At 41.4% G+C, this 70,905-nt stretch overlaps 3 protein-coding genes and 1 long non-coding RNA gene across 7 annotated transcripts in view; 3 read left to right on the top strand and 1 right to left on the bottom strand.

The window, feature by feature from the left end:
- The first annotated feature begins 18,784 nt into the window (after nt 1-18,784).
- SPO11 (SPO11 initiator of meiotic double stranded breaks) lies at nt 18,785-33,965 on the top strand. The gene is made up of 13 exons (XM_030008271.1): nt 18,785-18,930; nt 21,515-21,628; nt 24,603-24,691; nt 25,342-25,408; nt 25,622-25,730; nt 26,366-26,452; nt 28,127-28,163; nt 28,386-28,495; nt 29,419-29,518; nt 30,825-30,862; nt 32,454-32,530; nt 32,733-32,844; nt 33,523-33,965. The coding sequence occupies exons 1-13, from the start codon at nt 18,785-18,787 to the stop codon at nt 33,640-33,642; spliced, it is 1,206 nt and encodes a 401-aa protein (XP_029864131.1). The 3' UTR covers nt 33,643-33,965.
- Nucleotides 22,545-35,113, bottom strand: LOC115339019. Its single transcript, XR_003922608.2, has 5 exons — nt 34,990-35,113; nt 29,725-29,778; nt 27,567-27,632; nt 23,201-23,556; nt 22,545-22,769 (listed from the first exon to the last, which is right to left on the bottom strand). It is a non-coding gene; the product is annotated as an uncharacterized LOC115339019 (long non-coding RNA).
- A 94-nt stretch (nt 35,114-35,207) lies between these two features.
- RAE1 (ribonucleic acid export 1) lies at nt 35,208-48,553 on the top strand. Of its 4 annotated transcripts, none has more exons than XM_041122212.1 (13): nt 35,208-35,332; nt 35,972-36,068; nt 36,222-36,326; nt 37,178-37,270; nt 37,701-37,787; nt 38,779-38,865; nt 39,129-39,200; nt 39,781-39,888; nt 40,236-40,342; nt 40,428-40,503; nt 41,021-41,215; nt 42,789-42,874; nt 48,535-48,553. In XM_041122212.1, coding segments are annotated over exons 2-13 (1,107 nt in total). In that variant the 5' UTR covers nt 35,208-35,332; nt 35,972-35,978; the 3' UTR covers nt 48,536-48,553. The 4 variants fall into 4 exon arrangements, with proteins under 4 accessions (XP_040978146.1, XP_029864128.1, XP_029864127.1 ...); XM_030008268.2 differs by lacking the exon at nt 48,535-48,553 and adding an exon at nt 43,798-44,149; XM_030008267.2 differs by lacking the exon at nt 48,535-48,553 and adding an exon at nt 43,465-44,149.
- A 10,446-nt stretch (nt 48,554-58,999) lies between these two features.
- Nucleotides 59,000-70,905, top strand: part of RBM38 (RNA binding motif protein 38) — a 15,969-nt gene continuing 4,063 nt past the window's right edge. Inside the window, exons 1-3 of the mRNA XM_030009745.2 lie at nt 59,000-59,264; nt 59,945-60,068; nt 60,676-60,730. Of these exons, the coding sequence (XP_029865605.1) occupies nt 59,097-59,264; nt 59,945-60,068; nt 60,676-60,730 (347 nt within the window). The 5' untranslated portion in view covers nt 59,000-59,096. The remainder of the gene's footprint in view (nt 59,265-59,944; nt 60,069-60,675; nt 60,731-70,905) is intronic.

Here is a 70,905-nt window from a genome sequence, read left to right as displayed (position 1 = left end):
CTCAGTCTCTCTTTGGCTTAGGGAATTTTATTTTTTTAAACAAAGTAGCTGTGTAGAGAATAGACAGACAAATATTCTGTTGCATTTGGTAGGGTGCTATCATATATTTGGGTATTTTTCTGACTTTGGGAGTGAATAAAGTAACATTCTCATTTCTACTCCATTCTCATTCAGAACAGATTTTTCTCATGGAAATATTTGAACCTGCCTAACTATATTTCCACGGAAATCAAATCAGTATATTACTTTTAAAAATTTTATTTTTGGCAAGTTGGCATTTTCTGATGGCAAAAAGCACTTTGTCCAAAAGTTCCCAACCAGCTTTTCTGAGCTGAGACCTACCTCCATATTGTACAAATGTGAGGCATTTACCTTCGGTATTTTTGTAGGTTTAAGAAGAGATCAGAAGGGAAGTGTGGTCTGGGATGATAAAATCTGTGTGTGTAAATTTGTGGGAACTTAATAAGGAATATGTAGAGTAAAATATAAAAAGCTGTTGATGACTGTCTCTCAGCTAATACAGAAATTAAGTTAAATTCAGTACATAGGGGAAAAAAAATCAGAAAATGTATTGGGTTGAAGTTTCAACTCTTATCCTTTGCTTTGTAAACATGGATCTTTCAACCCACTCCTTTCATCCTTGTTCCCAGTCCCACTCTGAATCTCATCAGGCTCCACTGGACACACATGTTCAGCTTCTCTTTCTGGTTTAGCCTGTGCTCCTGCCAACCTTCCATTAATTTGTATTCCTTCCTCCCTGCTGTCTGTCTTACACCCAGACCTGATCCTATCACAAATGCACTTCCCTAGCTCTGTGCACCCTTGGGCATTATTGACTAAGAACTGAGACTTGCATGTGTCCCAGGGGAATCTAAAGGTGTAGATCATGTAAAGATCTATCTACATGAGGTGGAGAGCGTGGGTTTCAACAGCACACTGTCTCCGTGCCTCAGCTCTCTTAATTCATTAATCAGCATAGTTAATTTTAAAGACGTTTACCATTTCTGCAACTGGTTATTGGAAAGCTGATTACTGGGTTAATGGCCCTACTTGAAAACAGTTATCCCATTACTGCAGATGAAGTCGATCCAGTTCAGCATGCCTTGTAATAAAGCGTTGTTACAGATTATGTATGCAGTCAAGGCCTTGTTTTCCTAGAAGAATAAATGGAAATACATTTTGCATCAGACATTAAATGTGGCTTGCCCAATTCCCCAAGCAGTTACATGTTGAACAGTATTGGGGGTAGCTCTTTTTGATGTCGCACGTGTCTCAGCTCCATTCCCTTGTACAGATTCAGTATCTGTAATGTTTCACTTTCAACATTCATTTCTGAACAACTGAAGTATCTAGAAGTGAAAATGAGTGCCATGCAGCGACAGCAAAGCTATCTAAGTCATCTCCAGCCCGGGATTTGGTATAGGTGTGCTAATTCACCTACTGCGAAATAAAATAGGCTAATTACCTACTGAGAAGCAGAATTTATTAGCTCTGGTGCAAGTTTCTTGTTCTACTCCTAGAACCTGGTCTAGCTTGTTTTGAGCTAACGCAGGTAGTCTGAACAGGTGCTGTACACACTTCCTGTAATTTAGGAAGCACTGGGTGATGCTCTACTTTAGACGAAATACATAAACAAGATTCTACTGACTTCTGGTCAGTGGAGATCCTATCACGCCTCTTAGTCTGGTTCCCTAGGGAAACTACTTACACAATCTTATTATTTGTCTGACCCAGTTTCCAATATGCTGACACATTTGTCACAGGTTACATAGATGTTTCAGAGATACTATGATGTCCTTGCCGCTTTTGCGAGAATTAGCACCTAAGTAGACGAAGGAATCCTTGTTAATGCTGCCATTGAGGAAGAAGGGAGAATTCAGCGATTATTCATTGCGTTCGACAACAGCAAGCCATTCGACTGATTTGTACCTTGCTCTGATGTTCCTTGGCAAAAGCACTGCTTTATTCGGCTGCCAAATCAAAAAAGTCAAGGGATGGCTAGGGGAAGGATGCCAAGGCATGCTAGGGTAGTCCCCAGAGAATAAGAGATGCTGCATGTTCGGAGAGGGGGCGAGACTCTTCAAGGATGAAGGGAGCTGGAGGCATTGCAGTGTGATATGGCAGAGGACAGGAGGACAGCTGGGGTTATTCCAATAGGGAGGTATAAAAGGTGCAACATAAACCCATAAAGAATCAGGCTTCATTAGTTCCACTTTTCAGGGAATAATTTGTTAGGAAAATATTGAGGTCTTAATTTTGGTATTTCGGATACATTTACACGCTGATTTAACCCTTCTACAATTCCGTCTATCAGTTGTAGCTGGTATACCGCCTTGCTGTTACACAGCAGGAATCTGCTGTTATTTGACCTGGAAAGATCATTATACTAGCTTTATTTGGTGTGCATTTAATAAAGTTGTAGCTGTTGTGACTGTAACTCATGACTCCCATGTCATTCTGCAGTGGTGTAACCAGCGATTCAGCATTCCAGTAACATCAGTTCAAAGGGAAGTATGAGGGACTCAAATGTATGCCAGAGCATTGTGACTTTTATTACTCCTCTCCTCCCGCACTCCTCTGTTAAGAAGATACATTCTCTAGCTGGAGAACTGAGAAGTACAAAGCATCCTTAGACCTTGTAGTGCAAAATGTAAAAAGTGATGTTATCTGCAGAAAGTGGACTTTAGATTCTATCAGCGCACATTTAGCATAAAGCATTTCCTATGGTAATGCCTCTCACTTTCCCAGACTTTTAAAGGCTCCAAGTGGCACACAGGCTGCAGACCTCTTTGTAATGTTAATGAATCATCTTAATGGACTGTTTTAGCAGAAACATTCATCACCTTTTGTACTACAATGATTTTTTTTGTTATACTTAAATGGTTAAGTAGGCAATAAATGCCTATCAGACCAACCACTACGGTCTAGTAATCCACCTCACTATAAATCACCAGTGGATTATTATTGTCCTGTTTAATTAACAGTCTTAAGGGATTCTATCGTTGGGTAGACTTTCACCTTGCACTAAGCAGGCATTAACATTTGAAATAAGAAAAAGTGTGTTTATGTGAAAAGTGTTAATCAGTGTGACCTGGAACTGGTAGTGGCGGGTTGGATGAAATATGTGCATGTGTATATGCCTGTGCGTCCATGGGTGGTGGTTCCTTACAGCAGTTTTCAATGGACGCTAAAATCAGACCCATGGAATACTTCTATAAGTCATAGTGAATGATAGTTTCGGTATCCGTTGTATTGGGTCTTAAAGATATTTGGCTATATTTGGTTGTGTATAGCAGCTTTAAAGATTTTAATCCCAGGAGTTAGGAAGGTGCTGGTTTTTGTGAGTGTACATTTTGCATGTAATATGGGTTTGTTTGTGGTCTAATTCAGTCTGAAGTGGTTTTAGAGGACTGGATCAAACCCTTTTCTTTCTCTGCAACAAAAGGTGAGAAGGGAAGTCTGATCCTGTTGCTCCTCTGTGAACTCTTTTCAGACTTCACAGCCAGAAAGAGTAAGCTAAGCAGCAAGAGTTCCTGGGAAAGGCAGGGGGGTCCGTAGGCTTAGATGCTCTTTGCAGAACAATCCCTGCAGTTCTTTTGCAAATGGAATTCCCACACTGGGACACAAGCTTGATACAGGATCACTCTCAATATACAAACATTTTTGTATGTAGTACAGCTCAGTGCTGGTTTTCTCCTCTTGGCAGAATATAAAGATGGCAGTTTTTTTCCTCCTGTGATACAATTTAATGCATTTACTAATAATTTCCTCATCTTTTGTTGGGAGAGAAAGACAGTTGAAAAAGGCTCTTGTTAAGACAGGGTTTCCCATCCATGAAATCTTACCCTGCTTTCTTTGATTTTGTTACACTTGTAATACTAGTAGTGCACTTACCAACCGAATATTCTATGGATACCAACACTAACAGCAGTTATGTGAGATACCCAAGTACTCAATTTCCTTTTTACACACAAAGCAACTAACAGGTAAATGTTCAGAGGTTTTCTGAGGTCTTAAGAGTAACAACTAGTAGCACAGCACAAGAGACCCTGTTTCTCGTCTGCGCACAAACCTGGTATGCACATCCCTTTCCTCTTGGCATTTTTGTTAAATTATTTCCTAGTATGGACTCCTGCAAATTAAAGAACAAATAAAACTGCTAAGTGGAACACAAACACACTAAGCCTTTTCAATTAAGAGACTGAATCTCTTAGTATAAATTAATTTCCTGAAACAAAACTCCAATTATGTAAGATTAATTCTTTCCTCTAAGATTGCATGGATTTATTGACTAACAAAATCTTCTGTTGCATAAGTGGAAATGTGTAATTTAACGTAGGCTGCTGATCAGAGGCAAAACCATAGCATTAGCATTTTCACTGGGTATTTTTGTTTCAGTTGCACGCTAATCTGCCGGGTTTTATTCTATTTGTAACTGAAAAGGTGTGAAATGATTCACTACTGAACATGTGGGAATTAGCACAAAACACTAAAGGAGTTTAACAAGATGAGAAATTAAACTAAGCTCCTAAAGAGTATGTTGTTATTGCATGAAGAACTGCAGTGACAGAAAATAAGAATATCTTATGTGCAGGTCAGTATTGTGAGGAGGTATGTGTGCATTGATCATACAATAGTTTTTTTCAAATCATTTAACAGAGATGCACAAAACCCACGCAGTTTCAAGTGTAGGCATGTCCTGAGAAGAATCTCCTTCATTCCCTCTAGACACACCCTGCTAATTAAATCCATCATTGCCTAGCAGTAAGCCCCAGGGTTCAATCTTTTCTAGAGCACTGTTACTATCCAACATTTTAGCTCATACGTTGGGCAGCCAAGATTTCATGTCTATGCATATAGTAGGAGTCCTAGCCAATATTTCTTACAGTTTCCTCCTCTCCATCCCAATCTGGATATATAATGGTTTTTGGTGGTTTTTTTTTCTTTTTTGATAGGTAAAACTTCAACGTTCCTTTCAGATTACTTTCTTATATCCTGATGCAATAACCTGTATGAGGGTGGGAAGTTAAAGTCTAATAAAATCAGGAATCTGAGTTCCATGTAGCTAGCTGGCCATGAGAAACTGCAGCAAGGATGGATATTGAATGACTTCTATAGTCCAGCCAGGTTTTATCAGAACAGATCATCAACCTGTAGGCTGCCCAAACCTGTTCCACTGCTTCCCCATTGATTAAATATCTGGAGGCATTTACACCTATATCAAATTCTTCATAATCTATTTTATCTTAATCACACCCAAGTTCTTTTTCAAGCTAGGGCAAAAAAGTTCCCTCCAGTGGTGAGAAAAGATGGTATATCTCCTTAATGTACTTCTGTACATTGAATTTCCTTGGAGCCAAACTATGATCTCAGATTCCCATGGGCTGAAATATCAGTGGGACTGCAGTGAGTATAACGGAGGTAAAACCTGGCTACATACGCCCAAATGTTAAGGAATTCAAAAACTGATTTTTTCATTTGATTGCAGAGCTGACATGTATGGGGGAAGGAAGGAATAGGAGGAGTGTGTAGCTTCCAGCCAAGTTCAGATGTCCAAAATTCCTTCTGAATCTCGATACCCGTATCATCCAAAACAAGACAGAGTCTTGCCTGGAATTGTCACCTATTTTGTCATTTAGGGATTTCCACTCTCCTTCCTGTGTGTTTGTTCCCAGCCTGTTTTCTTGCTCTGACTCTCTGCCCCAGGTATCATCCTGCAAACATCCTGAGCACTGTGTTCCCTTCTCCTTGGTTCAGGGTCCTAAGTGGTTCTGTCTTTGCTTTTTCCCATTTCCTCTGCACCTTTTTCTTCCCCCCCCCCCCCCCCCCCCCCAGTCCTTGACAATAGGAGTCAGGGGAAGGAGTGTGGGGATATGTTAAAAATCTAAAAAATTACCCCAACTGAGTGGCATGGGAAAGGTGGACATAGGCTGATTGTTTACTGTCTTGTTCAACACAGTAAGGGGCATCATAACTAGCAGCAGGTTCAGGGAGACGCATCTGTGAGAGTGAGTAGTTAATCTGTGGAACTCCCTATCACAGGACATTTTGTATGTTAAAAATGTGCATGTGCCAATCCATAGAAGAGAAATTCAATGAGTATGAAGACACCACCTCTGGTTCCAGAAGTCCTTGAGTCATAAACAGAAGGAGACTGGGAGAGTATCCCTAGATGCTTTTCTTATACTCTTCTCATGATGTCCAGTATTGCTTGCTGTCAGAAGCAGAATATTAGGCTACGTGGACTTCGGATTAACAAGGATAATATGTTTTATGCTTTTTATTAAGAATAGAAAGCAGGAGACAATTTAGCCCTTAGTTGTCAAACAGGACTACAAAGTGTTGTGGTGTTTGCTCTCCTCCTACTTTTCCATCCTTTAAACCAATCCAGGGAAGCATGGTGGATGTTTCTTATCCATTTTTGCCAGCTGCTCTAAAAAGGTCGTACAAAAACTCCTCTCATTGAGAGAGAGATCACAATTTATGTGGCGATTCATGAGTCCTTTCAGCAGTGTGTTGAAGCACAGAGACATTATTAAATCAGATTCAAACTGATTAATTCAATTTAATGGATGTGAACTCTCAGGGATAAATTAAAAAAAAATAGTTTCAAACACTAGCTGATCTGATAAAGCATAAATCAATATTTATGTACCTCCAGTCATTATCTTTACCATTGCAAATTTTCTGTAGAGACAGGAATCAAATTGTCAGAAAGCCTTGGTTTGCCTGTAGGCAAGTCCATGCCTCGGGTTTTAACATTGTAGAGATAATTATGTCACCCATGTTGTAAACATTCCGTGTTTCTTGAATAGAGAGTCTGTACTGAAAATATTAACCACTGGTGTGTGGAAACTGGAAAGACGCAAAGGAAAGAAAACCAATTTTTCTCACTGGGTACTGAAAAGCTGAACGGTTGGAACTGGGTTTGGGAAGCATTAAAATTAGTATAAGCCATCTGAAAAGTGCTAGTAAATTTAAAATCCTAAGGGAAAGGTGAAAACTTGTTGGTGTCACAAAGTGCCTTAAATAGAATATCTGCAGTTTAAATGATCAAAATTAACCCCTTTACTCTAGCACATATCTTCCAATGTGGTGTTCTAAACAGATGATTAGATAAACATCACAGCTGATGTAATAAATACCTGAAAGCGCCGGTAATAAATACAAGAAATAACCTGTCTTGATTATTCAAGTAATTGCTGCTAGTTAATTAGCATGCTCACATTGTTTAGGCCAATAGATTTTTGCAGTTTCCTTTCAATAATTTTTCTTTTCTTTCCAACTTTTTTCTTTATTCCGTTGGACAAAGTGATGCAATGGTGACCAAACAATTAAATGAATTCATTATGAAAAGCTAATTTTTGATTCAGGGAGATGATAGTCAATATTACATTGCAAATTAAGCACTTCTGGATTTCACTTGTACAAAAAGAACTCACCAAAAAATGGCATTCTGTCAACTACTAATTGCATACAAAGAATTTTAACCAAAAATGTAGCATACAGGTAACATATGTAACATACATGTGTAATAAAATATGTGTAATAGTGAAATATGTGTAGTATTGAAGGTAGGGGATATCTGGAATAGTGAGAAACCAGAGGATGGCAATTTTTTATTTTATGTTAGGTTTTTCAATTGTAGTCATACTGGGATGTTGGTTTTGTAGTTGGGGGGGGGGGGGGGGATGTTTTTGTTTTTCAAAGAGTGCCTGAAAAATGAGTAACATTTTTCCCTAATTTTCAGCTGAACCTCCCACACTGTAATTTATGGCCATTGCTCCTTGTTCTGTCATATGACACTACCTACCAAGAAGAACTTGGCTATCATCTCTGTAACTACCATTCAGGCAGAGATCAGTCCTTGGCCTCTTTTTCGCCAGGATAAGCAAGCTCAGCACCTTCAGTCTCTCCGGTTGGGTCATGTGTTCTTGGCCCTGAGCATCTTGGTAGCCCTCTACTGCACCTCCTTTAGCTTCTCCACACTGCTCTTGAATTGGGGCAGCCAAAACTGGGCACAGGATAACCAGCCCCATCTATTCGAATACGTCCAACTTCACTATGGCGTTGCTCCACCACTGCTGACTGCCCTTTTCCTTGCCAAATTGTGCTGGTACACACAGATGTCTGGGATCGTGTTGTGCCTGTGCAAGTCAGTGCAAGAAAGGGTTTAAGATCTTCAGCCTTTTCCTCACTGTCATCTTTAGGTCACCTTCCCCAACTATTAGCAAAGCCCTATTTTTCCATTATACTTGGCTTTAGAGAAGTTGACTTCTGTGCAGGATACTCCAGTGACAGAAACTCCATCCCTCTATTACCACATGGATAGGGGCATGACTAGGAAAAAGGAGAGTACGACAGGTTTTTCCATGGATGAATAACTTCTGCATCTGTGCCCTGGGGACTGTAAATAGCTCGTATAAATCAATGCAAATACGCTAGTACTAATCTTGCCAGTAATGATGTGAGAATGAATGGAGTACAAAGATGAACTTTACATATCATTAGCACCAATCTGCCTCACTGCATTTATAGGCAAGGCTCTTACCAAGGAAGTCAGTTGGCAAAACTTACAGTTTTTTCTTTTTAAAATTATGATTAAAAGATGCATTTGTGCTGCACAGAAATGTTTCTCAAATATCAAGTCCATCTTGGGATTTTACAATTATGAAAACTTGAAAACAGTTATGGATAATCATTTCTCAAACACTCAGCAGAAAGTATTTTTATTACAGTGTTTTAGCATGACTGACCTCAGTATATAATTTAATATATTTATTACAAGTGTGTCATATAAAACACTGAAACATATCATTTCAAAGTAAAAGTTTACTTTCAGTTTAACTCTCCATCAGAAGACTGAATGATCTGTAACACAGAAAAAAAATCGAGACTGTTATTGTTACCCCATAATACTAGAAAATTAGTAAGAATGGGGATGATGACTATATATTCTGCAAGAACTTATCCTGTAAAACAGGTGCTATTTAATTTTGGCTTTTGCATCATGTAAATGATTGTTTGTTTGGTGTTTTTTTTTTTTTTTTAATTCTACATTATCAGTGACTAAATCCATCTGATACAAGTACAGTGACCTCTTTGGTTTGTGTTGTGTTGTTTTTCTCTCCACACAAGGAGAATAAGTACAATATAAATGCGAAATAAGTTCCCAAGAGACGCATACTACTGAAATCAAAAGATGGGCACAGGGTGTTGCGAAAACCTTTCATTCAGTCATCTTTCAGACCTCCAGTCTCTGAGTTTGAAGGCTATGCCCTAGTTTTTCAAAATATATTCCAATAGAAAAAATATAATGTTCCATAATTCCACCTGTTTGCTTAACTGAATTCTCCTATTTTGGCCTTTCTTTGTCCTGTTTCTTCCAGTTCTAGCCTGAGAGATGTCTAGTTTGGCTTTCCAACTTCTATTTATCATTTTCTTCCTACTAGCCACTCTTTTGGTTCTTTCCAGTGTAACAGTGACATGAAAGGGTTTAGGTAATAATCTTGTAATGGATTGCTGTACCAGAATAAAACCTCATTTCTTTTTTCCCAGGACTCCCTGGGAATCCTTTTGCCACAGCCTTTTTCTCCCCAAGGAGATTATACAAAATTGTTCTTGTGGCCATTCATTCTGTCAGTATGAGTGGACAATCTGATTCCCATCAGTTCCCATGGGTAGAGCCATGATTCCCAGAAAACATACTGTCAGCACAGCACTTCTTAGAACCGTTAGAATTACTTCCAAATGCCAGGCCAGAAGTGCCTATATTTCAGTAGTGTCAGCAATCCCAATACATACACAAATCTGTAGAGATTTGGAACCTTCCAGACAACTGATGTGGTGTAATTGTCTTCCTCCTATTAATTATTCAAATTATCATTTTATCGCTTATATGTTTGTGTGAATCTGAGTATTTACTTTCCTGAGGCAACTTTCTTTTTTTTGTTGTTGGCAAAAATGCCTTTATATAAAGTTTTGCCTTTCTCTGTCAGAATACATACTATATATTTATATATATATGAATATTTATTTTAGATTGCAAATCTTTATAATCAAAAGTCCTTGAAAAACTATGGAAAATAAAAAATATTTTAGAAGTATCCAAGAGGCAATATTTTGTTTTTCTTACTACTCTCCTTACATGTCACAATATAATTTGTTTGGTGAATCCAATTTTCTGGAAGTAAATCTACATTTCAGCAAATGTCGTCTCTATAGAATAAGCATGTACTACATTTTAATGGAATAATTTTTTAAATTATTTTAAGTCAAAATGAAGATTTTGATGTATTGGCCATCATAATATGGCTCAAATATCTAGAAAATCAATTTACTTAAAACTTAAAGGAACAGTTCTCTCCTGCTTGAATCTTTAAGAGAGAAGAGCCAATATAGTGTAATAGCAGCTGTTCAGCAACACCTATTATTTGCTTACATTACATCACTAATATGAGGCACCCTGTCGTTAAAATGAGAGTTAGGAATTGGCTCTCCTGATTTGCTTCTTAGCATTCTATAATTTTGCTGAGGATATGATCTCATCCAGCTCTCCACACCAAATAAGAATCTGGATTGGTTGATGAGCATGTTAGTTTTCCTTCTGATGAAGTATCAAACTTTATTAAATGGCTGAAAGAAAACCTTCAGCTTAATTTATAAAGAAAGCTTTAAATATTGTTTTCTTAGAACTAACGGATGGATGATAGTATCTTCAGCAATGCCATTTCTACACCAGTTATTTTTTATTTCTTCTCCTTGACATGTTAGGGTCCCGATCTTGCATTCCTGGCACTCAAAACTCCTCGTGAGCAGATCCAAACATGGAAGCATTCCAGCACAATGCATGAGAGATCCTTTAACATTACAGAGTAGAGGACATGCAGAAAATATTGAAATAATAAATCAACACTACATCAGATTTTTAGAAAGGAACTCTCTCTCTGGTAACAAGTGCTAGACCCACCAGTCATCCACCTGTGCCTAACAGAGAAACAGGAATTCTTAACCTAGAAGAGGTACTGCTGACAGCAAGTGGCTACTTATTGTTTATTTATTGTTTATCAAAATTAATTAGCTAACACCAAAAAAGCTTGGCTTTTGCAGAGGCATGGAACTGTTGTATATTTCTTTCTAACAATGTGTATGATGTTATCAGAAGGCTGATGACTGAGATGTGAGATCTGTCAATCAGAGACTACAGCAAATAATTTCATTAATATTTTTGCACTGACTTAATTAGATATGGGTTTTTTTTTTTTTTTTTTAAATGATTTAGTTAGGCTGATGCAACATCCTGTAATGGCCATAGCCTTGCAGATGTAGAGATGTTCTTAGCATGTAAGTAATCATAGTAAATTATTATAATTTATCTTATATTAGTAAATTCGATAAAGGGTCTTAATCAATTGCATCAGGATCTGATTGAAAGTTCCCTGTCTACTTTACCATTTTGCCACATGTTATATATCAGAAAAGAAGTATTCTTCTGTAAAAAAACCCAAGGTTTTTCCTTACTACAGATATGCATGGACACTCTGCATTTATCTGTGTGGGAAAAGTGACTGCAGTTTCTGAATAAACTATCCATAATAGCTCCCTGTGTGGATATTCTAGTCTGGAAAAGTCATGGGTCAGACAGTAAGTCGTTGCAGAATAGCTTATTCTGCAATAGCAATTCCAGTCAATTTTCCAGTGTAGAAAAGCTGTTAGTCCACAGCTCCAAAGTCCTGTTTGTGCCAGAAGATTTTGCCTTTAGAGAATAGTATAAATTTGTTCTATTCAATTCTTTAAGGCCCAAATTCAGCACTGAACTCCCTTTGGGATCAATACATGAGATCAGCCAGGGAGAGCTTTATATTGTAGAAGTTTGTATTTATGTGCCCAGACTCCATAGTTTTATTAACCAAACATTTAATTAACACCTTCTTGTAGCTGTGAGCTGTATACATGTTTGGCCGTGGGACATCCTTGTGATTCTTCTGGTCCTGTACCTTCTAGAGGCCAGTCCTAAGCCAGCAGACAGAAAGTAGCCTGGAAGAAGATCCATCAAGCCAGACTCAAGACAGTTGGTAGCTTTCATTGCCAACAGCAGTGAAACAAGGCAAAACAGAGCAAAATGTCATACCTTCCTCCATGGCCAAATAGAGAAGATGGTTTACAGCAGTGACATCCAGCTGACACACTTGAGTTTGCTCTAAGTACAGAGAAAAGAGTGGTCTATAAATATACAGAAAGACTTTATAAAATGTTTGAATGAACTAAAAATATATCCTGGAAAGGCAGCGCAGAGAAGTCTTCGCTGAAGGCCAGTTAACAATCTCACTGAATCCAGAACTACTTATACAACTCAGTAAGACACGTTTTGGGCTGGATTCATGTTTGTATTTGAATCATGTTTTTTCTCTTCTCCTCCAGTAAAAAAAGCCAGCAAACCAAGATAAGACATCTACTCTATTTTTTTTATTTGATATACTTTTTACTGAGCCTTAGGACCCTCAAAAGCAAAGGTTGCCATTTATCCAAAATTACATCACAGTGCCCCTGGCGTTTTTGAGGTGTGGACCAATTAACATTAGTAGCTTAATTAAAATCACCAAATGCATTTTAAAGGATGACATAAAGTTGATTTTAATCTAGGCTTCCAAAAATGAAGTAGAAGTCTGTTAATCAACTGCCCCACCCTTTTTGTTATTTACATGACCCACAGTACTCAGTGTCAGAATAGACTCCTACGTCATCCTCTTACTTCATTTTCCCCAGGCATTATTAAATAGTTAATAACAAAGGTCTAAAGTCCATCCCGAGTTTTACCTGTTGGCATAAATCTGGGGCCATGACAGCACTGGTGTAGCATTCATATAAATGAAAGAACAGATTTTGGCTCAAGTATTTTTAATGTACAGCAGCTGGCATTTTTGGGTTTAAAGAGCAAAATCACACCTGAGTTTTCATGCTTTCTAGGATTTTGCCAACAAAAGGAAAACAGAAAATAAACAAGACATTTTACCTTTTGAAAGCCAGAAGAAATGGTGCAGCTGTTTCCAAGACCGCTATGTTCAAGCTGTCACATGAACATGGAATAGAAAACATTCTTGCTTTCCAGTTATGTTTTAGCACAAAGGTCTTCCATTTGTTTGTTTCAACATGTTTTCCCTTTAACACATTTTTTTTAACTAGAATTTTTCCTAATAACATGTTTATTCAATGTACAGTTAAAACCAGATTTGGATTTTTACAAGTATATAGATGTTTACAAATCAATTCATTAGATATTATTACTGCTTCTATGGTATGACATAAGAGACATATGAGAACTTACCACTGTTGACAAGTGGTTTTGGTCAGGTTTTTACTGTACAGTCAAGAAGAGCAGCTGATTTCTGGGAGCTGCCAGAGAGAGTGGAGGGAATTGGTTGCAACTCACCCATAGTCCCCTAGCCTTATTATTTATTTAGCTGCTATATAAGCACTTCAGCCCAGATTTTAATTTGATTCCCATTCCTAGCTATGAAAAACAGGGTAATAGGTAAATGACAGGTGTTTATCCCTCTTAGAAATAGATGGGCATTAGGTACAGAGAGTGGCACCACGTATTTGCCTGATCTCTTTTATTATTCAGCCGTCATGGGGATTTTGATACAGAAGACAGCAGAGAAAGAGTTTAACATTTTGTCCATAATATAGACAATTATACTTATTATTTGTATGTGAGAGGCATGTAGGTTCTTCAACAGCGAGACAATCACTTCATTTTATTTTCAGCAGTCACTTACACTCAGCACAGGAAAGACACAGACTGTTGGAGTGGGTCCAGAGGAGGGCCACAAAAATGGTCGGAGGGCTGGAGCACCTCTCCTATGAGCAAAGGCTGAGAGAGTCAGGGCTGTTCAGCCTGGAGAAAAGAAGGCTCCGGGGAGACCTTATAGCAGCCTTCCAGTGCCTAAAGGGGGCTTATAAGATGGGGACATGCTTTTCAGTAGGGCCCGTTGCGATAGGACAAGGGGTAATGGTTTTAAACTAAAAGAGGGTAGATTCAGACTAGATCTAAGGAAGAAATTTTTTATGATGAGGGTGGTGACGTACTGGTACAGGTTTCCCAGAGAGGTGGTAGATGCCCCGTCCCTGGAAACACTCAAGGTCGGGTTGGACGGGGCTCTGAGCAACCTGATCTAGTGGAAGATGTCCCTGCACATTGCAGGGGGGTTGGAACTAGATGAGCTTTGGAGGTCCCTTCCAACCCAAACCATTCTATGATTCTATGATACATGGAGACTTGGATGTTTCAAAATATTTTCTCTATGTTCCTCCACAACATGGTCTTCAAAAGAATAATAAAAGTAGTAGAATGCCCAACTTCCCCATATAAAATCCTATGCTCATTTTCTTCTAACTTTTCCAAGCCTTAGAGCTGCTACAACTGATTGATTGATTGATTGATTGATTGATTGATTGATTGATTGATTGATTTCAGGCAGGTTATATGCCTACAGCCTGCAGTTCCTATTTTAAAACTGTGGCAAGTATTTGAAGTTGAAACAGTAACTGGGACTACAGAGGGAGAATCAGGCTGAAAGAGTGTTCTGTCTTAGTGTGAGACCAGTTTAGGAATTAGAAATAGTGGGTATGATAGTACTCGGCAAGCTGAAACTTCTCAGCATATAAAAATTATGTCTTTGAATATTCAGTCACATAACGCTGCCTGTTTGCAGCTTAATTATTGTCAATGAACCAGAGTGCATGTGGCATTTATGCTAAATTGGGAAAAGGTATTCTTTTTATTTAATTTACTTTGTGTTTCTTTGTCTCAAATACCTGTCTTGCCCTGCCACCCAAATATACATTACTGCCCCTAAAAGCATTAGAAAATGTTGGACCTGAAAAATCACTGTAACAGAGGTTACATGAAAGTTACTTTTCCTTTTAAGAAAGCCCTGTTAGAGTTTATTTCTGGCTGAAAGATAAGACACAAAAAGAAGAGATGGTAACAAAAAAACCACTTCCTCTTACAGTGATTTGGCTCACTGCAGAATAAATATTTTACAGGTGTTTGTCACTCCAGAGCTAGGTAAACTAAAAACATGTATTAGTTTGGGTTTTTTCTTTTTAACCAGCCATGTTAGCTGGAAGGAGATATCCCATTTGAAGTTGTTAGGTGTTAGCAGTGAATGACTTTTCATCTCCTATTTCTCTGGGCTTTGCTCATTAGAAAAAGATCTGTAACTTTTCATGTAACTGGCAGGTGATAGATCTGGCTCCTGTTTCGTCCTAACTTATTCACAGTAAAATCTGTTGGCTCGCAAAACGTGTCCTCCCAAAGATTGTCTAGATCACAACCAAGGAAGCTGGAAAGAAATTGAAGCTTGCTGGAACACAGTAGCCATATTTCCAACAAGCTCATAAGTGGGAATTTTTTCTTTTTCCTGTTCTTACTGTAGTTTTTGAGCCTTCATCTATCTCCTTAACACTCCTAACTGGCCCAAATACTTCTGCTTGCACAGAATCACTACCTTTTACAGAGGTCTCCCTTTTTTTTTAGGTTTAAGTGAAAGACTGGATTTCACATGCCATTTGACATTAATTGAAAATAGGCTTATCAGGTCCACTGGTGTGCCTACCAGTCTATTAAAAGAATTAAGGACAGACCATTTGGAGAGAAATACTTACCATAGCAATCATGTGAACTTTATGTAAGAGACTAACTACATACTAAAAGAGGAAAGATCTTTTCATAAGGTGTGCAGTGAAGAAAAGGAAAAAGCATACATATGCTTTTACATATTTTATATACTATTTATTCTACTGATGCAGTCATTTATGTATGAGAAACCAGTAACCAGCAATTTAAAATCTTGGCACCAAGATAAATGCACATTTTTGTTCTGTGTAGTTCTTTTGTTGTGCAGTATATAGCAACAGGTTTTGATCCAGACAGGTTCTTCTTCAGCAGTTACAGACAGACTTTGAAATTGGCATCAGACAGCTCATACAATTTCATAGCATAGCTTCCTGCAAAAGTATCCTGATAAAAGCGTATGTTTATAACAGGAGACAATCTTAAGGGAACTTTTTGGTAACAGGCTACCTTTTAAAGTAAACAAATCTGAAAGTGTTTTATTACCTACCATACTTGTTATATCAAGGATTATTGAAATCATAGTGTTAAATTTAACCGCTTCGAAGGAGTCATCTTCTTTTCTGTGCCATCTGTGGTGCCCTCTACTGCACATCTTTGTAGAAGCAAGACAAACATTGAGATAACTGCATCGGTTACATGGCTTTTTTCACATTTTTCTTTCCATCTTAACATTTAATAACGGTTCATTATTTGTTTTCCTAATAATTTCCCTTCTTATATATATATGAAAAGCAGTCAGTATTTGCAATTCAATTTTTTTCTTAATTTTCTTTTTCAAGCAGAGTTTAAAAGGGGGAAAAAAAATAAATAAAAAGGGCTATAGGAAATTAACCTGCTAGTTCATTTATTGATTGTAGTTCATTTATTGGTCATATTCTGGATACTAGTTTATGTGGTTATATATATGTGTATATATATTTACATATATGTGTGCAATATGAAGGTTGAAGCATGGAAATTTTTGTTATCGTTTCTTGTTTTTCATTCTCTGTTTTGTTAACTCAGGTGTAAGCATTGAGTATTTTGGTTGTGCTTTTTTATAGTTGCTGTTTGCTGCTATGAAGAAGAGACAAGTCATTAAATTAGTTTCTCACAAGTTGTTATATATAGTTTTGTTTGCAATCTGTTGCTAGGGGCATGGTATAATTTTGTCAGTTCTATATCAAACAAAAATCTGTTGATTTTGATGTTGAATTCTTGGAAAGAGCTACAGAGATTTTACATAAATATTTCCGGAGTGATCTCAAGGTACCTAAAGGCCAAAGACTTAAGATGAAAGATCTGAAAATTTCAATTTATTAATTCCCCTTTCTTTTGCTTGCCTCTGTTAATTGAAGCACCTTGTGTTCATATCATCATAGCCTGCGGTTTTCCATGAATAAATCAATGTATGATTTTTTAAATTACCTACCCAAGCTGGATTTGGACTGCTTACTCTTACGAGTACCAAAGAAGAAAGGTTCAGGGGTAGTAGCTAATGGAACAGCAGGAGAAACCAGCTGCCTCCAACATTTTAAGCACTATGTCATCTAATTTGCTAACAACAAGTCTAAGCATTGCAACATTTGAAACGCTGTTGGCAGCGAGCTAGATACAGCACAGCTTCCAATATTACTGACTGCTGTGTATAAAAGATGATGTTATCAACAGTGGGCTTTAAAAAATTTTCTCTAGAAAGGACAAGCCTTAAGATATTTATCTCCTGAGTAACTGCTAACACTTTCAGAATGATCACTTTAAGGCAGTCAATTACGTTGACATGGTTAGGATTTGAAAATACACTTTGGCTTATCATAACTGCAAAGGTAAGAGCAGTTTAAATTCCTAGGATTTGGTTTTTTTCACCATCGAGCTGCCAGTGAAGGAGCCCTCACCTCTGCACTCAAAACTCAAACTGAAGGAACCGAGCACGCGGTTCTGCTCCGGTAGTACCCGGGACTGCAGGGGGGCTGTTTCGGCAATGAACAGGAACTGGCCACGCACTGGTGCACTCTTCTGGCCTTCACAAGGTCTCCCAGAAGTACTGCATTTACGCTTTAAAATCATGATGAGCTTAAACTTTCTGAAGTGAAAGAGAAGACAGGAATTTTTGTAGGAAAAGCTGAACACCTGAAGACAAAAAGTACACAATGCACCAAATTGATAATCACATGTGGGGTTTCTTTTCAAATTCGCAGTCTGTCGCTGGCTGTGTATCGTCCATTTTGAAGTGATGCCCTCTGGCCGAGGACGCCATGTCAATCATAAAAGTCCTGGTTCACCCATAAGCTTACAAAATTTAGCATTTTTTTTCTTAAATCTTGCCTTCCTTGGAAGCTGGTGATTCATGACTCTTAGAATTGGGGGTTTATTGTTTGTTCAGAACACAAGTTTTTAACAATGTATTGAGAAAGATTTGAAAACATATCCGAAGTCTATTCTAAAACTTCAGAATGCTGAAGGCAGATGATAAAAATAGTGTTAAGTCTTTAATCTCAATAGAAGTTTAATTCCATTTGGGGGAAGGAAGCTGATTTTTCAATACCTGGAGTTGCACTGGAGCTTTCAGCTTTCCTCCAGCCACTAAGTACAGTCAGGAAAAGACATTTGATGTTGAGGGGGAAAAAAAAGTGCTAGTCATTCAGAAAGAATGAAAAAAGTATTGACGAGCCATTTGGCCGCTTTTTAGCCGGTCTGGTCAGATTTATTTCAGTGACCCCGAGATATGGGTGCTACAGAGCCGGTGATTAAATGTCTGCTCACGCACAGCAGCTCCAGCGACAGTTTTGAGGTTCAGTTCCCAGCGGAGGACGTGGTCAGTCAGGAAGGGCGGGAGAAGGACCGTGGCAGTTAGGGTGGGCGGGGCCATCTCCTGTCTGTTAGCAAGAGCAGGAAAAGCCATTGGTCAGTCAGCAAGAGCGGGAAAAAAGCCCTTGGTCAGTCAGGAAGGGCAGGGCGAGCTCCTGTCAGTTAGAAAGGGCGGGAAAAGCTCTTTGTCAGTCAGTCAGTCAGGAAGGGCGGGAAAACCTTGACTTTGGTTTCTACAGAAATGTTCTGCTTTTTCGTTCTGGCCCCGTGGTTTGACCTCAGATCATGAGATTCAAATCCAGCATACAGAACAGCCTTTTCTAATTTCTTTGGTTGTCTCTTTTGCCTCTTTTTAACATGGCTTCATCCCTTCCAGAGAAGTTGGATTGGTCTGCACCAACCTTAATGGAGGACCACATTGTGTGTTCCACTGAAGTACCAGCTGGGAACAAGGCCAGCTTCAGGGAAACAAGTCTGTCTGGTCATGAGAGCCATGTCCCTAGGTAAAAGATGTGAAAAATAGCACCCATACTCTCTTTCTGTGGTAATACTTAAGTAGGTAGTCCACCACTGCACCTGATGGGCTTGTGCAAAATTGAAAAACATACTCCCCTACAAAAACAAAGGGGCTCTCACACTACAAACAGCATCTCCATTCCCTCAGACCTCTCCAAAAAGTCTGTAGGTACAGACAGAAATACAGAAAACCTTGACAAAACAAACATACTGAATTTCACTCAAAAAAACCTTTCATTATTTTTTTAAAGACTGTTCCTGTACACACTATATCAGCCTCAGAAGCTAGAACAGACTGGGATCATCTTAAAAGTATTTTAAAAAGAAAAGGATAGTAATAACAACAACAACAACAACAACAATTACTTGGAGAGTTCTTGGTCTTTGTGGCAGGGTACAAGAACAGCATGGCTTTAGCGACGTACAGTCCTGGGTTTTGGAGTGTGTTGGTTTATTACATTGCAGATTTTTATTTGTAACTGTTTCTCTTGTGTATTTATATTGTTTGCTTGCTAAAGGTGCTATAATATTAATCTTTTATGCTATTCATGTTGAAAACCATTTCTTGTGCTATACAGAAACAAGTATCTACTCATGCTGCAACCTGTTAGAAATGAGCAGGCAAACCCTGTGAGATATACAGTGCTTACCCCTTCTCTGCTCAGATTTCACTGTTAACTAAACCAGAGTGAATTTTAAGTGGGCATACTTGGCCAGTATTGTATGTTTGCTTATTAAAATTCAGTTAATCTCTGCAAAAGGAGACAGAATATCAGCAGGGGGTGCACAGAGAATTGCTGTCTTCTGCCTCCTATTTGCCACATTTACAGCTCCTGTTGGCCAACAAATTGGGAAACTGGGATTGGAACAGAAACCTGGACTTTCAAATTCTGCAGCAAACTTTGAAGTATATCTGGAATATTAAGACAGTTACAGTGGACAGAACCAAATGAATACATAAAATATTTATGAGTATCAAACCAATGACATGGTTTAGATTTCCTATCTACCTTTCTGTTCTTTTATCCATCTGCCGATACATATTTTTACTGTCTTCAACAATCTAATTTTTATTATGTTGGAGGTCTCCACCACAGTCAGCTTTGCTTACTTATTTTACTCTTACCATTTGCTGCATTATACCTTTAGCTCACCAGCCAACCATTTCCTCTGTGCTTAATAGAATTTCTATTTTGGATATGGCAGTGAGATGTATGATTTTAATTTGGAGGAAGAGACTATGAGTCTGAAAGTTAGGGAATCTTGGACTTGATTATGAAGCTATTATACAGTAGAAAATGAATTTACATATTGGCTGCATGTCCAGGCCTTCTTGTATTATCAGCACTGCCAATGCTTCACTGTTTTACCTTTGGAAAGCCTTTAGCCTCTCTGTGTCCAAGTTTATTCATCTGAAAACCAGAAAAAATCTTACATTGTGTTTGTTGAATGGTTTAATATTATAGGACAAAAATGTTAGTAATACTAGTAGAGTTTTTTTATACCGATACTATTACACATAACATTTTAAAATAAAAGGTTAATACTTTCCAGAAATTGCTTTCAAAAAATTATAATCTAGTTTCAGCAGAATGAGGAGTAAGTGGAAGCTGAGCTACAAAATGGAAGAAACACATTCAGCTGATAGAAGAGAGCTTTAATGACACTTCATTATTGCTTAAGGAGACTCATAGCTAGGTTTTAAAAATCATTCTTGCTGATTTTGTGGACAGTGGGGTAATTAATCTTGTGTGGTGTGCAGTGGTATTGACTCATCTTTTCTTAGTATATTACTTAATGACAAAATTGGACTTTGCTGATAAAACTTTGAGCTAAAATAAGTTTTGTCTATTCTTTTAATTCCTACCTAAACTTATGATGGTATATGGTACACTTGTAATTTTAAGGACAGCTGAAATGCTGGAGTCAGATTGCTTATGAAAATAAAAAGCATCTGTCATAACACTCAAACCAGCCTACAGTTTTGGTGTAAGGGATGTGCTGCAAGGTTACTTTGTCTTTTTAGGTGAAAGATACAGATTTTTTTCTTTTTCACAGCGCATCTGTTGAGATTAAGCCTTCATATAATTAAAACTCTTAACAGTTTGTTTAGGGCAGCAGATCAAAAGGTTAATGTGCAATGGTACAACAGGAAGTATTTGTAGTCTTGAACATTTTTTAAATTTACAGCATTTAAAAACAACTTAGCCCAAATCATAGCCAAAGCCAATATTACATCATTTATAGTAAAACATTAATCATTAGTCACAAACCAGCCAGTTGGTCTAAAAGTTGAGCTGGTGAAAAATTTGATGGTTTCAGGATTGAATAGAAATGTACTTTTAATTGTGTCCTCAGTCATGTATCTGGAATGGAAAGTCAAAGATTTTAGGGAAACTGAGCAAAACAAAATTAAAAACCAAATGAGTTCCTCCACAGTTTTGAAAAAAATGCATCCTTGAAGCACTTTTGGATTACATAATTTTTATAGGAGCAGGGATAGATGATCAAAACTCAAAGCAGAACTAGATTTTATCATATGATCTCTATCATTAATTTTCTTTGTTTCAGTTCTGAAGTTCTTGAAGCAATAGAAAATGTTATTCAAGATGTACTTAAAAGCTTGGCCCAAAAAAAAGCACCTGTTCTCACACTGGCTAACAGATCAGATTGGAGGAACATCGAGTAAGTATTATATATTTTAAAGTCCTGCCTTATATTAATAGAAATGCCATGAATATAAATTTGATTATGTAATTTCCAGAAAAGTTAATTATACGTAGTTTTATAAGTACTAGAATCAATAAATAATTTGACTTCTTAAAAAGTAATGGACAAATAAAAAGTAATGCTTAGTAACCACTCTGCATGAACAGGCATCATGTATTAAGTAATAGCAGACCATAGCATAAAGGGGAATGTAAAACTACTGTAATAGAGGTTAGAAAGGAAAGGGAGGTCCTATAAACAATCGTTTTCTGGAAGCAGTAGAAGCCAGAAATGGTAAGTTGTGTTAGAGTGAAAAAATCTGTTTTAGGCTGGAAACAATTACTAGCAATTTCATCCTCCAATGCCCTTTCTGTGCTTCCTCTTTTCTTTTTCTCTTCTTTTCCTTGTGGTATTACTTCTTAAAATGATAGTGATAAATTTATCTTTTTGTTCTTCAGAGAAGATGCATCCCACCTCCTCCTGATGTATTTCTTACCTCTGTGCTGTGTTCTAAGTTCATTACCAGCCAAATAAAGCAAACCAAGTTTCTAATATGTTATCTAAATTTCAGGTCTTATGCCAGCTTATCTAGACAGGATCAGAGACAAAGCAACCTGTCCTCCTTCATAACACATTTTGTAATTTGTAGAAGTTCCTTGTGCAACAGTATTTCTCAAGGAGCTCATTTAAACTGAAAACACCTGAAACTGAGAGATTTCTATAAGACAGAAGCAGAAGTATAAAGGAAGACACAAATCTATTTCTTGCCTTGTAATAGCTTTGGACATCAGTGGGTTAAAGGATGTTTAGATTGATAAGATTGCAGAGATGCTCATAAGTGGACACGTTACAAACATTTGAGGAAGCATAGCAAACCTTCCACACGTAACGCTTTGGTGGAATACTCATTTAATGAGAACATTAAATTTCTGTCAATCAGAAAACCTGAGGGGACTGGAGGTAACCAGTTAACTGAAAGGCTTGTATGTCCCAGGAAATTCAATGGTTTGTGTCTTGATAGTTTGACAAAAATGTTTCACTCAGTTGTCTGTAAAAGTAAAATACTGTAACAAAGTTTTGCAGTTTTTGGCAATCTTCAGGGAAATGGCATTCCAGGCTAGAAAAACAAATGTGAGATGTTATTTGCCACCAGAACACATAGGGGGAAAAATGTTCAAATTAAAACAAGTTAACATCACAGTATGTTAAAAATAAGACTCATCAATCACATTAAAAAAAGCTGAACCATTATTTATGGTGGAGAAATGTAATCTATGATATGCATTTCCGTTGAATAGTGACCTATATCCCAGTTTAAGAAGATTAAAATAAAAATAGACAAATAAAAGTAAAAACAGAATGCCAAAACATAAAATGAATGGAAGAAAATATAGTCAGTGGGACATTTTTTTTTCTTTTTTAGGCAGCCTTTTAATACCTAATCTACATAGTTGGAATCTGCTGGGCAGGAACTAGTAGAACGAGAGAATGATTTCATGTTTGAAATGTTCCTTGTAAACATTTGTAGGTGCCCAGAGACATATTTACCTGAGAATGATGTCAATCAGTGAGAATGCCAGGCCTGAAGTAGTACAGTCAGTTTCCATTGTCCGGATGTATCTTTCCAGAAAAAAAAAAAAAAAAAAAAAAAAAGATTTCCCAGTAGTTGAAAGATTTTATAGAAAACTACTCTGCTGGGGTAAACACAATCCTAGGAAGAATTGCTGGATGTCTGATCTAGTGCCAGTTTGCAGTTGCCTTTGTGAAATATCTGTGGAAGCTGCATTGATCAGGTTCTTCAGCACACTGATTTCTGAAAGGAGTGTTCCTTATTTAACCTGAGAGAGCAATCCAGCAAAGTGTTGATTACTGTTTTCGTCCCGTGCAGTTACAATGTAGGGAGCCTGCAATTGAAAAGCACAAATAACTTTTACATGTTGCAGGACAAAGGCAAGAAAGTTACTCTAAAGCTGGCAGGCAGATGCTCCGCTGCTGTTTGTTATTGTTGTCACTTTACATGTGTGTACCGCGGTGTGTTCTGCCACCCAAAGGATGCACAGAGCAAAACCTTTGACAAAGAAATTTAGAAACGTTATGTGGTTTTAGATAAAATTATAGCCATTTTACCACCAATACTTTTTAAAAGTACATACAACTCTGAAATGAAAAATCATTCTTTAAAGACAGAACTGTCATGTCATAAGGTATTAAAAAAATTTTAAGTAAAATAATGAAGTGTCCTTAAGAAAATAACTGATTCTTTTGGTGAAATGTGCACCTTCAGACATGAAATGGTGAAGCATGAAATGGTGGAGCTCATTTAGATTAAACAACTGTTTAGAGAATAAGATGGACCACATTTTTGTTTCCAAAAGTTAATGATGGAATATAACTGAGTTATTCCAATAATAATTTAAGGGCATAAATTAGATAGTATTATTGTAATATGAAATAATAACACTTTTTCATACATTCTACATCAGAAGGTCACTGTGTCAGACTTGATTTGTATTCTACTAATGATTCACATTTTTTCCTGTCATTTATTCCTTTGTATTCATGCTAAATAATAATTGATGCTGATATATTAACTGTTATGAACATGTATGAAATATTTTTCTGGTCTCTACTTTTGTCTGGAAACATGTATTTTAGGCTTAAATTCAGTCTTGAAGCATCGTCTTGAGAAACTCTTTCATGTTTTGAAGCCAATGATCAGACGAGAGGCAGTTCAGTAGTGTTTTTGAATGGGTCATTTTGGCAGATGATGACTGCTGCTTGCCTTTCTCCTTCAGCCATTCCAACTACACCCAAGCTGATGGTTTCTATACTGAGTCTGAAAATAGCACTAGCATATTTGATTAGAGGAAAGGGATGTGAGTCTGAATTAGCTTGCAGAGAACAACTCAATACTTTTACAGTTTTATTGTATTTGTTTGCAATGTATCAGATTTAAAGATTCTGTAGGTCTACAGATGATACCACATTGTACTACAAAACAAATAAGAAGTGACTGCCCTAGATCAGCACCAAAATTTGGTAAGTTAAAAATGTCCAAAAGCAGAATTCTTGTTTCTTCTTGTATTTTAGTTCAAAACTTTGTAAAAAAAACCCAACCCAAGCCAACCCAACCCAAACAAACAAACAAAAAAACCCAACCAAACCATAAAAAAGTATTATGCACTGTGATTTAGAAGTGTATGGCTCATATAACCTGATATTATGACCAGCCCTCCAGCTTTTCTCTTCTCTATTGAATTATAGTGAGTGACAGTGAAATTAATACAGCATTCTTACTAGTTTCTACCCTCCGTGAATGAATATCAGCTGAAGGCATATTCAAAAGGTCTTAATGTAAAAATATCACCCTTCTTCAAAAAGCTAGCTAGTAAAGGAATCTTGGAATACAGACAATAAGCTAATTTCTTTTTCTAACTCAGCCATTTAATTTCTTGGCCCGGACAGCAGGGCATACATTCCCTCACTTAATTCCATCATATTTTTTCTAATTGTGCTAGAAATTATTTAGTCTATTGATTAGTACAGTCTCTCTGTATTTTCACAGCACATTAAAATATATGTTTCAAAGTTTTATTTTATGACACACAAATATGGGTCAATATCAAGACAAATTATTGTATATGCATTTCTGAAAATGGATAAATATTTTGTAAAATGTATTTTTTCAGCTCTGATGCTCAAAATATTATCTATGATCTATAAGATGGTGCAGAGCAATACTTATGCAACTAAAAGGTAACACATTACATTTCTGTCATTTCAAATAAAGTTGTATTTTAAGAATGTTATTGTGAAAAAATGCCTGTAGGAAGCAAACCTGCGGGATAATGGATTCCTGTACGTAAAATGCTTTAGGCTGATCTGATTATCTATGCCCTCTATAAAATTCTTATGAGCCTACAGCTATTTCAGTATTATAATTAAAAATACAATATTTTGTCTTGATAGAGATATATATTATTCAGATACACTACTGTTTGGTAGCCAAAGTGTTGTGGACAATATAATCAATGACATTTCTTGCATGCTTAAGATACCTCGGAGAAGTCTACATATAGTAAGTGGCTTGTTATGAATGTTTTTATTATTATTTCCAAATCATATAAATTGAACTGAAAGGTGAAATATCAAGAAAAGTTATCACTAGGAACTACATAGGTAAATAAAAAGTGTAATTTGTGCAAATGAAACCTAATTATGGCTTTATCATAGCACTCGAAAGGTTTCTTTCTTCAGAGAAAATTCATAGAGTTTCCTTGATCCAAAGAGTTTGGGACAAATTGCCAGCTAAAATCACAGGGCCTTTTGCTATTATTTCATGAAGGCAGTGCTTAAAATTCAGAGTGCAAGACATCTGTTTAGCAATTTGTACTCAAATGAGTTGCTAACTTGGGGGTTAAATGAAGATTTAAAGTACGTCAGAGATGTAACAACCTTTCAAATTTACTTGTATCTCATGCCTTACAAGAATTTCTTTGTATCTAAAAATGCAGTTGTTAACATAATTTATTGTATGCCTTTATGTCCATGATGACAACAACATTGCTTAGCGTTCAAAAGGTTGATGGCAGTCAGTAACTGCTTATTACCAGTCAGAATTCTTTTCAGAAGTTTCTTGTTTTGCCTGTGCAGTATAGTAACATAACAGCATGTAACTTCCAGTTTATGTATACAACTTACCGTTTTTTTCAGCTGTCTACAACTAAAGGTTTTGTTGCTGGTAATTTAAGTTACACTGAGGAAGATGGTACAAAAGTGAATTGTACCTGCGGTGCAACAGTACGTATTATAAAACAGTAACAGTAATTCATAGCATCTACCTTTGCATGATATCCTGCGCTTCTTGTAGCCCAGGTTACTTATTATTATACAGACCTGTGCTTGTGGCAAATAGAGACATTACAACCTGGGTGAAAAAAGAGAGATAAAAAGTGTTGCTCAACTGTATTGCAATTCTGAAGCTCAGCTATGTACTCACCAGGAATATAACCTTTGGATATGGTTTTTAGCACTACCTTCTACCATGGGAGCCTTGCAGAGGAAGGCATTTATACTGGGTATCTTAGGCTTTATAATACAATGTTCTGTCAAATAAGTGCTCTGAATCAAAGAATCCCGGGCACTCTGAACATACTTTGTTTCTGTCACAATAGATTGATTTCTGGCAGAGTAAGAAAACAAGTCTTACAGCCTGAGCTAACATACTCATATGGTCCTCAATGAGCTTCTACCACATTGGGGAGACTCCTCTAGTAGCAGCAGCACAGATGAAAGACTGAACTGAGCCTCTATAATCAGAGAAAGAAACCTCTTTCTGGACTGAAATTACGTTCTCATTTACAGAAGTTTAATGATGATAATCCATCAGCATAAGAGTTGATATTGTCTTCATGTGCCCAGCACTGTACAACCAAAGGTGTATAATACCAGGCTGTCTGGTCTCAGGATTACCACTTATACAGGAATTACAGACATTAGAAGGCTTGTATTGTCAACTAATTTTATCAAAGGTGGTGCTGAGCTAAAGCAAACTTTCATAAGAGTCAAGAGTCAAAAGTGGTTTGAGGAGATGAGATTCAACTAATCTAGTCCTGAAAGATTTCCTATAGCCACACAGAATATGAAAGCAAGAACAGAACTCAGACTTGCTGACTGTTGTCATGATTTCCTGGAAAATGTGTTCACTGTAAGCCAAAGTCAGTAATTTAAAAATGGAAAGATAACCTTAGCTGCCTATTATACTTTGTATTTTAAGCAGAGCGTAAAGTCCCCTGTTATTAATGCTCTTCTACAGCTCTTCATGTTTTTATTTGTTGAGTTGTTCCACCCTGGCACCAGAGGTGATTTAGCAGTCAGAAGTAAAAACAGACCACACACTTCAATATATACATACTCTTTTGCCAAGTTCTTTCTCCAGTTCCTGTTTTCTCATCCATGTGCTTGCCAGATTGAGCCAATCCTAATATGAGATATAAAGTAAACATTACTATGTCTTCAAATTGTTGCTCCAAAATACTTATATAATCAGGTTATAGGTTAATAACAGAAAGGATTTAATGGTCTTCCAAAAAGAATACGTAAATTAAGCCTGTATTAAATTTGCAGTCTTCACACCCAGCTGACTTTTTTCTGGCTAAGACAGATAAAAAATTAATCAGGACTTTGTTACCTCTGTAATGCCCATATGATGAACAATCTTCTGCAACAGTAGCACAAACACTTTTGAAAAGCATGTTGTTATAACAGGAGGACTCCTACACAACCATACAATAGGGCAGGATATGAATGGTTGAATACACTTATAAAGAGGTGAAAATGTCAAGATTGATCTTGTACATAGAAGATGAATGGTTGTTTCAGGATGTAACTGTGTCCTTCATTACCTAATGTTGTTATTTTAAAATATATCATTTTCTCTATTTAAAATGATTAATCTCATTTTTGTTGTTTTAGGCAGTCACTGTGCCATCTAATGTTCAAGGAATTAAAAGTATCCTTTGCGCAAGAACTCTCATTGCAGACTGAAAAAATAAAGTAAAAACAAAGAATATTCCAAGTTAAACAATGTTCTGGTAATTTTTTCTTTGCTTGTTGGCTCTGAAGTTGAGTCATGAACACTGCTTTTGGCTCCAGAACAGGTATTTTAGAGCATTTCATTTTAATTGATTGGTGTGATGGATCATTTTACATGCAGCTAGCCTTAACAGAAAAGATTTAATCTCACATGCCAAATTTATGTTAATTGTAGAAAAAGATGCAACTTTTCAGAGACTCCTGGATGATGACTTCTGCAATAAATTGTCCCCATGTATAATGATTACGGTATGCATCTTACATTTCATATCTTCTAGCTAGACATAAGAATTTATATAATACTTTAGCATTGTAGTGGTGCTCAAACTTGGTCAAAAGACCATAATAAAATTAATATGGAACATGTCTAACAATATTTTTTAAAATTTTATTATCCTCATAGAAATACAAAATACACATTCTAAAGTCTTATTTCCTCCAAACATCTCCGTAGAGCTTGGTAGCTTATCAACTTCATGTGCTCCTGCAAAGTAGCTGCCCCACTCAGTCTCAGAAAGGCTTAACTGTTGAGTAACCTTTTGTCCTTCAGGATCCTAGGTTTAGCAAACCCAAATGAAACAGAATTGGTTGATTTTGGAGTGTACTGAAAGAGCTATGAAGCCTGGTAAATTAATAAGAATGTGTAAATGGAATATGCATACCTACTTGTTCTGGGACAAATTTGGCCCCCGATAAGGAAAAACTATATCCCTATACCAAAGAGAGATAAGCATTTATACTATGCCACATATTGTCCAGTTGTAGTCAGTCATAGCAAGAACTTGGTTTACATTGTTTTCATTAGTGCCATAAATATTTTTTACAAGAAAAAAAGTGGCCTTCTTACACCAGCTTATACAGATACCAGGGTACATCTATACATCAACTCCCACACCTTACAAACTAACTCCTTAAATAGAGGACTGTATGATTCTTCTATAGTGCCTGTAATCCAGAACATCTGCTGTGCTGCTCCCCAGCCCAGTCCTCCTTTGCTCCTCACAGAGCCAAAAGAGGAGCATAGAACTTTCCCTGCGAAATAGCTGCTGGAGAAATATTTCTGCCAACATTTTGTTTGTTTGCTTGCTTTTAAATTACAAATGTAAACACATATGTAGCCAGATGTTGTTTTAATGAATTTAAAACTGTCTGCTTTTATTTTATTTCCTTAGGGAAGAGGCGTACCAGATCTTAATACACGACTTTTGGTCAGAAAGCTGTGGGATTCTTTTCAAATTCCTATTTTCACCCTTATGGATGCAGATCCACATGGTAAATCTGTAGAGGTTCAATGACATAAAAGGAAAGCAAAATTTATTTAGAATGTCTTTCCTCACTTTAATGGGAAGGTATGCAGAGCACAGAGATCCAACACCATTGGAAGGTTCTTGATTTATGCAGAATATATCTAGGAGTACAGAATGAGTTTAACTGAAACATCAGTACTGGCTTTACATCCCCACTGAATATACCCTTACCCTCTGTGATGATTTTTTGTGCTTTGAGGTATTAGTAAGAATCTTACCTTGTACCTAAAAAAAGAAAAAAAAAATTATAGAACTCTTAACTCAGCATAGAGCTAGATTTTGAAAGTACCTGTCTGCCTAAAAATGAGGATAAGGATAATGGCATTTTATGATCCATTGCCTGATTCCACTGATTTTAATGGGAGTTAGGCACTTGACCACTTCAGGAGGTCCTAGCTGTATCTTTACAGAGTTAAATACCATTGAAAATGTTGCTCTGTCAAGAATTCCAGCTGTTGGCTATGCTATTCCTTTTGTGAAATAAAAGGAAATAACAGGAACTTTTGTAAATGTTGCTCAGTTTTGTATAAAGCAAAAATTTTAACTACATTATGATCCTTAGGCCAGACAAACATGAAGAAAATAGTATGTTTGAGCAAAGGGAGTCTTTTATTGGTTTTAAAGTAGTTAACATACATTTATATTAATAATTCAGCACTCACATCAATAGTTTACAGTAGTGAAAGCTAGAAACTACAAGTCTGATGCCAGCAGCAATAAAGTTAATCCTAAACCAAGTCCATCACATTCTGGATGTGCTATTCTATTACATCAGTGGCAGGTCTGAAATTTCCCTCATTTTATGAGGGATTCTGTGTATTTGAGTGTGTATGCCTTAGTTTGAATTCAGAACCTGAATTCACGTACACAAAATGTAGAAAATCTCTTATGTATTTACACTGATCCCACCTGAAATTAGGGAGATTGCTGCAAAATGAGAAGCAGCTGCTCAAAGCAGTAATATTAAGACATACAGACTACACAGGATAAAGATGATAGATGTTGGACAATGTGCAAGAGCTGATTATCCTTGGTTTTGAATTGACTATGCAGAGACAGCGTAAAACATTTGACTATATAAAGGTGACATATTATGCTCAAATTCTGATTATTTTGACATACTCTAAAAATAATTGTAAACTATAAGGAACCTCACTAACCATAAAGCCATAAACTGTTATGCCATAAAACTGAATTCTTAATGCAGTCTTCTTAAACATGCCCAGTGTGCAGATAAACAGACACTTGACATTTGGTATTCTGCAACCTAGGTGTAGAAATAATGTGCATCTACAAATATGGATCTGTGGTGAGTATAATTTTTCTACTTCAGATTCATTGTTTTGTAGCCCAGCCTTGAAGCTGGAATGTATGAAATGTTATAGCCTTTGTTAGAACGGTTACTGCCTTTTTTTTTTTACTATCATTTTGTTTCAACACAAAGACACAGTTTTTAGGCCTCGTGTATTTGCAGAAATGGCTTCTTCCTGCAACAAAAAGAAACTGGATAACAATGACAGGTGTTTCATTTACTATATTTCACAGTTTTTCCCTGCTGCACAGGCAGTTTTCAGGCAGTCCAAATAGAAAAGTGTTCTCAATTTTGCTTTGTTTCTGCCTTAGAAGAGAAATGAAGGCTGGAAGGGATCTTGGGAGGAGGAGGACATAACTTGTGAAATGGCTGATTCTCTGCAAAATCATGTTATGTTGGTAAAGGTTTTGTTCTGGGGTGAGAATTTGCTTATGGATACATGTGTTAGTGTGGAACATTATGGAAGAAGAGGCAAAGGGAACCAGAAGGCATTATTGTATCACATTGCTAAAGACGAGGTACAGGAAGACAATATGGAAGACAGGCAGACTAAGGTGAAGGCAGAGGGCAGAAGCAGATGGGTGAACTGTTCAGTAGAGCAATAGAGAAAGAACATCCAAAGTAAAAAAAAACAACCAAACAAAAAAACCCCAACAAATAAAATGAACTTCAGAAAACTGTCAGATATCGATGATGTCAGACTTCAAATATATGTCCTAACATATGCCTCAAGGAGATCCAGGGAGACAGAATTCCCAGGTTTTCAGGTGATCTGTCACACCTTCAGCTCTCCGACAAAGGTGTATAAATTGATTAAAGACTGTCTTCCAGGATCAAATTAAATTGTCAAGTTCCTTTGAAAGTTTATTTTGTTGTTAGAGCAACAGGTGTATCAAATGAAACTAGAATATGTCAAGTTCATTACAAACAATGGAAGTATTCCTTTATACAACATGTAATTTAACTGTGATACTTTGCTGTAGGGTGCTGTAGATGACAAAAGTTTTCACGGATTCTAAAAGCAACCTGACAAAATCAAGTATTACACCACCACCACTTCTGGCTCAGAACGTTGGAGTCACAAACCGTTGGGAGCAGGGGGAGTATTCTGAAAAGTATCATTAATTGCTTATTTGGTTTTACACTTTTTCCCTAAGATATTTACTGTAGCCATGATGCTGGACCAGATGAACCTTTGTTTGGGCTATTTTTATATGATGTGGTACCTTCCAGCAGAAAATATCTGAAATTTCCAGATTTGATTGTCATTGCTCCTCCCAGCTTAATTTTTTTTTTGACAGTCAGACTCATATTGACTGTAAAAAATAAAACCATTTGGACTAGACCAGCCTAAATTGGATTAGTCTAGAATGTCACAGGCTGAAGGGCACAAATCTTAGCAAAGGGACGGTTTCCAGCAAGGGGATATGGTAAGCTTCAGTTGCACTATGTTCTCCTATACCATTCTGATAGTGAAAATACCTAATTATCTTTGTAATAAAACCTGACCATGTCCTCGGAAGGCATATATCTCAAATAATTTAAACTAAAAGTCACTGAATGTTATGGCTGACCTTTCTTATTTTAGTCAATGTCTTTTGAGGCCCATCATCTCACCGTTCCATCTATAAAGTGGCTTGGTCTCCTTCCATCTGATCTTGAGAGGTTAGTTACTTCCCCAAAAGAAACAGAAGAATATTCTGTTTCATAGACAGGAAATGCAGTCTCACTTAATGCACAAAAACACAACTGACATTTAAGTCCATTATTCTTTTCATACATTATTTTTGCTTAATATAAAGAAAGAAGTTGGAAAAAATATTTTTTAAGTATATGAGACAACTTAACAACTTTATTTTCTTTTCAGATTAAATATACGCAAAGATGTCCTGATTCCATTTACAAAGCAAGATCAAAATAAGTTAGCAAGTATACAAAAGAGACCTTACATTGCTTGTCAGCCAATGTGGAAAAAAGAAGTATGTATAAACCTGTTGTTTCCTATTTCTTACTCCCCACAGGACAAATCCTATTGTCCGCAGTCCTGTTCCTCATTATGATGACACACTCTTAGTAGGGCAGAACCAGTAAGGTTTTGCAGCCCTACAAGAAGGCAAGATTGAGAAAGCCCATGCCCTGGGATGTGTCTCTGAATCAGTGGGCCTCAATGGCTCACAGGCCAGAACTGGCAGCATTTTAAGCTTTCCTGCCATTAGTCATCCAATGATCCCATGGGACTTTACTCCTTTCCTAACTATTACAGAATATATTACATCTTTACAAGTAGGGGAATGCTTACAGCAGTTACTCAGTACTAGACCTAATCGTGCCTGTAGCTTTTAAAGCATATATTTCAATGCAGGCATATATTGTGTAAAATGGTTAGAAAGGAAGAAAAGGTATTGTGTACCTTCTCCTTCCTGTTTATACTCATCTTATAAATTGTTTGTGTTACTGTGAGGTACACACTAGAGAACACATAAACATACAATAAAATTAATCTCAGCTCAGTGACAGGGATTTTGCAGCACCATTTCCAGTAATACTAACTTTACAGTTCTACATGCACATCCAACAAGTGTAATTCTTACTTAAATAATCACCTAAGCCTGGATCAGGCTGTTACAGCATCACACATTAATTTGTTCTTTTTTTAGCTGGAAATTATGGCAGCATCTAAACTGAAGGCTGAAATTCAAGTTTTAACTTCTCTTTCATCAGATTACCTTTCCAGAGTCTATTTACCAAACAAACTGCAATTTGGTGGATGGCTATGAACGCTTATTTGCAAATGAAATGTTTTTCTTGATATTGATTTATTTTATTGACTGCTCTTAGAAAAAATGCAGAGACAGAGGAGTATGCTTCACCTTCTTGTTAGGTTTCTTTATCACTGTATTGTATGTAGATTATCATTATCTCTTTTTCCTCTTTCAAACCATAAGAGAAATTACAGTTCTTTTACAGAATACTGTTGCTTCAATTCTGTGGCTTCTGCAGTGTAACAATGCCAAATGAGATGGTACATACATAAAAAAATAATGAGATATGTTCTTTCTGGACAGAAAATGTTAAGTTAAAAAATGTATCAAGGAATTGCTTTGCATTCTGTCTTAAAGCACAAGATGATGCTGTACCAACCTTTTTATTTCTGAAGAGAGTAAAAGACTTCATTAACAATTTATTGCACATGCCTCCTTTTGGAAATTATTTTAAGTACAGCATTGTGGCATGTTGCGTTCGCTGTAAATTCAGACCAAAAAGTCAGAGATAATTCTTCATTACTGCATGTCTCAAGCAGCTATAAATGTTCCAGCAACCAAATTACTATTTGTCTTCAGTGAACAAGTAAGCAAGCAGATGTTACTGATTAAGAGTTTAATAAACAATCCTGTTAATGATGCACATCATAACAGAATCCCTTGTTCATTCTCTTTACTTAGTTGGCTCTAAAACAGTAAAAAGGAGCAAGAAACTGTGGTGATTAAAGTGTACAATAAATTTTACGTGAGGAAACCAGACTGGCTGCGTGGAAAATACTTCTAAAATTGACGTACACAGTCATCAGCAACGGTCTTAGAGACAGTATTTTCAGTAGACTTATCTAGTTGGGTTTTTCTACTACTGTTCCACCAGTAGTAAATTCAAAAGGAATTAAAGTTCCTTTTTCTTTACTGCACAGTAGCAGTGTTACTACCTACTAGCAATTTCTAACGTCCAGGTGCACAACCAACCTAGATCCAGAACGAGGACAGGGCTTTTCCATCAGCAGGGGCGATGGCGCGGGGGTACTCCTCACCGCCGACCAACACACGGGCCTAACGTACGGCTGGGGAGCAGAGGGCTCTTCTACGTCTGGCCCTAAGCGAGCCTTAACTTCCATGAGAACAGGCGGGCTTCGAAATACTTGGGGCAGTACCCTACCATGGGCTAACGCTCCCGGAGTCTGCACAGGTGCCGTTTCCCCACGCTGCAGTCGTCCTACCCGGCGGCACCCCGACGCCCCAGGGGAGCTGAACGTGCTGGGACCCGCCCGACCACCCCAACTCCTCCACGTCGGGAAAAAAAACCCACCCTCTTCGCAACGTCTGCTGCAGCGCTACAGACGGCACTACTCGGCTGACCCCGCTCCTCACAGCCCGGGGAAAGAGCACGTCATTAATCCTTTTTCTCTTGCCTTAGCGGCAGCGCCGCGGAGCTCCCGAGGGGAGCAGAGCAGGAGCGCTGCCGCTGCCAAGCGCGCTCTTCCCGGCCTCTCCCCGCACCCCAGCGCCGCCCTGCGCCTGCCCGCGCCCGGCCCCTTCCTGCCCCGCCTGGACAAGGGCGCAGGCGCCGCCACCGCCCCGCCGGCCGCGGCGCCTGCGCAGAGAGACGCGGCCTCTGCCCCCGTCGCCGCCGCTGCCGCGTTAGCCGCCGGGCCGCGTCGCGTCGCTGGAGGCAGCGGGCCGGAGCGGGCCCGCCACACGGGTGAGTGAGGGGAGGCGCCGGCGTCCACCCTGTGCTCCCGGACGGCCCGGCCCGGCCCGGTCTCGCCCGGTCTCGCCCGCGGGCGCCCTCCGCCCCCCCCCCCCCCCCCCCCCCCTTCCAACGGACGGCCGCTCCGTGCGCCGGCCGGTTCTGGCGGCGGGGAAGCGGGCCCCCCGCGAAATGGCGCGTCCTCGCCTGCCGGGCATCCTCGCTGCCCCGCCGGGGGGGCTGTAGGCAGAGACGCGAGGCGGGGGCGTGTGCCGGAGGGGGAGCACCCCCGGGGCGGGCTGTGCCGGGCGCGGGGCTCCCCGAGGCGCCGTTGCTCCCGCAGCCCCGCGGTGCCGGGGGAGGGTTGAGGGGCACGGAGGGGGGGGGGGGGGGGTCGCTCTCGCCAGGTGACGACCGGCGAGGGATCCCTGACAGCGGTGGCGGAGTGGCCGACCGGGAGGTGTCAGGGATCCAGCTGCAACGAGAAGTGTGATTTTTTTTTTTTTTTTTTCTTAAAATTTCGTGTACTCTTATATCCCTGGGTGCCTCCCAGGCAGGGTGAGGGGTGTGCTGGTGTAGTGGCTGCGGTCAGACATCCTAGGGATGCTTCAGGGCCTTGCAGGTCTCAGTAAGGCTTTTCCTCGTTTGCAGGGCAAGGATGAGTCTGTTTGGATCAACATCAGGGTTTGGTACTGGAGGTACCAGCATGTTTGGCAGTACGACTGCAGATAACCATAATCCGATGAAGGTATGTGCGTTAGCCCCCGTGGGAACTGCTGTTGTTCTGCTGTGGTTTGATGTGTCACGGCAGTACCTACCAACTCACCCCACGGAAGTAGTAGAATCTCGGTGCACGGTTTTCAAATGTGGCTAATTTTGGTTTGTCTTCTGTCCTTTATAGGATATTGAAGTAACATCTCCACCTGATGACAGCATATCTTGCTTAGCATTTAGTCCACCAACATTGCCGGGTAATTTCCTCATTGCAGGATCATGGGCAAATGATGTAAGTACTCACAGTCAGACCTACAGATGAATAAAGTGGGAGCATTGGTGCCTAAACTGCAAGATGTGACTCTAAACACTTGTGCCAGGGCGCCTGAAAAATCTTCCTTGTTGTAGAACTGCAAAATCTGCGTCCGGTGCCAAGGCACTAAGTTTGACACAGCTGAGCTGCTTCAACTGAGAAATTCAGTTGTGAGCTTCAGATAAGTCATTCCTCTGCCTGTGTGTTTTAAGCTTCAGCTCGGAATATGCAGTCAAAGTTTTCCCTCTTAGATTTTTATTACTTCAACTTTTCTTTTTCCTACTTGTTTGGTTTTTAGCTTCATTTTCTTACACAGTTAGGCTAACATAGTTATGCTTTGCCCAGTGAAAGAACCATGAACACAATGGTAAATTATCCAGTTTGACAGTGTAGTCTCAAAAAGATTACGTTCCTACAACCTTATTGAAGTTTGGTTGGATTGAAGGGTGAGATCCCAACTGGAAAACAGGGAGGGGAAGACAAACCTGAGTGCATTTTTTAACTGTTCTGTTTGGTCTGTTGCCCGGTAGCCTGCAGCAGGCAGCTTCTTCCTAGCTGATGGTTAAAGGCTGCCCAGGAGAGCACTGGGAGGTGTTACATGATCATAAGGTACTTTTGAGGTGGGGTTGAAGTTGTGGGGTTGAGTTGTGGCTGTACAGTTAAAAGGAACATAATCGGAGAAAATAAGGTTTCGGTAGTTCTGAAAAAAGCTTGGTGTTTGTAATCGTGCTTTTTGTTGGATAAACTTAAGGCTGGGATCTTCAAGAAGAGAGGTCTTTTAAGTTCTTAGTGTTAATATGTTACGTCTGTATACGCTTCTCCTGTTACAGGTTCGCTGCTGGGAAGTTCAAGATAATGGACAGACAATTCCAAAGGCTCAGCAGATGCACACAGGGCCTGTACTAGATGGCTGCTGGAGTGATGTATGTTCCTATTGAAAAACAGACAAACAATTTTTACCAAAACCCTAAATAAATTGGCATGTGGTTTCCAGACAGACACGAGTGCCACATGTAGACGCAGCCCATGATTATTATATAGACTTATGTTACTGTCAATATGTGCTAAGCATGTCCTAACAGAAGAGACTAGCATGGGCCTAAGAAGGGTAAAAGCGAGTTTAAAAGTAATAATGTATTTAAAGCTAGATAATAGCTAGCACAGTTTTCTCTTTTACGATGCATACAGTCGTAAATAAATTTCCATTTTTATGTTTCTTCTTTGTCTTGCGGTCCCTGTATGTGTTACATTCGTGTTACGCTATTACTAGAAGAGAGTAAGACTTGACAGTTTTCTAATAGATACTGCATGATAGGGCTATTTAATCTCTTGGCCTTTTTCTTGGTTTTTTAGGATGGGAGTAAAGTATTTACTGCTTCCTGTGATAAAACTGCCAAAATGTGGGATCTCAACAGTAATCAAGCTATTCAGATTGCACAAGTAAGCAAGCAAGCCCCAAGCTATTAGGTGTTTTTTTTCCTTTTCTATTTTTATTAAAAGCTACCTTGATTAGCAAATTAAGCTACTGTTTAGTGCTTCTGAAGTAGATGCTGCTATTTGAAGAAGAGGTTGTAGGGTCCTTTTTATATTTTTGAGATAATGAAGTGCACATGAATAGGGAGGCCTGCAATCAAAGTGATTTGAATAACCTGTACAGCTGTTTCCTCTATTTTACTTGAGAGAGAGCTCTTTCATTGCTGCAGTGATCTCACTAAGTCACCCTGCTGCATTATATGGGGAAAAAAATTTAAGAAATCATTGAATTCACTTTCACAAATACTAGCTTTCTGCTGCAGCAGTAACAGGGATTATAATTTACGTTCTCAATTTAGAAGTGAATGTCTGTTTGTAGAATATGTAGTTATGGTGACTAAAATGAGTTACCAGTTATATAACTTAAGAGAGTTAGTCCTTTTAATGATTGCTTCTTGTATCTTATTTGGGGTGATAAAATGCAGATTCTCAGCCTTGATTTTAAAATCTTGTTGATGTAATTAACATAGGCCTTTCTTCCGCAGCTGTTGTCAGAAGCTGGTTTTTTCATTAGTTTAATACATTAATTAGTTGAGTACATTATTTATTACAAATTGTTGATTTTTACCATGATGGATAATACCCTTTATAAATAAATAGAAAGTCCTGCTGTTCATAATCTGTATTTCTGCTGTGACCATATTCCTATACAGGGTGACTTGATTGTAGTTCTTTGTGTCAGTATCCATTTTTTTCTTACGTGGGTGATTTTACAGCATTAAACACAATAAGGTCATGACCAACCTTCATCCTAACTGCTGTGACTAAAATATTGAATCACTTTTCTTGAATGGATTAAAAAAGTGTAAATACATACAAAAAATATGGGGAACATAAGAAATGTGGACTGTTGTCCTAGTAAATGTACGTGTATTTGTAATTTTTTTTTTTTCTTCAGCATGATGCTCCTGTGAAGACTATCCATTGGATTAAAGCACCAAATTATAGCTGTGTGATGACAGGAAGCTGGGATAAAACTTTGAAGGTATGATTTTTACCTGAACAAATCGACACAAAGTGTGCTAGTAATCTGTGTATGAAAATACTTGTGAAGTTAAAATATTTTATTAAGCACTAATACAAAAAACAGATTAATGAAATAGCCTCACTTCACAGAGGTTTGCAGTATTCTGACTATAGACAAGAATGAAACAACTTGGTACCAATTGCATTCTCTTTACTAAAGTAATTTAAATGGTATATCCTCAACTCCAAGCATAAGTTTGTTCATTTTTCTGTTTCCATCAGTTCTGGGATACCCGTTCACCAACACCTATGATGACATTGCAGCTCCCTGAAAGATGTTACTGTGCAGATGTGGTAAGCCATGATATACGGTAAACTAGTGTCAGCTAGATGACTGGGAGTATGAATAAACTGGCAGTTTTGGAGGCTTCTGTAGGTTAGCACTAAATACTGACTGTTAGTATAGAATCATAGAATAGTATTCGATCTCTGTGTGATTTTAGCAATAAAACATAAATTGACCTTCTTGATCAGGCTCTGGAAAAATACGTGTTTGCATCATACAAAACATGCTTAGTATCCTTTTAACATCACGAAACCGAATCAGCACTAGGACTGACCTACCCTCATTTCTGGATGAGTTTGCATTACCCTTATTGTGACTCACATTGGAAGGGTCAGCTAATAATTAGAAGATTTTTGGTATGTTTAATTTCTCAATGGCAGGGAAGAACTGATTTGTTTTGTGTGAAGATATGTCTACAAATGAATTTTGTTCTTTCTTGTCTTCCCTTTTCCCTCCCTCTATTCCCCCCAGAAAATAGTCTAATTCCTTTAACTTCTTCAGAGATTTCTGCGAAATAATAAATGGAATTCTCTGCCATGCTGTTAACACAAATGTCTCTCTTCCAACCTATTTTACAACCTTACCCAGGTTCATCCTATGGCTGCTGTGGCCACTGCAGAAAGGGGATTGATAGTTTATCAGTTAGAGAATCAACCTTCTGAATTCAGAAGAATAGAATCTCCTCTTAAACACCAGGTAAATGATTATACTTATTACAAGCTTATTTATATAGATTGTTGAAATTCTGGGCTCGCCATTTTTGGGTAAAAAGAGTGTTTCAAAACCAAAGTACTTTATCTTGGTATGGCACATGTCCTGGTTTGCCGTTGATCTGTTGCTAATTTTTGTAAGGATTTAGAAATGTAAATACTGTGGCCCAAATTCTCACAGAATTTGACCTATCTCTTGACCTTGTTTGTGTTTTTGCTTTACTTTCCATTGATGTATGTAATGTTTTGTGTCCTTGTGGAAAACAGACAGCATTCAGAAAATCTGGCCCTCAGTCCTCCATCTAAAATCCTCTGTATCTTTCTCAAATTTAGCATCGCTGTGTTGCTATCTTTAAAGACAAAGTGAACAAACCTACTGGATTTGCCCTTGGAAGTATTGAAGGAAGAGTAGCTATTCATTATATCAACCCCCCAAATCCGTAAGTATCATTTAATAAAACATCCTTTCTTTGTTGCTCAGTTTACAATGAGGAAAGTAAAAAGACTTCTTTTTCCCCTCCCCAGTGCAAAAGATAATTTCACTTTTAAGTGTCATCGCTCCAATGGAACAAACACTTCAGCACCTCAGGATATCTATGCTGTAAGTATTCAGCATATACCACTAGAGCATTTATATGGGGCAATACGCACTCAATGTAAAATTGGCTGTGAATTATTTGTTCTCCTTGACCTCTTATCTTGCCTGAAGTTATCTTAGATGTATGTTTAAAGACCAGTCGTACATTAAGAGGAAAGACAAGCTCTTGTACTTCCCTTAAAACAAGCACCAGATCAACCATTGATAAAATCATTGTGGTGGAGATGACACTTGTTAATCTTGCTGATATTAAAGCAATACTTAATAATATTTGTGTAATGGGATTATGCATTGAATTTTTAGGTACTACAAAAAAGATGATGCTTTCCTTGTTGCTTTGGTGGGGTTTGGGGTTTTTTTGTTTTTCCAGAAAACATATCTGAAAACATTTAAAAGAAAATTTAGAACTATATCTAGTTGAAAAAAGTCTTTGCTGTGTATTTACTCTAAGGATTCAGCACATGTGTTGTGAGTGTTCCCATGTGTGGTGTTTTACACAGTATTTTTTATGATTCTGCAGGTAAACGGGATAGCATTTCACCCTGTCCATGGTACTCTTGCAACAGTAGGATCTGATGGTAGATTCAGCTTTTGGGATAAAGATGCACGAACAAAGCTAAAAACATCAGAACAACTTGACCAGCCAATATCTGCTTGTTGTTTCAACCATAATGGCAATATATTTGCATATGCTTCCAGTTACGATTGGTCAAAGGTAAGAAAGGTTTAGACTCGTATTTACAGCTGACATCTAAGACTATCTTTTCATATGAGGCTTTCACTGTTCTTTGTAAATAGTAGCTGAGTCTTTCTAATTTCACAAGCATGCAAGAGAACTTACAATGGTCATTTTAGACATCTGACAAAATTTAGCACTGAAGTAGTGCATTCTTTGGTTTTTAGCTTCAGTTGGATAAGATTGCTAAATAATGCTATTCTGCAAATGTGGATGAGCAAAATGTAAATTACATGATTCAGAAGTTATTCTGGTTGCTCGCACGCATTCTGCTGTGGGGAGTGTCATGGGGCAATGTGGCACCCTGACAGGTTCCCACAAATCTCTGCTGCTTTTGCAGATTCTCTTTAACTTTAAAAAAAGCTGTGGCTGTGGTTATAAACATTTAAACCAGTGTTTGAATGCCATGTACTAAATTTCCAGTACCATTCAGTGCAGCTTGTTGGTAGCGCTTATTTATGTATTTCTCTTCCAAACTTGACTCAACAATAAATCATACAGATGCAAGAGAATCCCAGCAAACCATGGTATGTGGAGGACCAATGCTCCTTAATAGTTTAAGAAGGGGTAGCAAGGTTGAAATGTAAGTGATTTTAATGGAATGGCAACTTCCATTAAAAGCATTACTTTCCTGTTATACCTAGTGCTTTTAAATTTGAGGATAACATTCTTTGTGGTTTTGACTGAAATGAATGCAGAGATCACACAGATGAACTTGATTGTATGCCACAAAGAGAGCAAAATTTTAATTTACTGCATTGTATCTAGTCTTCGGGATGCTGCCCAAAGTAAGGTAACTTTGTTAGATGCTAGGGCAGATGAATTCTTCTGTTCTAGATGCTTGGGTAGACTGCAGTGGTAGATAGGTACCGAGGTATCTTTCAGATTTGTAAACCAATATTATGTAATAAAATCAGTACGTACTAAATTTCCTTTCTAGAACCATTTCTGTCAAGTGGAGTTGGTAATTTTCAAACTGTGCGTTGGACTTTATTAGTGTCTACTCTCCCTGATTTGAATACTTGCATATTGAGTCGGTGATGTGTATGCAAATAATGTCAATATGCAAAATAGTATATTTGCATCTGCAGTTGGGGAACAGAGATATTTTTGCAGTTGTCTGTAGAACTTTGAAAAAATGTGACCTTGTTTCATTTAGAAGATAGAAAACGTAAAGTGAAACGGGGTGGCCATTAACATTTTAGTTTCTTCTCTGCCTAGAATGACATTAAAAAAAAAATCATATTGAGCTCTTATGCTGCATCTGTAAAGTAGAGCTTAGAGATACGTGGTTATTTTTTTATGAAAAGCTTTTTATACCTTAAAAATGGATAAAAGTCCCTTAAATTTTACTTTATGTGCACAGTGCTTGTAATTACTTGTTATAGTAAGCTGTTTCTAATCCACCAATATTGTCCAATATCTGGTCTTAAAGACTTTAAGATTAAATCTTAATAAAGCAAACTAATGGTATATTCATATTCTTACGTTTTAAGGTAATGATGGTATTTCTTCTTTGAAGAGAGTAAATACAGATAATTTTTCTCTTTAGGGTCATGAATTTTATAATCCACAAAAGAAAAACTACATTTTTCTGCGAAATGCAGCGGAAGAGTTAAAGCCTAGGAATAAGAAGTAGTGAGTGTGAGTGTGACTTGTGTTACTCTCCTGTTTTTCTGCCATTCCTGCCTCTACTCCACTGCTCTTCTACCATTTGTGCCCTATTGCACCACAGTTCAGTCAACTTTGGATCGCTAACATTTAGCAGGAACTGTAAAAATTACATTAAATGTATTCTGACTTGCTGGAGAACATTTTTTCAAATTAGAAATTCTGATGTGTATAAGAAAGAGAGGCTAGTATTCACATGACTTAACCACTGTCTGTTCCACAGCAATAATGAAATTGCAGCAAAATCTAAATCTGGGTTAGATATTCCTGCTTACAAGTGCAACCATTTATATCTATGGATTTATTTTATTAGTACTACCTTAAAACATGTTAATTATAATAGTTCTGGAGAAGTTGTATAAATACTGTATTTTTTGTAAGTACTTGAAGAATTGCAAGTAATTCTTCTCAAAGGAGGCTTGTTATTACTTATTGTTCAGGGGTTCTTTCATTGTTTTCTGATTTTTAAAATGGAAATACTGTCTACTGTATGCCAGGAAGAAATGCCTTGCAAATTGTTTTCCCTCATTTTTTTTTTTTTTTGATGAATTTGGTAGGTATGTGAGTGGCCAACAGCAGTGACAGAAACTCAAGATAGATGATGGGCACAATGCAAATTCTACTTTAGTTTTTTCTTGCGCTCCAGCAATGGACATGATTTTTGAGCCAACGACACTCATGCTCATTCTTCAGTCCAAAGGAGAAATTGTCGGTTGTGCCAAGTGATACATAGTTCAGTAATAAGAGCAAACCATTAAAGGGTTTGTTTTGTTCATGACCACACCAACGTGTGCAAAATACTTGTGGCCTAAACTGCTTTAAAACTGACACCTTTTAGAGTTAATAGTTGATTCTTCTACATCTCTTAACATACTTTTGTCCCTTAACAGGGGTTTCTGGACTGAAAAAAAAGTACTCATTTTTGTATTAACTAGAAAATAGTGCTGGTGAGTTTCATCCTGATCAAAAATGCTGTGAAACAAAACAAGTGGGTCTTTCTGACTTGAATCTACCACTGTTTACTTTTAACTAGCCAATTGTATACATGCCAAAGTTTTCTTTTTAGAAGTGAATGCTTATTATTCCTGTTTAACTATTGTTTGTTTGTTAATGACTAAATAAAAATGGGGGGGCGCATGTATAGAAATATCTGTCATATTGTACAAATTCTCTGTAAAACTGTATGTTGTAACGCTTATGGTTATGGATTTGTGCTACATTTCAAATAAAATTTTTACTAAATGCTTTTTTGTATTCAAAAGTTCTCTTATAATGGCATGGGCAAGGTGGTGTGCTTCACTTCTAAAAGCAGCTTCTTGTCCTTTCACTGTAATTCAGATACATTTTTTGAAAGTACTTTTTCCCCAGCTGCTTGAGCTGGAAATCTAATGGTTTTTCAAGTCGCTATTCCATTATGAACGATTCCTGTGGTTTTGCGTCAAAGAATTAAGAGGACTAGCATGAAAGGCCTTTTGTTTTACGAGAATGAATCAAGTTCTTTTGCTATCTCAACAGCCGAACACCTGACAATTTGTCTTTAGTACAAATGAATCACACTACCTTCAAACTCTCTATAGCTTACTGGTCCTGTAACTTCAGACTCTTCTCTCTACAGCATTCATCAGTTTTTGTTGGGTGTGTATTTCTTGTTTGGTATAGTTGAAGGAAGCCCATAAAATATACTCTGCTGTTGTTTAGAGATGCTCTTTTCTGGGTTTTATTCCTCCAGTTAGTGGTTTTTTTTCCCCTCCTACTTCTATGGTTTACATGGCTTTACATTTCACATTCATGGGCTATTTGTTTTCTTTAAGATAGGAAAGAGTTCTCAGTAGTTAAATCAATAGCTGGCCATTTGCTCAAACATTTCTTTTGTTTTTGTTGAATTTTATTTTTCAAGGTTGTGATTATTATGCTGTAATCTTTGGTTGTTAGTACATTTTTTCCAGTCTTCCCAGTCAAATGAATGCCACCAAGCTGTTGCAGGCTGAAGGTTAAGTGTGTGTGTGATCATTGATGACCAAAAAAAATAAAATTTCTGATCTCTCATGTGCAGAACTCCCACTGGTGTAAACAGGGAAGAATGGAATGTATCATCTGTTTCTTGTTTAAAAAAAACCCACTGTTTCTTTGTTTAAATACTTAAGAATGTGAATGAGTGATGAGAAAATAGAGTCACTCCAGTTCAGCAGGTACGTTTCTACTGGATCCAATGGAGTTGCACCTACTTAAGTGGGTACTAAGTTTAGCCAAAATATATTTTCATTATCAAGCCAGCACTGGTAAGTCTCTCTTGTTTGGTAATACAGTTCTGTATTAATATGTTGAGTCCTTACTCTCCTATTGGAATCAATTTCTTCTTATCTGTCAGCAAGGTTTCAGAATTACTTAGTCATCGCATTAATTGTTCAGACTAATTTCAGAAGGGCATATTTTCCATTACGTTGCTGTGCACATTAGATATATTCAATTGGGAGGACAGAATCAAACTTTGAACTGATTTGTTTTCCATTACCCAAGTTAAGAGAATGCATTGGCAATTTATTCCTCCCTGGAATTATGGCAAGATTCTCTTGTGAAGTACACACAGCTGTATCCCTTCAAGCATCAAACATGTAGTGAGAGCTTATTCACACGCAAATAAGTGTTAGCGCATGCTCTGGAAATGTATTAATTTGCTATTCTATGGCAGTTACCTGTCAACAAAACCTGAATGGAGTAGAATGTAAGGTTCTAACGTGTACACAACACTAACCACAGGAATGCTAGATCTATAAAATAAATTATTTTCATTAATTTTTTGAAAGTTTGCTGTCAATGTTTGTGCTTTATGGCAGAAAAATAATCTTTGGCATAAAGAGCAGCTCATTTAAACTCCCCAGAATGGGGACTTAGCTTATCTGAAAATTGTTTATAAACAATCTTAACCTTCCTCCTGCTGGTCTTGCATGTCAGTGGTCTTGCATGTTGGTTTAATGAAGTGTATTTCAGAAAACGAAGCAATTGGCAAAAAGCTTGTCTGCTAAAGCCTCTCACAGATGAAAGCAAGACATGTTTGCACAATGGCAAGCAGTCAGGCAGAGTATCTTAATTTACCATCTGTCAGATGAAATGTAATAGCTGAATTGGTGAGTACTCCAGCCTCGCTCCTTGGCTAGGAAAACAGGTTAGTTTGAATCATTCTCTGGAGAAGTATGGATTTGAGATAGAGGTGTGGTTAGGTGTATGTGGGAAATTTCAATAAAACTATTGCTTAGGCCTAGTTCAATTTAATGGTGGTTAAGTGCTGTTTGCAGATGAGGTGTTTGGGCAACTGTCCAGAATAAGGAATTGTGTCAAACCAATATCAAAAGGTTTTTACTATCTGGCCTTTGAAATGGTAGAAGCCACTTATTTCTCATTTTCTTTTCTGCTGTTGCTGTTTGTAGAGATGGACCGGGGAAAAATGAAATGTTAAGGTTTATGCTGTTACATTTTTACATCTCCAGATTCACTAGCTAAGTGTCATTTGCAGTCTGGGGTAAGACTAACTTCTTTCAAAGTGAATCTCCTTTAAAAACTTCTATGTTAAACATTTCCCTTAGGTTGTTCAGCTTACCAGCCAGGTGAGAGAATCATCATCTAGTGCTGCAACGCAAAATAATGAATGGAACAAATTCGGAATAAAAACAATTCCCTAACAAAATTTTCTACGCTAGCAGTTGCAGTATGCACAAAATGCTCTAAATGTGCGATTTAAAGCTGTTGCTGTAAATCTCCTGTTATGCCAGGAGATGGCAGTATTGATGGCTTCTTAACGAAAGCTTTCCCTGCAGCATGGAGTGCTGCTCCCTTGGCTCCGCCAAAGTTCTCTGTGGAGCTAGCAGTGCCATGCCAAGCTACTGCACGTGTGCTGTAACACTAGATACAGTTACTTGTAATATCAGGCTATCCCAAAATACTCAGAGAATGGAAGAAGATACATACAAGATGGAAATATTTTTTAATTTGAGTTCTACAGGAGCGTACATGATACCTATCCATAAATGTAACCCAAGAGCTTTTTATAACAAACTATGAGATGCTCTTTTAGCTGCTTAGGGAGATGTCTGTATGGCTGCCTGAGTCTTGGGGACCTGGGTAGTATTAAAGGTGTTGGTAGCATGTTTGGGGACCAGGCATTTAAGTTTAGAATTAGGCGAGGGTGTAGCTGAGGGAGTTAGCACATGAGCTGGACTATTGGCTACTAGCGTTCTAATTAACTTCCCTTTCTAAGACAAATCTTAATAATTTAGACTGGTTTTCCTACTGCTATCGTAGGAGACTAGGTTTAAAACTGGTAAGCAGCTCCAGGCTTTTTTCTAAACTGGATTTCTTGAAGGAAGAAAGAAAAGAGCCAATAAAAATACTTCACTAAAAACCAAACAGGTAAGCTTAGTGATATGCTACTTAAAAACAAGGGCACTTTTTTCCAAAAATTTGAAATGCAATGTCTTTCTTATTTTAATTTTCAAAGCTTGGAAATGCACAAGATAATGAAAGTGAGAAATAGTCTTGAATTACAAGATTTGAATATGGTTTTAAATTGCTTATTTACCCCATGCAGCTATCTTGTCCCTGGGGCGTATGTGACCGGTAGCCCCCGCTCCCGACCCCTGGCAATGTGGTTAGCGTAACTAACGCCATTTTATAAGGCAAGCAGCCATTCTCTGTGACCGAGCGGGTCATTTATGTGTTCCCTTTCCCTCTGTCAACCCCTGAAGGTCCTGTGAACCAAGTAGACAAACCAAACAGATTTCTTCTTCGCCTCCCTGCCGGCCTCAAGATTCCTGGGCACCAGGCCCATTACTCCCTTGCTGGCCTTGAAGGTCCAGGCGCCCGGCCAGCCAGGTGGTGGTGATGACCCTGTCGCAGGACGGGGAAGCGTAGCAGCACACAGAGCGCTGTCTGTAAAATCAAGCACTTGGAAGCCTTGAGTGGGGAACTGGGACCCAAACTGCTGCTGGAGAGTGAGGCCAGGGATGCCTCCGCTGTCGTCTGCTTCCTCCGAGGACTGAGTGACTTGTATTCTTTTATATGATTTTTCGAGTCTAGATTATGATTGTTATATTGATACAGCAGACCATGTATTAAGATCCGTCCTGATCTTCAGAGGGGCCAGGTGATAAATGTTGTATTATAAATTCTGTATTATGCTATTCGTAGATTGTATTAATTGCTTCTACTTGTAGAAATCCTGTGACATTGTAATCATAAATTCTGTGCTACACTAATCATAATATCCTGTTAAGAAAATATAGCTCTAACTGTAACTGTGATTTAGTGCCGTCATCATTCTGCCAAGGATCCCTAAAAGAACCTGTCTGTCCCCTTAGTGGTGGGTGACAGGCGTAGTTTAAAAGAAAAAAAACACAACCCAGTAATATCTGCATTGGCAGAACGTCATCTTGGCACGCCTCAGGCTGTGAGTTGGGGTTGATAGAACTGTGAATTTCATCCTACAGCTCATGTTCAAACAGCTGATAGCCGTTTATTCTTATTTCCAGGTAAGCTTAGGTTTATATACAGGCAGTACAGAGGCCGTCCCTCTGCTCTCAGCAATAGGACAGCCATTTTAAGTGTGGAAACGGCTACTGTTCTTTCCTTGCCAGGTCAGAATAAACGAAGCAACATCAGCTGGCTGGCTGTGACGGTTTCAGCAGACAGATGCTAGTACTTCCATTGTGCGGTATGTTCTGTGTACACGTGGAGTAGGCTGTGTTCCCAAGAATCTGCAGCAGGAAACAAGCTCATAAGAATACAGCTGCTGGAGTGGCACACTGGGATAGCGCAACTACGAGCATTATGAATTCAAAGCGGCAGCGGTCTGTCTGCGCTGCCCCGGGTAGGTCCCGCTTGACGCAGCGGCAGAGGCTGGAGTCAGGCTTACAGATATCTATTTCACTTCGATCGGACTCGTTCCTCAAATGCAAAGCAAGCCTCCGTTTATTTGTACCATTTCCCTGCTTCTGGAATGGGGGTAGTGCTACATGAGGTAAAAGGGATTCACGCCGTTTAGGACTTGCTTGTAAGGTAATAACGAGACTGAGGCAATATCACAAAGGACGCCGTGTGCCTCGGGAACACTTGCGCATTGACAGGGCAATTCCAAATGTTTGTGTTGCATCAGTTCTGCAAATACTTTTTGTTATAGTGCATAAAAGATACGATACCTGTCAACGTTAGCTTTGTCAAGAGAGACCGTTTTCTTCTGTTGACTAATTATCCAGTGAATATATTCAGTTTGAAGAGACACTTCAATAATTTAGCAGGCATGTGCCAGGTAATATAGGAGCTTTTGTCTTACTAGCAGCATAGATCTTCAATCATGTGTAACTCAATCTCTGGCTTTATGTATTCAAGGAAGTGTTTGGTATAGCTCCTGTATCAAGTGCCACTGAAAAGCAGGCCTAGATAAAAGATTAAGGTAATGCTCTTAACTGTGAATAGGGAAAGTTTACCCTTTACTGTCCAGTATATCTTTTGCACTTGCTTTATGCAAGTGAAGTATGTATATGCTGAGATCCAGTAATGAGTTTGTTGTAGTAATAGAAAAATGCTGGAAACTGCATGTTAAATACCCAGGTCAGTTAAGTCTCTCCTTACTTTACGGTGTATTAACAAATGCTTTATAGTTTGGTACTGGTTGCTTTCTGTCAGTAATGTTTCTTAAATGCAAATGATTAGCGTTGCATTCTTTGGTTTGCTGGACCAGATAAGGGGATTGATAATGTTCAGTTCCTGGAAACACGATAAAGCAAAACTCAAGTAACGGATTTTCTTCAGACCCTCCCAAGGTAGTTAATCACAGTTGTGCCTTCTCCCAGAAAGGTGTAAGTTCAAATGCCCTTTTGGGGCATTTAACTTAAAATGGCCTCTGAGCCACTGTCAACTGGTTCAATCACCTTCCTCTGCTAGCCTACAATACAACTACCAATCTACAGCAAAGGGAGGTACATTTTGTTTAGAATAGACCATGATTATTGCACTTGGTAAAGTGCAGAGATAATGCAGTAGCTCAAACTAGTCTCAAATGACTAAAACCAGAGTTAAAATACAATCTTGCTTTGGAAGGACAGCTGTCTGCCATGCTCCTGCTGTAACACAGTGGGATTTGTGTGGACTCAAAAGGACAGATATCACTTACTGACAGGTAATTGCTTTCTGCAGATAGCTGACTCTTTTCCTTGGAGGTCTCCTTTTTCTACATAATGTCCATTCATGGTCTAAAGCAGCAGGGTTGCAGACAGTAATTGGTTGATTATGCATTAATGTTTAATTTATGGAACACTACCTATATATTTGTAAAGAACAACTTTTACGTCTGTTGAATGTTGTCAGACTTCAAATATGTAGCATTTCAGAAACACATTCACTGAACTGAAATGGCTTTTCACAAAAACACAGAAAGATGGGAAATGTCTATTAAAAGAGAACAGCTTAGCAAAACCTTTTTTCACTGAACCCTTCTATCGAGCTTTTGTTCAACCATAGGCTGTGCGATGCAGTTCGAGTCATTCTGTAACGCTGACCTATGTCTTTCACAATGGCTTAGGTCATCCCGTTCATCATCTGAGCACCTTTCTTTGGTGGTCCTGCCAGCAGCAGTGGGGAAATGAAAGAGAAGATTGAACTCTCCAAACTATTCTGAACGTGGCTTGGCCCAGGGTAAAGTTCCTCAGTAGTAACTTTCCTATCACGGAGTCATCTGAGAACCTACTTGCTACTGTCTTGCTCTTATTAGGCCTCCTTATCTTCATGGGCAGTGCTGTCAAAGCTGCCCTTCTGGCAAGAAAACAGAGGAGTTGTTTTTAGTTCTCGTAGGCTGATGAAAATGAACTTTGAGGTAGGACTGGCCTTGGCACCCCCAGGCTGGCAAAAGGAAAACCATACTCCGGTAAGCAGAATGGATTTCCTGATTTAGTACCAATGCGTACGCTTCATTCACGAGCATGACTTTCCTTCAAAAATACCGATCAACTGACCTGTCAGCCTTTTTGTCGTTCTGAGAATGCATGTAATACATACCCTCTGTATTGTCTTATGCTATTCTCTGTGTGCTTATCCACTAACTAAAAGCACGGTGTAGTAACTGGTCTGTGTGATTTAGCAGGAAAGGGCCTGCCTTTGTTTCACTTGTCATGTTCAGCTGATGTCATTGTCCTGCTGCGACGTTGGGGACATGGTGTTGCTGACAATTGCCTGTTGAGCTATTGATGGCTTTTCCTCGTTAGCAATGACTGCGGTGCCCCAGCCGATTGGATGGGAGTGTTGTACTGTAAGGAACTGGAGGGCATCACCTGAGTGAGCTTTGACCCTTGCAGTCTGTGATTGTGCTGCCCTTCTGTGGCAGTGCGCTAACTGAGTTTTTTATAAAAGGCGCATTTTAGGCCTTTTGAGATCATGTAGAAGCTGGAATCATTCTGCCCAGATTTCAGTCCAGGTAACTGTGTTTTTTCTTTTTAAATATCGTGGATATAGCTTTTGTATCCAGTGCTGATATGTTGTTTTGATGTCTTGACGGTTCGTGTTCATATCCTGTTCAGAGCCACTGCAGTGAGTCTTTGCTGCCTTTTGTTTTAATAGCACAGACATGGTAACTAGAAGGCTATAAGAGTTTCTAACGAAACCTTTAAAGAAGGTTAAATACATACCATGCCGATCATCTATTTTTTTTTTTTTTTTTTTTTTTTTTTTTGTGCGTGGTATTCTGTACTTGCCCAGGTTCGTTGCAGGCATTAAATACCTTCTAAAAGTATCAGAAATTGGAAGGCTGATAATCAGAGTAGATGGATTATTTATCTCATTGGATGTGACAAGACAGAAGAGTCTCTATTAGTAAGGTCCAAAATACAGCAACCTGGAGAAGAGGACACCGCCAGGTTAAGGAGGCGACCCAGATGTATGGATCAGACCTGGGTATGCTCGCCTGCGGGAAGGTGGATAGAAATGGCCCGCCCGAGGTCTGACCCGGTGCTATCGATACGTTTCAGCTCTGAATTAACTTTTCTTTAGCTGTTAAGAATGTCTGTTATGCCCATACAACTGTGTCGTATGTCCCGGAGCTGAGACATCTTGTTTAATGTTCTTCTGTGTCCTGACTATTCCCTGGCTGGAGTGGGTGGACAGTTCCTGCTCGGTTTGTGCTACCAGTGTCACATGCAATCCCATGGAAGGGTCATGGGATGTGGCCCTGGCAGAGGTTGTTAGGAACCTTCTGGCGTTTTCTTTTCTTTTTTTGAAATCAGAAAATACCACTTAGTTCTAACATAACAGCTCAACAAATATTTGAAGAAAAATAAAAATAATTATTAATGCTGTTTCAAAATGCCTGAAATTTTCTGCTTCCTTCCTTTAAAGAACATGAAATTATTTCTTGCTCATTTTAAAATGTAGTTTGTGGTTTTCAAAGTGCTAACAAAAGTGTGAAGTAACAATTAATATTTTCCCAAAGTACAACATAAAATCAAAATAGTGAAAACATTTGTTGAACTATTTTGAGATGTAAGCTTTGCAGTTAGACTCAAGTGGAATGTTTTTTTTAAAAAACTTTTTCAGGGAGGAAACCCCTTTTGTTTGATAATAAAATCCCAGCCTGAGAGAGATGGGACAATATTTCCATTAAAGAGAGCCAGAATTTCTGTGCAGAAATTCAGGAAAGGAACAGTATCTTTACTGGAGGTTGTGTTTAGCAGATGACGACTAGTGGTTTTGGCTCTTTATCTTTCTCTCCCTTCTCCCCGAGCCCTGCCCTGCCCTTCAGATTTGGGGATACCTGAGCCTGTTCCTGAAGAGACTCTTCCTCCATGGTATCACCAAAGGTAAACTTGAGGAAACGGGCAGTATTTTGGCCTACATATTTAATGTTCTTCTGACATCACCTAATGCTGTCAATAGCAGGAATATGTTTGCTGGATCTCTCTTTATCTTGCAGCTTATGTTCACCATTACTTACTTACTATCAGTGGAGGAGTTGTGGTAGAAAGTCTGGATAGAAACTTCTGGTCCAGGAATCAACATGAGTTGTTTGCTTTGTCCTGCTCCTTTTCTGTTTCTAACCTTTATCATCCCTTTCCTGCCTTCTCCTACAAAGTAAAGAAGAAACTGAAATCAGCTAGTGAGGGGTTTCGTGGATTTGTTGTGTAATTTAGCTGCAGTATGAACACCACAGCACTTTTCATTAGTTTATTCACTAATATGCCAAAAAGCGATCATCCCCAAGGTCACAGGAAAGGCAAGAGTTACCATCGCTCTACGCCAAGACATTACAATACCGATGATGACAAAACTATTTGGTATAGATGCCAACCATGCCAGAAAACAAGTCACCATCCTAATCAAGGGCAGTATTTTCATTGCTCAGAAAGCCAGCCCAGCTCCCTGCTGTCAGACTGTGACAATCCCCAGCTGGCCGGCCCGACCAGATGTACTGCATCCTCGCTGCATTGTCATTCCAGCTCCCCGGCGTGCTTTGCCAAGCCTGGGTATAGTCTGGGTGATTGGGACATTTACACACACAACTCCAAGGAGGCTACCTGTGATGAACAGCGCATCGTAGATCCTGGAGGAGAAATTCCCCAAGAGCAGAGTAACCAGCACCCGTCTGCCGATACCGGCACCAATAAACGTGGGTTTGACCACTCAAGGTGCACTGCAGCACGTGTTCACCGCTAGTCCACCGAAGCAACTTTCCTTGCTGACCCAATCCTTCCCGGTCCCAAACAGGTGGGCCATTCTTCCCCTGTGACATGCGTGATCGGCGCAAGAGCACGGGGAAGAAAAAGCGCCAAGCTACCATGTCGCAGCTGAGCGTAGCCTCCGAGAAACTCGTAGGAAACGGTGATGGTGGCAGTAAGACTCCCTGCAGCTCGCACCGCCACAACTCATCTCCTGGTAGATAGGAGCAAAGGAAGCTCTGACAGTGGCAGCAGCCAGCAGTAGCAATTGGAAGTGCTATCCCATCCAGTGGACTTTGATTCCTAACGTTGCCTGTTGGTGCTGGGAAGTGCAGGACCAGAGGAGGGGCGAAAGAAATAGCAAGCTCTGGACACACACCATCAATAAAGAACAAAGCACAACATTCCTGAATATAGAAGTTCTCCTTGGTGGTAGTTGCCAGGTGTATGAGCAATGTGATGGCACAGCCTCTTAGTTTCATTGGCCATTATTCCTCTTATGCCTATATTTTAATCTAGACTTCTACCCAAGGCTTGCATTGCATCTCTGCCTTCCTGTGGCCAGATCCTCCAAGCAGTTATGAGCTCTGCCATGTCTCTCCCTAGCCTCTGTTTTAATTGTAGGGAATCTTGTTAGCTGTTACCGTGATTCATGGTACAAACACACAACTTACATTTTGCAAAGCGATATCAAGTGGGAGGGCAGGCAGGTTTGGAGAAGTGGAACTAGTCTTTTAATGACATTTCCTTTCACTACTCTCTAAAATGTGTTTGTGGTCCAGCAGAGGCGAGTCGGGTGTCCCGTTTGTTGCTTCTCTCAATCCCAGAGTTACCGATGTCCATATCCATGCGGCATCTTATTATGTTCTTTTATTGCAGGTTACTTGCATCATTGAAATGGATCATTCTGTGACCGCTAGAGCTGATGGTCTGCTTCTATGTAACTAGCATAGCCAGCAAACAAAATAGAGCTTACTCAGCATCCCCAGTTCCAAAATATTTCAGAAGAGGAAATAGTCCTATGGAAAGATTCCTACTGAAGCAAAAGCCTATTCAAAAAGCAGTCCCAATTAGGAACATCCTCTACTCAAATATTTTGTTACGAGTGGCCCAAAGAGGAAGACTTTTTATTTTTTAATTCTTGTTGCAGCAGCAGCTCTGAGTTAAGCAATGGTCATGGTGTGTTCAGGGCATCAAAGCAGAAAATCTGAGACAAAGGGCCCAGATGCAGAATTTCCTGCTATAACCTAAACCAAATGCCACTGAATGCAGCTTCCCTCAAGATCTCCCAGCTACGCTACTGTTCACAGCCTCGCTGGTGGCCAGCATCCAGACTGAGCATTAGTAAAACTAACAAACCAAACAGTTCCCACAGTAAGTCCCTTGCTTTCCAGCTAACTTATTTAACTGCGGAGCTTCTAAGAGGGATGTTTCATCTACTGTTGTTGCAATAACCAGTAAGCGGGTATCCATGACAAAACCAAAGGGCACTGCCCTACAGCAATGAAGTCTTGGCTAAGCAGCAGCAGAAACCGAAAAAGGTCAGAGCTCCACAGTAGCCCTGCTCCATTTTAAAAATAAAGCCCATCAGTTTCCTGAGAAATGATGAAGGAGGTTCTTCAACGGCTTTCAGATCAGACCTGGGATGTCTCAACACAATTCTCCCAAAGACACCAGGGGAAGAAAGGGAAATGCTCAGACAAGTATACAAGGAGAGCACTGCAGAGCTTCACTGACATTCATTCCACCGCTCCCTGCCAAGGGAGGGACAAGAACAGAAAAGACCTTGCAGCTTTGCAGAGAGCACGGAACAGGGCTAGCTCTGCCCCTGCAACGAATTTGCTATTCTTTCCCCATCTCTCTGTCCTGTCCTTGTGCTCCCAGAGGTACAACTCCCCTTGCCATAATTTGTTTTTCTTCCTTTACATGGGGACCATTTCTACATAGTTCTGTACCTGGATGGTCTTGCAGTGCCACCTTCTCTAAGGTTTTCAGTGGAATCCAGGACACTTGGTTTGGTGATCTGCAGCTGCTCCATTTCATGTCTTGGATAATGCTGCTGAAGTCCACCAGAAGGAGCCTTTGTGTATCAGTTTTGCATAAGCCTCAATGAATATATTAACATGTAAGTAAAAAGCCAGTGAGTTCTCTTAACTATGTTGAGTTACCATAAAATTAATCTTCCCAATCTGTATGAGAATAGAACGCTCTGGCTTGCAATACAAATCCTACACATTAAGAATATGTGTGGTTGTACACCGCTCCTAAAGATGACTTTTCTCCCAGCCTCCTCATTGATCGACCAGTGTAGTTTTATTTCATCATAACTACAAAGAACTAAATACAGCCCTACACTAGCACATATCAGATACGCGTTCCCCTTTTTGTTTGCAGTCTGCTCTCAGGTTGGTGCTAAGCATTGTCCAGCAATCCCCAAGGCAGCTTCGTACTTTGAGATACGCCTATCTCTGCGGGAGCTCTCTTTGACCACAGAAACTTGAAATGTACTCTTCTCATGGTAGTAAAAGCACAGGAAGGTGTCAGCAAACTAGCTCTGCCAAGCTCCTGTAGTTTTGATCCGATGGCTGGGTTTAATCTGTTGGTGTTTTGGGGAAGATGACTGCTTATCATGAGAGCGAGGGAAAAAATGTAAAAAAAAAAAAAAAAAAAAAAAAATTAACTCCCATAAAGTTACCCTTACTCGCTTTCTCTACTCTTTCCTGCTGTGTTTGTGGTAACAGCTCACTAGACCCTGCGCTTGTAATAGCTGTACCATGAGACAGGAGATTTCATTTCCCGTCCTGCTTTCCAGGGTGTGGCAAAACAAATGCGCGCTCCCCCCAGCCACGCCAGCAGCGCTGTGGGGTTGGCGGTGTTCACCAAGTACAGGTTTAGCCCTAATTTCTTTCTTGCTCTGCTCTGCCTGTAAGAGAACTTCTGTTCCTGCCTCTAGGAAAGAAAAGGAACTGGGATTCCTCCTCTGAGAGATGTGGGGCTGGTGTTTGAAGAGGAAAAAATTATGTAATGTTTTTCTCTCCCTGACCAGTGTAAGCATCGAGAACTGAGAGACTTCTGGTAGCTTTTGAGAACTCTGTGAGCTTTGCCTCCCTTGCCGAGGAGCCGGATTCTATTTGGATGATTTGAATCTTTGCCATCATTTGGAGCAGAATGAAGCTCTGTAAAAGGACAGCGACTGAATGCCAACTGGGTTGTCATTAGCCGGGGCGGCCCAGGAAGCAGCTGATGTGCAGTTTGCGGTGGAAGTCATGCAGACAGAAGGGGAATGACTCAGTGGTGGAGAGGCCCCGGCCTCTGGCTGTATTCCGACCCCAAAGGTGTATTCCGGGCTTGCTGGTGGGATGGACCAGGGACAGCTAGTGGCTGCACATACACACATCGCTGCGTAAAACACAAAGGCTCCGAGGACTCCCACGTGACCGTCCCTTTTGCAGAAGGCTGTTAACGTTGCAGTGGTGTTGGGTGCTGCTGGCCCAGCTCCATCTTTCTTCCACAGTAATCAATGGAAACGTGTCCTAGTCTTGAAGTCTGGCACTTGAGGAATGAAAAGCTTAATGGCTTTCCTTGGCTTTTTTTTCCCCCCTCTTTCTTTTATGAAGCATGGGGTGCTTAGAACTATGGAAGCAGCGCAAGAAAAATATTAATGAATAACTACGGAGTGCAGACATTAACGCATTCCTTTCTCTTGAAATAATTGGCTTTTCTCTGTGGGCTCTGTAAAAGAAAAATGTCTGTAGAGTCCGAACCTGCTGTATAGAAGCCAAAGTAGACGGTGATTTAGAACTTCACTGGCTTTTTTGCTAAAATATTACCTCTGCATTTATCACGTGGCAAAAAAATCTCTTCCTATGCAAAATGATAACCCTGTAGAGACAAGATAAATCTAAGGCACAGGGGCAGTTCTTGAGGTTCTGGCTGATCGGTATCTGGGTGATGGAAACTGTGAATGAAAAATGATTTCTAGGACCCCCTCCCACACCCCAGGCTCTAACCAGTGTTGGAGGGGAGGAATGAAAGCATTGCAAGCACTCCACCGTTCGAGTGTTCTCCAAGGGTGGATTTTGAGGCACCGAGTAGCTTTTCAGCTTTTGTTTTCCTGCAGTTATGAACAGAGGGGTACGTGAATCGAATATGGGGCTGCGCTACAGTAACAATACTCTGAGGTTTGAATCGCAGCTTTCCCCGGCCAGGGCTGAAAACTGCAGGTCAGACCAAAGGCAGTGGCGTTTATTTCACAGCCTCCCTTCTGTCAGCTGCCCGTCCTTAGAGGGAACAAAATGCAAAAGGGGGGCAGTGGAGGGGAACCCCATTGCTGACAGCCAGTGGAAATGGGAATAACGCATCCCTGTCCCCCAGAGGCAGGCTGCACAGACAGATGTTGTCCGTGTGTCCAGTGGAGAAGCAGGAAGCTTAGGAACTTGCTTAAGAAAGGTATTTTTGGACCTCTGTTCAGCGTTTAAACCCCTGGCTCTTTCCTCCTCGTCGACTTGGTTCGCGACCATCCCTTCCTCCTGCCTTGGCATCCTAACGCGCCTTTGCCACCCAGCTCGCCACAAAGGCTGGCAAACGGCTCGCTGGCTTTGTCCCTGTGTCCGAACCTGCCAGGGATTAAACACTTGCAGTTGAGCTTATTGTGCAACTGAAAAGAGGGAAAAGGAGGGGTGGAAAAAAAAAAAAACAAACCCAAAACCTCTTTCGAGGCGGTTTTCTTTGGCGGGCTCCTGCAGGAACAGTCCCCTCGCCCCCCCCCCCCCCCCCCCCACCCCGTGCCCGCGGGGTTTGGAGCTGCTCCCCGGGAGCCGCCGGGACTTGTAGTCTGGACCATGCTCAGCCTGGGGCGGAGGAGCTTGCCGCGGGGGGGGGACCCCGTTTCCCCGGGAGTCCGCAGGGCCCGCCGGGGGTCCCGATGCCCGCAGGGATCTCTCCGCCTTACCGGGGCCCCTCCCCCGTGGGACAAAGCGGCTCCGCTGCTGGACCGGCGTTGGGGGGGGGGGGGGGGGAGTGGGCAGCGCCCGGGACCCGCCGACGTAGCGGGACTGACCCCACACACACACACACCACGGCCGGGCCGGGGCCGCCCACCGGCAGGGCCGCGGCGGGTGCCCGGGCGGGCGCGGGGCCGGACTACGCGCCCCGAGCGCCCCTGCGCGGCGGGGCGGGGCGGGGCGGGGCGGGCGCGGCCCTACAAAGGCGGCGGCGGCGGCGGGCGGCCGCTACTCACCGGTACCGGCGGGAGGGTGCGGCGGCGCCGCCCGCGCTCCCGGGACAAAGCGCGGCCATGAACCGGCTGTAGGTTTCCCCCGCCCCCCGCCCCAACCGGGGACCGCAGCCGCCGCTCCGCTCCTCTTCGGCCGTCCGTGCGGGGGGGGGGGGGGGGCTCGGAGCGGGGGTTGTTGGTGGTGGTGGGGGGGGAGTTTCTTCTCGTCGAGCCGGCGGCGGCGCGGGGTGGATGCCGGCTAGGGCCGGCCGCGCCCGGCACCATGCACACCGTGCAGAAGGACACCACCTTCACCAAGATCTTCGTCGGGGGGCTGCCCTACCACACCACCGACTCCTCCCTCAGGAAGTACTTCGAGGTCTTCGGGGACATCGAGGAGGCGGTGGTCATCACCGACCGGCAGACCGGCAAATCCCGGGGATACGGCTTTGTAAGTGCCGCTCCGTGCGTCGGCGGTTCTCCCCCCGCCCCCGGCCCCGCTCCGCTCCCCCGCCGGGGCTGCCATTCCCCCCCCCCCCCCCCCCCAGCGGTCCCCGGCGAAGGGGGCTTGGCTGCGGACCCCCCCCCCCCCGGCTCCGGGCCGGCGGAGCGGTGGTCGCCGGGGCCGGGGGGAGGCTGTGCGCTGTGCGGGCGGGAGCGGGGTGTGGGGGACCCCGGGAGGAAAAACTCCCGGTACCGGCCGGGGTCGTGCCGTTCCTTTCAGCACCTCCTTCCCCCGATCCCGTTGCGGGTTTCTGGGCGGTCGAGCTGCGGTGCCCTCGGGAGCGCGGACCCTCGCTGCCAGCCCCCCCCCCCCCCCCCCCGAGCTGCCTCTGCTTCGGGGAGTTTTGGGACTAGCTCACCAACTTCTTAAAAAAAGCCCGGGGGAGGAGGTGGAAAGGCAAGGGAAAACAACTGGTGTAAGCCCAAAGGAGTAACTTGGCGAGGGGGGAGCCCTCTTTTCTGTCGAGTCCCCAGGAGCCCGTCCCATCTTGCTGTGCAAGTGGGGCGGCACGAAGCGGAGTTCAGCTCCTGATTCAAAACAGAACAATAGATAAACTCCGCTTAGTGCCTGTTGCCGGAGTGTTTACAAAGTGCTGTTGCTACAAACAAGGCTGTGCTTAATTCCAGGTGACCATGGCGGACAGAGCCGCAGCTGAAAGAGCGTGCAAAGACCCAAACCCCATCATTGATGGCAGGAAAGCAAATGTGAACCTGGCCTATTTGGGAGCAAAACCAAGGAGTATTCAAACTGGTGAGGCATCCAGGAGATCCCGTCTCAATCTATTAGAATAACTTGTAAGACGAGGAAGCGAGTTACTCGGGCTGGATTCATCTGATCTGATGATGCGTGCTTATCCCTCATGGTTCTGATTGTTGACTGAAGACACTGCGTAGTCCGGTTACCTCTCTTCTGTATCTTCTTACTCGTACCTGTTAGACTAGTGTTAAGCACCTAAGTTCATATAACTGAGTTAAAGCTGTCTGCTTCCCCGGCTAATCTGTTTTCCTGTTATCCTCTTCGTCGCGTCGGTATTAACAGTAAGATCCATTTCATCATTCTGCCTTTTGGTTTAACGACCGCAGTACCCGGTGTGTAAAGTAAGGCATTATACCCCATTGTCTGTTCAACTTTCACGTTGTTCTTTAATCTGAATTCCCATCTGGTCCTCGAGCATATCACACACGCATATGAAAATTAACTTGCTTCTAAATGGGGCTCTGAATTTGCTCACATGCATAGCAGATAAAATCCATGTACGTGTGGTCTGAGTTGTAATTATGCCTCTATAGAATGAGTTGAATGGTATAGTGGATGCCATTCGTTAATATTTCTTTTTTTCTGAATGGTTTTTTTTTAGGTTTTACCATAGGTGTGCAGCAACTACATCCAGCCTTCATTCAGAGACCCTTTGGGTAAGTGGAAGTGTTTCTTAACAGTCTTTTTGAAATCAAATTCATGAACCAACTTCCTCATTATTTAAAATGCATGAAAAAAGCCTTAGCTGTCAAGAGTGGACAGTTTCAACAGCTGTTGTTAATGTTTGGAGTACTTTATTTCTGGTGAAGATTTCAGAAGTTTTGTGCATTTGTCAGCTTTAATGTAATTCCCAAAGATCCTCCTTTATCCTCAGTAAATCTTAGTCATAATAAACCCAATGCATTGCTTGCTGCTTTGCCAACTTTAAGAATTCACAAGAATTCAAATAAACGGAAAATAGTTTCTCTATTATAGTACTTAAGGTGTCAAAACAATTAAGCAAATTTTGTTCTCATGTTTCTCAAATAAGATCTTCTGCCTTCTCTGTGCCGTTTCCCACGTAATAATGCTTAGGATACAGTTTTATCCTAGAAAACAAATTGCATTGGAAACAAAGTCTGTTACTTAATGAAAGTAACATTAGGTCAAAAATTGATTTTGGACAGATGTTATACAAGGCTTGAATAGTCTGCAAAAGTGGGCTTTTGTCTGCTGTTTTCAATAGCTTATACCATCCCTACTCGGTCAGAAAAGTCCTCTTTTTATACATCTAATAGGATCTGGCAGCTGCTCGGCAAAAGACAAGTGTGCTTCACGAGAACAATAGTGACTGTCATACTGCCTTCATTTAACTGTTTAATGATTGATGCAGTTCTTTTTTTACGCCATTTCAGAAAGTGAATATTGATAGGGGTTTTTTATTATTATTTTCTAAGAGCATTAAGAAAGTAGGTGCATTTTTTAAAGCTTTTGAGCACTGCTCTGTTGTGGTTTTTGTGTGACTGTAATATAAATAGATGGGATTTTGGCCTTTGTCAACAGAAAGACTTCATCCCTTTCCTGCTCTCTGCTTGTGTTTTTTTGGGGTGGGAGTTTTTTGGTTTTGCTGGTTTTTTTTGTTTTGGTTTGCTTTTTTTTTTTTTTTTAAGAAAAAAGGGATCTGCTAACAACAAAAGAAACTTTCGCTCCTCTGCCCTCATGGCTGCAGTTGCCAACTGCCTGGGTAATCTCATTCCAATGAGTTTATGGATGTAGGAGACTGTGTTGCCACAATAGTGCACACCCAGTGCATGGGTGTTGTGTACAGTTCAAACATGCCAGTTTTCATAAGTGGTTACGGCTCTGTTGGAAAGACTCAAAGAACATCTGTCATGAAATGAAGAGTCTCTTTTTTTTTTTTTTTTTTTTTTTTTTGGTGCAAGAGCCACAGTAGTCTACGTAGACAAGATGCTGCTTTGTAATCGCTCTCTTTGCATGGGAGCTACAATAGCTTTCTTAGCCCCCAGTGTTAGGCAGCAGCGGTACCTTCGAGATGTGAACCCCAGAGGCTTTCCAAATTGCACAGGAGCGCACAAGAGAAGTTGACAATAAAACCAGCCTCTTGATGAGTTTTTCCACGCACGCTAACAGAAAAGAGCAAAATGGTGAAGCACGTTAAACTTCTTGTGTTGGCAGGGGTGCCGGCGCACGCCTGTTCCTCTTGCAGATAATCTGCTGTTCCTGTGGGTGCTGTTCCTACCCAGCAGCCGCAGCCCTGCAGCTCTGGAAAACGTAGTTTTTCTTTTTGAACGGTTTGCTTTTAGTTTCACATGCAGAGGAGTGTGGGATCAACTAACTGCGTGTTCCTTGTGATCTAGACAGTTACTGTTCCAGTTCTTAGGCATTGGTTTCATCATTAAACCGTCAGAGCTGCAGTTAGCACACGCAGCAGAGAGGACTATAAATTATTTATCAGTTGCCAAGAGACAGGAACCAGCAGACTAGGGGGTTGGAGGAAGAGGATTATATATCATTATTTGCAAGCATCAGTAAACAAGAATTTCGTTGCGTTCAGTCATTGCTGCAGCAGAATCACTGAAAATGTGGGTTTGGCAAAATGTGGAGCCGTTTACCTGAGCACCACATCTGGGGCTGCTCTGTGGCTTCTGAGCAAAGCATCAGGTGGTCCGTCAAGCAACGGAGCTTGGCTGCTGGTTCCCTCTTTGTCTTGTCAGCAGACCCAACAAAATTAAAGAGCCTGCCAGGCTCTACTCTTGCATTCCCTTGAACCCACAATTTCCTTGGCCTTCGGTGGGATTTGAGGATAGATGAGGAGTTTATCAGGGTCTGTCTGTCTTTGGAAGCTTCATCGAATTGCTGTTGTCCATTTGCTCTGCGCCACGTGGAGCGGATCCTGACCTTCCCCAAACGAAGCTCAGTGCCTCGTCTGCTTTGCCCACGGTGTACGACGCTGCCCGGTTCTCCCTTCTGCAGTTCCTGTCTCTGCAAAGTGTTTGTGCCCGGGGGTTGGCATGCGGTTTCCAAAAGACGATTGTTAAGGGACACGGGGTACTAGGTGTGCGAGCTGGACTTGGCAAGGAAGAAATGAATGAACGGCCCATTAACTGCTAGGCAGTTAAATAAGAGAAAGCCAGCCAGTCATGTTCCAGCTATCAAGCCACAAAGTGCAGGTTTTGGTGAAACCTGAAATGAATGGAAACTATGAAAATTACCCAAACATCAGTAAGGATTATTTATAAACTGAAGGCTTCCCGCCCCCCAGCCCCAGGCACCCAAATGGCAGCTGTAACTATTGCCTGGGGTATGCGGAACAGAAAGAGAAACCATGAAGAGCCTCTCTCCTTCCTCCTGCTGTCCTGGCAGGGGAGGCACTCGCACAGCAGACAGCACGGAGTCGATAGTAAATCCTGTTTTGAAAAGTAGTCTCTGGATTGTCGTAACCGGAGATCTGAACAGTAATGCAAGGCAAAGGATGCGTCTGTGTCGGGGTGACTCGAGATCTGGCTTCTGAGTTTAGGGAAGCAGCAGTAGGCCTGGGAGATTTATCCGGAGCTTACAGACTGCACTTTGCTTGGAGGCAGCTGGCAATGCCAGCGTGTCCCTGCAGCTACCGGCCGGCACGGAGCTGCGCTTACGCGATCAGAGAAGGGGGAGACCCTCTCTCTCCAAATGGAGCCGTCTCTTACTGCAGCAGTGTCCCTTTTAAGTATTTTGAGAAACACCTGAAACTTTTTGGAAGCTGCTCGGAGCAGCCGCGTAGACCGCTTGACCAGGAGTACGTGGTGACATGGCGAAGCTGCTTGGTGCCCCTCTCTCGGTCCTCTCCTCTGCTTGCTTGACTCCGGTGCTTGAGACAGGCTTGAGCCTGTGCAGGGAACAGGGATTCCCCAGTTCTCCTCTTCGCAGCCGTGCTTGCTGCTCTGGACGCGAGCAGCGTATGGCAGATGCGTTCCTGTGGCTGTGCCTCAGCGAAGGAGCTATCTGTGTGGGAGATCTACCAGCGACTGAGTAAGTGGCTGAGCTCTTGGAAACATATAGCTGTCTCTTGCAGCAGGATCTAGCTCTTTCCGTGTCTGCACATCGGATGTCGTCGCTCCAGAGACCCCGCTGCCCGTCCTCGTGCAGTTGCTTATTTTGGTTGCCCCCTGACTCTGGCCCGCGTTTGGTCTCGGGCAGCATCGGAAAGAGTTAAATCTCTCTGAGTTTGAAATTTCATGCATTGATGCCGCTGCAGTTAGGAAGTGAAGAAAGTCCCTCTTTGTGTCAGCCTACCCTCCCTTGCAGCTGTTTATCCTTAAAACTTCTCTATTGGGTTAAAAATAAAAGGAAACAAACTTTCATCTTCTCTGTGGTTATGCTTGTAAACCGGCGCATGCTGGCCTTGCTCTGCTCGGCCTCTGTCAGCTGGCATCCCCCGTGCTCCGAGTTCCTATTGCACCATTTACCGAAAAGCTGGCCCGCTGCGGGACCCCAGCCTGCTCTGCCGGTCACAAGCAGCTCCCGTGGGGAGGGCGCACCCGGCACCTGTTGTTTATCGTGTGCCAATAACATGAATGCTTTGGGGGGGGGGGGAGGATTTCCTAAAAAACATTCAAATCCATTTTCCAAATGGCTTCAGCTGCTAGTTCTCGGGCATGGTTACTGCTATTCAGACCAAATGCTTGCCAGTCAGAAAGAGCTCCTTTTTTTTTTTTTTTTTGCCTTTTTTTTCAGGGTAGACATGTATTTATAAGGAGATCAGATGGCTTTGCAAATTTTCTTGAACATCTGCTTCAAGGTAGCAAATGCTGGTATCGGACCCGAGGGCTTGGTATACAATTTGTTTTGGTTTTGGGCACAATTTGCTCGTGTCCTGCATCTAGCGTAGGCCTGTAGAACAATACAAAAGGAGAGCGTGGTCTGATGTACTGACCTTGCACTTGGCTACTACGCAAATGGTGTGCCGAGCTCAAGGCAGCAGTGGACCTTTTGCAGGGGACAGGCTCTGGTTGAAGGGTGCCACGTGCCCTTCCAGCGCAGTCGGGGCACAGCGTGCCTGCGTGTGATGGAGAGCCAGGCTGAGCTGGCTCTAGCTTTGTCTTTCCAGCACATGGCTCGAGTTGTGCACACTGTCTTCTCTGCGTGATTCCGTTGCCTTTGGTGGATTTGCTCTTCATCCTCGCCAGCACGAGAGCAACCTCCTTAGCAGCAGAGACCCAAGTCCTTTCCCCTTGCTGCAGGAGCTGGGGAGTGGCAGATACAAGATTCTCCTATTCTGATCTGGCTGGTGCCACGTCGTCCCGATGTGGCAGACTCATGCACGTGTCTGAATTTTCAGAGCAGTCCAGCTTGTACTTGATCTCATCTTTCCTTTGCGCAGCTGTTGGCATGCTGGTCCCTAACTCTGTAGTTATTAAACACATGCCCAGTAATTCAAATGATAAATGCAGCTCTGACTGGCCTGCCTCTGAGCTGAGGACACCAGCGAGGGAACTAGACAGTTGTGCTGATAATTTGGTAGCAAGGACACTGGGTCACTTCTAAATATGACTTATATGAAGAACTTGTTCCCCACAGATGGGAGCAAGCTACATACCAGAGCTAAATATACTCTGTGATCACAAAAGATGAAAAGTCGTGGACCTCAGAGTTAAAACTGAGTCTCCTATTTCTCGGTCTCTGAATCCCGTAAACAGGATCGTGCTGTCCCTTGCAGTTTCCCTGTCACCAGCTTTGAGCATTTTGGCTCTCCTCTGTCATAGCTGAGCTGCTGCTGGCTTTGCTCTGGCCAAAGCAGCGGAGGCTGGGGAAGCCGTGCCGGGGGCAGGCTCGCAGCCCCCCCATGATTCTGGCTTGTGGGAAGGTGTGGAGAGAGATGTCTTAGGCGGTCTAGAACAACAAAGGCACAACTGGCAGCAGGCATCACTGAAACTCTTAAAATGGAATTTCTTTCTTGCCTGAGAAGTTACATGTTTTATCAATGTAGGCTTTCTTTTATTAAAAATAGATATTTCATTGCTTCTTCCATAGCTAAAGCATTCTGCTTCAAAATACTTCATCTATTCAAGAAAGGGTTTTTGATAAATCAAATGTGTGGATGGTTTTAATGAAAAGTCGGTGGAATGGATCACGTGTGAAGAAAGAACGTCTGTTAAAAAATGGAACCAGTTGAAAGTAGTCAATTTAATATATATTATGCCAAAACTTGTCAGGTACTTGAGAAGACTTTGGAGATGTTTCTGCAGCCTTTGGTTTTCTCCAAATTGCAGAAGAAAATTGGAAAGCTTAGCTAAAGGCAGAATTCCTGGGGCTTCCTGGGTTAATCTGTCAGAGCCTCTGGTTTTCCTCCTGTGTGGACAGGATGAATCTAGCATCCTCCTGGGTTTCTCACACTGATGCTGAAGGGCTCAGGCTCCAGTAGAGCACTGGTGTGAAGCTTTTCTGTTTCTTCTGTTGGTTCATTTCTGGTTTGGCTGTGCTGATAACTCGAAAGGGGAGGGGTTTTTCCTTCTCTGGGTAGCTGACTAGTTGCGGATAAACTTCCATGTGGCTTTTTCCTTGGTGCCAGATGGCTCTTGTTTCAGGCAGATGTTATCTCCTGCTACCTGAGTGTTTTTCAGCCTGCTTCTCCAAAACTATTTTTGGTCTGGCCCAACATGCCTTTGTTTGGGATTATATTTTTTTTTCCTTTTTCCTTTGGGTGTGGGGGAAGCAAGATGCAGAGGATAAAGCTGTAAATTGTTGAGCCTGGCTAACTCGTGGTGGAGCTCAGCATGTTGATCTCGGACTCTTGGTTAAGCTGAGAAAAACGATTAGATCTTTGTGAGAAGATGTACGCTCATCTTTGATCTGCAACCTTTTTACTTATTTATTTATTTGTTTGGTTTGTTTTTTTCCCCACACCTCTGCACCAGCTATGGGGGAAAGTGTAGACGGCATTTCGTTTTACTTGTTTTTGTGGGATCTAGCTTCCTCCGCTATGGGCCATTGGTCTGTTGAATTGTGAAGTCAAGATGTGCTAACACTGTAAAATGAGAATATTGCTGGGCTATGATAGGTTCTCAGCTACTGCAGTGCTTTCTGTTCCTTACATTTTCTCTCTCCTGCCAAAACGAAAATAAATTGAAATCGTGGATTGCTCTTGTGTCCTTAAGTTGGCATTTGTATTTCTTGAGCAATGGTTTTGGTAGGCTCAGCAACCAGCAGAGGTTGTCACTGAATCCTGCAATATACTTACTTTTTCTTTTGTACCGATTCCAGCCTGGGACAGTCTGTTGCGGCAGGTTGTTCCTTGCTGATTGCCACCGGCGTGGAGACGTCTGGTCCCAACAGGGAAGCAGGAAACCCAGTCGTGTACCTGTTTGCACAGGCTGCTGTGTACATCTCCTCAGAGGGCTAGAGGAGAACGAGTAGAAGACAGGCAAATTAGTTACAAGATGAGCAGAAATTGCGTTGGTTGGTTTAGCTATTTTGCGTTTGTGTCACACTGTAGTAGGTGAGGATAAATACCGTACCACGGAGCTCCAGAGTTCATCCTTGTCTCACTTCCAGCTAGCCGAGAGAGCTGGCTGATGAGGCAGAAGCCATTGACATTTCAATGCCGGTTTAAATCGGCTTTAGTAGGGACGTTTCGGGATTGGGAGGTTTGTCATGTCAGTGGATGATGGATTGCGGAGTGGTCGGGGCACAATGGATGTCCTGATCTGCACCAGGGTGTTGGTGGATAAAGTCTATGGGATCTCCTCCTCCCGGAGCAAGAGTCCTTGTTGGCAGGCGGGGACTGCCTTGGCCGCGCTCCAGCTTGTAGCCCCTCCTCATCACGTCTGGATTTGAGAACAGGACCTGAATTTCTGACGTTTCCACAGCCTGTGATTGTGGCTGGGGCCCATATGATACGTATTGCCAAGCCTGCCGCCGCTCCACACGGGTTTACGGAAAGTGGCTCCACGAGGTGAGTGCTTGCGGGCGGCTTGGGAGTGTCCTTCAGGAATGATGTTCTTGGGGCGTGAGTTACATCGGGATGTGTCCGTGCATCACCAACTCCGAGGTGCTGCTGCGGCACTGCTAATGCAAGCGTAGAGCTCCTGGACTGCTGCTGCTTTCCTTGGTGTTGCCGGAGTGTGCTTCCCAGAGCAGGTTCTCTCTGGTGCTCTTAAAACTCGTGAATCCGCTTCAAAATACATCTTCAAATCCGTCGCCCAGGTGCTGCTTCACCGGAGGTAGTTTTCAGGTTGCTGTCGTGGTCGGCTGTGGCTATGCTCAGCTCGTTCTGCAGCACCAGCTACCAACTGGAGCCCAGCACCGCCTGCCATCACGTGTTGTGGCAGTGTGGGTGTCCCTGTAGCAGCTAACGGGTCAACTCTAGTGGAAATGGAGGCCAAATTCCTGGGGTCAAATGCCAGAATTTGTGCCTTCACTGGCAGACACAAAGGGCTCTGTTTCTTTTATTCTTCAAGGAATAAAAGGCTGGTCGCGGCGGTGGCGTTTGTGTGCTGATCTCTGTGAGGCTGCCAAGAGCCCTGTGCCCCTCCTTGTTTCCCAAGGGTTCGTGCGATGCTGTGTCCCTCCTGACAGAGGGTTGCAGTCGTCTCCCACCTCTCCAGAAGCAGCGAAACCAGCTCCCAGCGTAGCCGGCGGAGATCAAGGGGGTCAGGAGCTCCCGCTCGCTGCTCTCCCAGCCCCATGCAGCTTGCGGGAGCTGCTCGTGGCTCACGCGTAGGAAGCCCCGCAGGATGGGAGACCGCTGAGAGAGCGCAGCTAAAACACATTTTAGGTGTAAGTCTGATATCGAATACGTAAAGCGCCTCCGGGATGAGCTCTGCCAGGTAGAGCTGCTGACGAGGGAGAGGGCCTCGTTAGCTCGTTCCTCTTCCTCGCCGTTCGGGAGGAGGTGTGGGACGCGTGGCCATCCGACTTGTCCCTTCTTCCTGGCTGCCCCTGGGGCTGCGGCTGCCCGCCAGCCCCCCCCCGGCCCTGCAGCTTGCCCCTGGTGCAGTGGGGAGAACCGGGCGACGGCGGGTTTTAAAAAGTCCGCTCTTTCAGCAGGCGGCACCTCCCGGGAGCCGAGGGCGCGGGCAGCCGCAAGCCTCACCCGATGCGTTTGAACACCTCCACCCAGGACCGCACCAGAAACGGGCTGCTTTTGTTCTGCCCTTCGTGTTTTTCACGGCAAAAGCAGAAGCCGATCCTGCATCTCCTCTGCCGATGGCTCTGTAACCATCTCTTTTGTTCCGTGTCTTTCAATTTTGGCTGCCGGGGCAGCGTGGTGTCGTGCCACATAGTTAGGAACGTGGGCTAGCGTGGCGGTCCTGGCTGCCCTCCTGCACCGCGACCGCCTTCCCGAGTCCCTCCTGCGGCCACCGCTGGCTCTAGACTTAGGTTTGAACACGCTCATTGCCTTTTGTGGCCTTTGCCCGGGATTAATCATAACGCCGTAAGCATCTCGTACGTCTGCTGTCCACGGGATGACTTTGATGTGTGGTGGCAATGGCTGATCACTTGGTTGATGTTTTATAATCACGTTGTGTGTATTCTGGATGAAGTTCTCTTCTGGCTGGCAGGGCCTGTCGTGGGGGACGGAGGAAAACTGCAGGGAGGGAGGAAGGGAAAGGCGTCTTAAAACACAGATGTGACTCATTCTGTAGAAATGCAGATTAGAGTTTGCTGATTTCTAGAAAAAGAACTCCAAAAGAGCTCCCCCCCCCCCCCCCCCCCCCCCCCGAAAGATCTTCTTCAGAAATAATGGAAGGGGGGGAAATACTTTAAGACTTTCTATGGACGCTAAACATAGCCAGCAAAGAACTTCATTGTACTGCACCGTTTTGTTTTGTTTTGTTTGTAGCTGCAAGTCATCAAAGTGACCTTACCTTGGGTTGTGTGTTTTGTTTTGATCGATGAGCTGCCATCTGTCCACCTAATTCAGAAGTCCAAACTGCATAATATCCTGATGGAAATTTCTAGCTAAATTATTAAAACCCCACAGACCGAAAGAACCTTCCCTTTCACATAGAAACAGTTTCTGGAGTTGCTGAGTGTGATTTTTTTTTTTCTAGTGCAGTAAACTATGGTGTGTGATGTGCGCTTGCGTATGCATTGGGCCGGGATGTATTTCTGGAAACAGAGTACAGGAGTGCTTATTGTCTTCCTAGCTAATGGTGCTTTTTATTCAAAGTAGCATTGAAGAGCTGGAATTTTTCCTTGCTGGGGGAAAAAAACCCAGTAGTGCAGGATGTCGCGGATTTGCTGTCACTCTGGAGCACGCCGTGGGAGCTGCGACGGAGGAGCCGTGTACGTGAAAGCAAAGCCAACGTGCGGAGTTTCTTGGGGACGAGTTGGGAGCGTGCGGACGCGTGCCCCGCGTGGGGTGTCAAGAGCAGTTGGGTGGCAGCAAGGGACGTCGGGGGGTGACCTGCGGAGCTGCTCCAACAGGGCGATGCTCAGGCTGGATTCCTCGGAGGCTCTCGGACCGTCCTCCCGCTCGTTTTGCGGGCGCAGGCCGAGCGCTTGCGTGCGGGAAAAGTGCGGGTCCCTCCTCTGCTCCCGCTGAGTGGGCGTTTTTTAGTGAGTCCCGAGCGTGAGGATTGTGCATTTGTTTTTCCTTGGCGTTTGTGGAGTGGTTTTAACTTTATCGAGCCCTGGAGCAGCAGGAAGGCCGGCAGTGGGACCCCACGTGTAGGGAGAAGCGACAGGCAGCCAGAGCATCTGTCACCAATCTGGGACGCAGGCTGTCGTCTGAGCTGACGATTTACACGGGGGTAGAGCGAGAGGCGTGCGTGGGGTCGGCTCCGCTCGCCCCCAGCGGTTGCGTGGGCCAGTGCCTGGGGGTGCCTCTGCGGAGCCTTTCCCCAGACCC

The sequence above is a fragment of the Aquila chrysaetos genome, chromosome 3, assembly GCF_900496995.4.
Source record: "Aquila chrysaetos chrysaetos chromosome 3, bAquChr1.4, whole genome shotgun sequence".
NCBI classification, from domain to species: domain Eukaryota; kingdom Metazoa; phylum Chordata; class Aves; order Accipitriformes; family Accipitridae; genus Aquila; species Aquila chrysaetos.
Note: the sequence above shows the minus strand (reverse complement) of the source record. Positions and strands in the feature narration are given on the sequence as shown.

Bases quoted from the DNA above. Each gene is read 5' to 3' on its own strand.
- SPO11 (XM_030008271.1), top strand. From the start codon at position 18,785: ATGGCTTCATCCCTTCCAGAGAAGTTGGATTGGTCTGCACCAACCTTA. The intron at 29,519-30,824 runs GTAAATCTGTAG...TCTGCAACCTAG, and splicing joins TATGGATGCAGATCCACATG to GTGTAGAAATAATGTGCATC. The intron at 30,863-32,453 runs GTGAGTATAATT...TTCTTATTTTAG, and splicing joins TCTACAAATATGGATCTGTG to TCAATGTCTTTTGAGGCCCA.
- RAE1 (XM_041122212.1), top strand. From the start codon at position 35,979: ATGAGTCTGTTTGGATCAACATCAGGGTTTGGTACTGGAGGTACCAGC. The intron at 36,327-37,177 runs GTAAGTACTCAC...CTCCTGTTACAG, and splicing joins CAGGATCATGGGCAAATGAT to GTTCGCTGCTGGGAAGTTCA. The intron at 40,504-41,020 runs GTAAGTATTCAG...ATGATTCTGCAG, and splicing joins CACCTCAGGATATCTATGCT to GTAAACGGGATAGCATTTCA.